Raw genomic sequence first — 71,826 nt, 5'->3', positions numbered from 1 at the left:
GAAGAGCCTGAAAACGTGTGAAAAATATGAAGAGCTTCAAAAGGTGTGAAATACATGAGGATCATGAAACGGTCTGAAAAATAGGAGGAGCATGAAACGGTGTTCAAAAACAGGAAGAGCCTGAAAATTTGTGAAAAATATGAAGAGCTTCAAAAGGTGTCAAAAATATGAGCAGCATGAAACGGTCTGAAAAATAGGAGGAGCATGACGTGGTGTTCAAAAACATGAAAAGCCTGAAAAGGTGTGAAAAATATGAAGAGCCTCAAAACGTGTCAAAAATGAGATGAGCATGAAACTGTTTGAAAAATAGGAGTAGCATGAAGTGGTGTTGAAAAAAAAGGAGAGACTGTAAAGGTGTGAAATATATGAAGAGCTTCTAACAGTGTCAAAAATATGAGGAGAATGAAAGCGTCTGAAAAATAGGAGGAGCATGAAGCTGTGTTGAAAAACATGAAGAGCCTGAAAAGGTTTGAAAAATATGAAGAGCTTCTAAAGGTGTCAAAATGAGATGAGCATGAAAAGTTCTTAAAAATAGGAGGATCATAAAACGCTGTTGAAAAGCATAAAGAGCCTGAAAAGGTGTGAGAAATATGAAGAGCTTCAAAAGGTGTCAAAAATGAGATGAGCAGGAAACGGTCTGAAAAATAATAGGAGCATGAAGCGGTGTTCAAAAACATGAAAAACCTGAAAATGTGTGAAAAATATTCAGAGCTTCAAAATGTGTCAAATATATGAGGAGCATGAAACGGTTTGAAAAATAGGAGGAGCATGAAACGGTGATTAAAAACATGAAGAGCCTGAAAAGGTGTGAAAAATATGAAGAGCTTCAAAAGATGTGAAATACATGAGGAGCATTAAACAGGCCGAAAAATAGGAGAAGCATGAAGTGGTGTGTAAAAACATGAAGAGCCTAAAAAGTTGTGAGAAATATGAAGAGCTTCAAAAGATGTGAAATACATGAGGAGCATGAAACTCTCTGAAAAATAGGAGGAGCATGAAGCGGTGTCAAAATCATGAAGAGCATAAAAAGTTGTGAGAAATATGAAGAGCTTCAAAAGGTTTCAAAAATGAGATGAGCATGAAACGGTCTGAAAAATAGGAGGAGTATGAAGCGGTGTTGAAAAACATGAAGAGCCTAAAAAGTTGTGAAAAATATGAAAAGCTTCAAAAGGGGTCAAAAATGAGATGAGCATGAAACGGTCTGAAAAATAGGAGGATCATGTAACGGTGTTGAAAAATATGAAAAGCCTGAAAAGGTGTGAAAAATATGAAGAGTTTCAAAAGGTGTGAAAAATATGAGGAGGATGAAACGGTCTGAAAATTAGGAGGAGCATGAAACGGTGTTCAAAAAAAAAAAGAGCCTGAAAAGGTGTTAAAAATATGAAGAGCTTCAAAAGGTGTAAAAAATATGAGGAGCATGAAACGGTCTGAAATAGAGAAGCAGCATGAAACGGTGTTGAAAAAAATGAAGGCCCTCAAAAGGTGTGAAAAATATGAAGAGCTTCAAAAGGTGTCAAACATATGAAGAGCATCAAACGGTCTGAAAAATAGGAGGAGCATGAAGCGGTGTTGAAAAACATCAAGAGCCTGAAGAGGTGTGAGAAATATGAAGAGCTTCAAAAGGTATCAAAAATATGAGGAGCATTAAACAGTCTGAAAAATAGGAGGAGCATGAAGCGGTCGTTAAACACATGAAGAGCCTGAAAAGGTTTGAAAAGTATAAAGAGCTTCAAAAGGTGTCAAAAATATGAGGAGCATGAAACGGTCTGAAAAATAGGAGGAGCATGAAGCGGTGTTGAAAAACATCAAGAGCCTGAAGAGGTGTGAGAAATATGAAGAGCTTCAAAAGGTATCAAAAATATGAGGAGCATGAAACAGTCTGAAAAATAGAAGGAGCATGAAACGGTGTTCAAAAACATCAAGAGCCTGAAAAGGTGTCAAAAATTTGAGGGCTTCAAAAGGTGTCAAAAATATGAAAAGCTTGAAGCTTCTGAAAAATACGAGGAGCATGAAGCAGTGCTTAAAAACATGAAGAGCATGAAAAGCTGTGAAATATATGAAGAGCTTCAAAATGTGTAAAATATGAGGAGCATGAAACGGTCTGAAAAATTGGAGGAGCATGAAGCGGTGTTGAAAAACATGAAGAGCCTGAAAATGTGTGAAAAATATGAAGAGTTTCAAAAGGTGTCAAAAATATTAGGAGCATGAAAAGGACCGAAAAATAGGAGGAGCATGAATCGTTGTTGAAAAACATGAAGTGCCTGAAAAGGTGAAAAAAATATGAAGAGCTTCAAAAGGTGTCAAAAATATGAGGAGCATGAACCGGTCTGAGAAATAGGAAAACCATGAAGCGGTGTTGAAAAACATGAAGAGCCTGAAAAGGTGTGAAATATATGAAGAGCTTCCAAACCTGTGAAAAATATGAGGAGCATGAAACGGTCTGAAAAAGTGGAGGAGCAGCAGGCGGTGTTGAAAAACATGAAGAGACTGAAAAGGTGTGAAAAATATGAAGAGATTCAAAGGTGTCAAAAATATGAGGAGCATGAAACGGTGTGAAAAATAGGAGGAGCATGAAACGGTGTTCAAAAACATGAAGAGCTGTAAAAGGTGTGAAAAATATGAAGAGCTTCATTAGGTGTGAAAAATATGAGGGGCATGAAACGGTCTGAAAAATAGGAGGAGCATGAAGCAGTGTTCAAAACATGAAGAGCCTGAAGAGAGGTAAAAAATATGAAGAGCTTCAAAAGGTGTCAAATATATGAGGAGCATGAAACCGTCTGAAAAATAGGAAGAGAAGGAAGCGGTGTTGAGAAACATGGAGAGCCTGAAAATGTGTGAAAAATATGAAGAGCTTCAAAAGGTGTAAAATACATGAGGAGCATGAAACGGTCTGAAAAATAGGAGGAGAATGAAGCGGTGTTGAGAAACATGGAGAGCCTGAAAATGTGTGAAAAATATGAGGAGCTTAAAAAGTTGTCAAAAATATGAGGAGCATGAAATGGTCTGAAAAATAGGAGGAGCATGAAGCGGTGTTGAGAAACATGGAGAGCCTGAAAAGGTGTGAAAAATATGAAGAGCTTCAAAAAGTGTCAAAAATATGAGGAGCATGAAATGGGCTGAAAAATACGAGGAGCATGAAACGGTTTTGAAAAACATGAAGAGCCTGAAAAGGTGTGAAAAATATGAAGAGCTTCAAAAGGTGTGAAATACATGAGGAGCATGAAACGGTCTGAAAAATAGGAGGAGCATGAAGCGGTGTTGAGAAACATGGAGAGCCTGAAAATGTGTGAAAAATATGAAGAGCTTCAAAAGTTGTCAAAAATATGAGGAGCATGAAACGGTCTGAAAAATAGGAGGAGCATGAAGCGGTGTTGAGAAACATGGAGAGCCTGAAAAGGTGTCAAAAATATGAAGGGCTTCAAAAAGTGTTAAGAAGATGAGGAGGATGAAACGGTCTGAAAAATACGAGGAGCATGAAGCGAAGTTGATAAACATGAAGAACCTGAAAAGATGTGAAAAATATGAAGAGATTCAAAAGGTGTCAAAAAAATGAGAAGCATGAAATGGTCTGAAAAATAGGAGGAGCATGAAAAGGTGTTCAAAAACATGAAGAACCTGAAAAGGTGTGAAGTATATGAAGAGCTTCAAAAGCTGTCAAAAATATGAGGAGCATGAAACGGTCTGAAAAATAGGATGAGCAAGAAGGGGTGTTGAAAAACATGAAGAGCCTGAAAACGTTTGAGAAATATAAAGAGCTTCAAAAGGTGTGAAATATATGAAGAGCTTCAAAAGGTGTCAGAAATGAGAGAAGCATGAAACGGTCTGAAAAATAGGATGAGCAAGAAGGGGTGTTGAAAAACATGAAGAGCCTGAAAACGTTTGAGAAATATGAAGAGCTTCAAAAGGTGTGAAATACATGAAGAGCTTCAAAAGGTGTCAAAAATGAGATGAGCCTGAAACAGTCTGAAAAATAGGAGGAGCATGAAACCGTGTTCAAGAATATGAAGAGCCTAAAAAGGTGTCAAAAATATAAAGAGCTTTAAAAGGTGTCAAAAATATGAGGAGCATGGAACGGTCTGAATAATAGGAGGAGCATCAAGCGGTGTTCAAAATCATGAAGAGCATTAAAAGGTGTGAAAAATATGAAGAGCTTCAAAATGTGTCAAAAATATGAGGAGCATGAAACGATCTGAAAAATAGGAGCAGCATGAAGCGGTGTGGAAAAACATGAAGAGCCTGAAAAGGTGTGAAAAATATGAAGAGCTTCAAAAGGTGTCAAAAATATGAGGAGCATGAAAGGGTCTGAAAAATAGGAGGAGCAGGAAGCGGTGTTGAAAAACATGAAGAGCCTGAATAGGTGTGAAAAATATGAAGAACTTCAAAAGGTGTCAAAAATATGAGGAGCATGAAACGGTCTGAAAAATAGGAGGAGCATGAAGTGGTGTAGAAAAACATGAAGAGACTGCAAAGGTGTTAAAAATATGAAGAGCTTCTAAAGGTGTCAAAAATAATGAGGAGAATGAAGCGGTCTGAATAATAGGAGGAGCATAAAGTCGTGTTCAAAATCATGAAGAGCCTTAAAAGGTGTGAAAAATATGAAGAGCTTCAAAAGGTGTGAAAAAAAAGAAGAGCTTCAAAATCTGTCAAAAATATGAGGAGCATGAAACGATCTGAAAATAGGAGCAGCAAGAAACGGTTTTCAAAGACATGAAGAGCCTGAAAAGGTGTGAAAAATATGAAGAGCTTCAAAACGTGTCAAAAATATGAGGAGCATGAAACGATCTGAAAAATAGGAGGAGCAAGAAGCGGTGTTGAATAAAATGAAGAGCCTGAAAACGTTTGAAAAATATGAAGAGCTTCAAAAGGTCTGGAAAATATGAAGAGCTTCAAAATCTGTCAAAAGTGAGATGAGCATGAAGCGGTCTGAAAAATAGGAGGAGCATGAAGTGGTGTTGAAAAACATGAAGAGCCTGAAAAGGTGTGAAAAATATGAAGAGCTTCAAAAGGTGTGAAAAATATGAGGAGCATGAAACAGTCTGAAAAATAGGAGGAGCATGAAACTGTGTTCAAAAACGTGAAGAGCCTGAAAAGTTGTGAAAAATCTGAAGAGCTTCAAAAGGTGTCAAAAATATGAGGAGCATGAAGCTGTCTGAGATACAGGAGGAGCATTAAGCGGTGTTGAAAAACATGAAGACCCTGAAAAGTTGTGAAAAATATGAAGAGCTTCAAAAGGTGTCAAAAATATTAGGAGCATGAAACAGTATGAAACTTAGGATGAGCATGAAACTTTTTTGAAAAAGATGAAGAGCATGAAAAGGTGTGAAAAATATGAAGAGCTTCAAAAGATGTTAAAAATATGAAGAGCATGAAACTTTCTGAAAAAGTGGAGGAGCATGAAGCTGTGTTGAAAAACATGAAGAGCCTGAAAAGGTGTGAAATGTATGAAGAGCTTCAAAAGTTGTCAAAAATATGAGGAGCATGAAACGGTCTGAAAAATAGGAGAAGCATGAAGCGGTGTTGAAAAACATGAAAAGCCTGAAAAGGTGGAAAAATATGAAGAGCTTCAAAAAGTGTCAAAAATATGAGGAGCATGAAACGGTCTGAAAATTAGGAAGAGCATGAAACTGTGTTGATAAACATGAAGAGCCTGAAAAAGTGTGAAAAATATGAAGAGCTTCAAAAGGTGTCAAATATATGAGGAGCATGAAACAGTGTGAAAAATAGGATGAGCATGAAACGGTTTTAAAAAGACGAAGAGCCTAAAAGGTGTGACATATATGAAGAGCTTCTAAAGGTGTGAAATACATGAGGAGGTCGAAACGGTCTGAAAATAGTAGGAGCATGAAGTAGCGTTGAAAAACATGAAGAGCCTGAAAACGTGTGAAAAAATATGAAGAGCTTCAAAAGGTGTGAAATATATGAAGAGCTACAAAAGGTGTCAAAAATATGAGGAGCATGAACCGGTCTGAAATATAGGAGGAGCATGAAGTGGTGTTGACAAACAAGAAGAGCCTGAAAAGGTGTGAAAAATATGAAGAGCTTCAAAAGGTGTCAAAAATATGAGGAGAATGAACCGGTCTGAAAAATAGGAGGAGCATGAAACAGTGTTGAAAGACATGAAGAGCTTCAAAAGTGTCAAAAATATGAGGAGCATGAAACGGTCTGAAAAATAAGAGGATCATGAAACGGTCTGAAAAATAGGAGCAGCATGTAACGGTGTTGAAAAACATGAAGAGCCTGAAAAGGTGTGAAAATTATGAAGACCTTCAAAATGTGTCAAAAAAAAAAAGGAGCATGAAATGGTGTTCAAAAACATGAAGAGCCTGAAAAGGTGTGAAAAATATTAAGAACTTCAAAAGATGTCAAAAATATGAGGAGCATGAAACGGTCTAAAAAATAGGAGGAACATGAAGCACGGTTGAAAAACATGAAGAGCCTGAAAAGGTGTGAAAAATATGAACAGCTTCAAAAGGTGTAAAAAATATGAGGAGCATGAAACAGTCTGAAAAATAGGAGGAGCATGAAGCGGTGTTGAAAAACATGAAGAGCCTGAAAAGGTGTGAAAAATATGAAGAGCATTAAAAGGTGTGAAAAATATGAGGAACATGAAACGGTGTGAAAAAAAGGTGGAGTATGAAGCGGTGTTGAAAACATGAAAAGCCTGAAAATGTGTGAAAAATATGAAGAGCTTCCAAATGTGTGAAAAATATGAATAGCTTCGAAATGTGTCAATAATGAGAGCAGCATGAAACGGTGTGAAAAATAGGAGGAGCATGAAGCGGTGTTCAAAAACATGCAGAGCCTGAAAAGGTGTGAAATATATGAAGAGCTTCAAAAGGTGTCAAAAATATGAGGAGAAAGGAACGGTCTGAAAATTAGGAGGAGCATGAAGTGGTGTTGACAAACATGAAGAGCTGAAAAGCTGTGAAAAATATGAAGAGCTTTAAAAGTTCTCAAATATATGAGGAGCATGAAATTTTCTGAAAAATAGGAGGAGCATGAAACGTTGTTCAAAACATGAAGAGCCTGAAAAGGTGTGGAAAATATAAAGAGCTTCAAAACATGTCAAACATTGAGGAGCATGAAACGATCTGAAAAATAGGAAGAGCATGATGCAGTGTTGAAAAACATGAAGAGGCTGAAAACGTGTGAAAAATATGAAGTGCTCCAAAGATGTCAAAAATATGAGGAGCATGAAGCGGTCCGAAAAATAGGATGAGCATGAAGCGGTGTTGAAAACATTAAGAGCCTGAAAAGGTGTGAAATATATGATGAGCTTGAAACGGTGTCAAAAATATGAGGAGCATGAAAAGGTGTGAAAAATAGAAGAAGCATGAAGTGATGTTGAGAAACATGAAGAGCCTGAAAAGGTGTGCAAAAAATGAAGAGCTACAAAAGGTGTCAAATACATGAGGAGCATGAAATGATCTGAAAAATAGGAGGAGCATGAAGTGATGTTGAAAAATATGAAGAGCCTGAAAAGGTGTGAAAATTATGAAGAGCTTCAAAATGTGTCAAAAAAAAGGAGGATAATGAAACAGTGTTCAAATATATTAAGAGCCTGAATAGGTGTGAAAAATATGAATAGCTACAAAATATGTCAAAAAAAAAAAGGAGGAGCATGAATCGGTGTTTAAAAACAAGAAGTGCCTGAAAAAGTGTGAAAAATATGAAGAGCTTTAAAAGGTCTCAAATATATGAGGAGCATGTAACTTTCTGAAAAATAGGAGGAGCATGAAACGGTGTTCAAAACATGAAGAGCCTGAAAAGTTGTGAAAAATATGAAGAGCTTCAAAACTTGTCAAACATTGAGGTGCATGAAACTATCTGAAAAACAGGAAGAGCATGATGCCGTGTTGAAAAACATGAAGAGCCTGAAAAGGTGTGAAATATATGATGAGCTTCAAAAGGTGTCAAAAATATGAGGAGCATGAAACGGTCTGAAAAATAGGAGGAGCATGAAGCGGTGTTGAAAAACATGAAGAGCCTTAAAAGTTGTGAAAAATATGAAGAGCTTCAAAAGGTGTGAAAAATATGAAGAGCTTCAAAAGGTGTCAAAAATGAGAGGAGCATGAAACGTTGTGAAAAATAGGAGGAGCATGAAGCTGTGTTGAAAAATATGAAGAGCCTGAAAAGGTGTGAAAAACATGAAGAGCGTCACAAGGTGTAAAAAATATGAGAGGCATGAAACGACTGAAAAATAGGAGGAGCATGATGCGGTGGTCAAAAACATGAAGAGCCAGAAAAGGTGTGAAAAATATAAAGAGCTTCAAAAGGTGTCAAAAATATTAGGAGCATGAAACAGTATGAAACATAGGAGGAGCATGAAACTTTTTTGAAAAAGATGAAGAGCATGAAAATGTGTGAAAAATATGAAGAGCTTCAAAAGGTGTTAAATTCATGAGGAGCATGAAACGGTCTGAAAAATACGAGGAGAATAAAGCTGTGTTCAAAACATGAAGAGCCTGAAAAGGTGTGGAAAATATGAAGAGCTTCAAAAGGTGTGAAAAATATGAAGATCTTCAAAAGGTGTCAAAAATTAGATGAGCATGAAACGGCCTGAAAAATAGGAGGAGCATGAAGAGGTGTTTAAAAAATATGAAGAGCCGGAAAAGGTATGAAATATATGAGAGCTTCAAAAGATGTGAAAAATATGAAGAGCTTCAAAAGGTGTCAAAGATATAGGAGAATGAAACGGTCTGAAAAATAGGAGGAGCATGAAACCGTGTGCAAAACATGAAGAGCTGAAAAGGTGTGAAAAATATGAAGAGCTTCAAAAGGTGTCAAAAATATGAGGAGCATGAAACTCTCTGAAAAATAGGAGGAGCATGAAGCTGTGTTCAAAAACATGAAGAGCCTGAAAAGGTGGGAAATATATGAAGAGCTTCAAAATGTGTTAAAAATATGAGGAGCGTGAAACGGTCTGAAAAATTGGAGGAGCATGAAGCTGTGTTCAAAAACATGAAGAGCCTGAAAAGGTGTGAAATATATGAAGAGCTTCAAAATATTTAAAAATATGAGGAGCGTGAAACGGTCTGAAAAATTGGAGGAGGATGAAGCTGTGTTCAAAAACATGAAGAGCCTGAAAAGGTGTGAAATATATGAAGAGCTTCAAAAGGTGTGAAAAATATGAAGAGCTTCAAAAGGTGTCAAAAATTAGATGAGCAAGAAAAGGTCTGAAAAATAGGAGGAGCATAAAGTGGTGTTGAAAAAATGAGGAGCCTGAAAAGGTGTGAAATATATGAGGAGCTTCAAAAGGTGTGAAAAATATGAAGAGCTTCAAAAGGTGTCAAAAATATGAGGAGCATGAAAAGGTCTGAAAAATAGGAGGAGCATGAAAGGTGTTCAAAAACATGAAATGCCTGAAAAGGTGTGAAAAATATGAAGAGCTTCAAAAACGTGAAAATATGAAGAGCTTCAAAAGGTGTCAATAATACGAGGAGCATGAAACGGTCTGAAAAATAGGAGGAGCATGAAGCGGTGTTGAAAAACATGAAGAGCCTGAAAAGGTGTGAAAAATATGAAGAGCTTCAAAAGGTGTCCAAAATATGAGGAGCATGAAACAGTCTGAAAAATAGGAGGAGCATGAAACGGTGTTCAAAAACATGAAGAGCCTGAAAAGTTGTGAAAAATATGAAGAGCTTCAAAAGGTGTCAAAAATAGATGAGCAAGAAAAGGTCTGAAAAATAGGAGGAGCATGAAACGGTGATCAAAAACATGAAGAGCCTGAAAAGGTGTGAAAAATATGAAAAGCTTCAAAAATGTGAAAAATATGAAGAGCTTCAAAAAGTGTGAAAAATATGAGGAGTATGAAACGGTCTGAAAAATAGAAGGAGCATGAAGCGGTGGTGAAAAACATGAAGAGTCTGAAAATGTGTGAAAAATATGAAGAGCTTCAAAAATGTGAAAAATATGAAGAGCTTTAAAAGGTGTGAAAAATATGAGGAGCATGACACGGTCTGAAAAATAGGAGGAGCATGAAGTGGTGTTTAAAAAATGAAGAGCCTGAAAAGGTGTGATATATATTAAGAGTTTCAAAAGGTGTCAAAAATATGAGGTGCATGAAACGGTCTGAAAAATACTAGCAGCATGATGTCGTCTTGAAAAACATGAAGAACCTGAAAAGGTGTGAAAAATATGAAAAGCTTCACAAGGTGTCAAAAAAAAGAGGAGCATGATACGGTCTGAAAAATAGGAGGAGCATGAAGTGGTGTTGAAAAACATGAAGAGCCTGAAAAAGTGTGAAAAATATGAAGAGCTTCAAAAGGTGTGAAATACATGAGGAGCATGAAATGGTCTGAAAAATAGAAGGAGCATGAAGCTGTGTTGAAAAACATGAAGAGCCTGAAAAGGTGTAATAAATATGAAGAGCTTGAAAAGGTGTCAAAAATATGAGGAACATGAAACGGCCTGAAAAATAGGAGGAGCATGACGTGGTGTTGAAAATCATGAAGAGCCTGAAAAGGTGTGTAAAATATGAAGAGCTTCAAAAGGAGTGAAATACATGAGGAGCATGAAACCGTCTGAATTATAGGAGGAGCATGAAGTGGTGTTCATAAACATGAAGAGCCTGAAAAGGTGTGAAAAATATGAAGAGCTTCAAAAGCTGTGAAAAATATGAAGAGCATCAAAAGCTGTCAAAAATGAGATGAGCATGAAACGGTCTAAAAAATAGGAGGAGCATGAAGTGGTGTTGAAAAACATGAAGAGCCTGAAAAAGTGTGAAAAATATGAAGAGCTTCAAAAGGTGTGAAATACATGAGGAGCATGAAATGGTCTGAAAAATAGAAGGAGCATGAAGCTGTGTTGAAAAACATTAAGAGCCTGAGAAGATGTGAAAAATATGAAGAGCTTCAAAAGTTGTCAAAAATTTGAGGAGCATGAAACTGTCTGAAAAATAGGAGGAGCATGAAGCGGTGTTCAAAAATATGAAGAGCCTGAAAATTTGTGAAAACTATGAAGAGCTTCAGAAGGTGTCAAAAATGAGATGAGCATGAAACGTCTGAAAAATAGGAGGAGCATGAAGTGGTGTTGAAAAACATTAAGAGCCTGAAAATATGTGAAATATATGAAGAGCTTGAAACCATTTCAGAAATGAGAGGAGCATGAAACTGTCTGAAAAACAGGAGGAGCATGAAGCAGTGTTGAAAAACATGAAGAGCCTGAAAAGGTGTGAAAAATATGAAGAGCTTCAAAAGGTGTGAAATATATGAAGAGCTTCAAAAGCTGTCAAAAATGAGATGAGCATGAAACGGTCTGAGAAATAGGAGAAGCATGAAGTGGCGTTGAAAAACATGAAGAGCCTGAAAAAGTGTGAAATATATGAAGAGCTTCAAAAGGTGTCAAAAATATGAGGTGCATGAAACGGTCTGAAAAATAGGAGGAGCATAAAGCGGTGTTGAAAAACATGAAGAGCCTGAAAACGTGTGAAAAATATGAAGAGCTTCAAAAGGTTTCAAAAATATGAGGAGCATGAAACGGTCTGAAAAATATTAGGAGCATAAAACGGTGTTCAAAAACATGAGGAGCCTGAAAAGGTGTGAAAAATATGAAGAGCTTCAAAAGGTTTTAAAAATATGAGGAGCATGAAACGGTCTGAAAAATAGGAGGAGCATTGCAGCGTTGTTCAAAAACTTGAAGAGCCTGAAATGGTGTGAAAAATATGAAGAGCTTCAAAATCTGTCAAAAATATGAGGAGGATGAAACGGTCTGCAAAATAGGAGGAGCATGAAGCGGTGTTGAAAATCATGTAGAGCCTGAAAAGGTGTGAAAAATATGAAGAGCTTCAAAAGGTGTCAAACATATGAGAAACAGGGAACAGTCTGAAAAATAGGAGGAGCATGAAGCGGTGTTGAAAATCATGTAGAGCCTGAAAAGGTGTGAAAAATATGAAGAGCTTCAAAAGGTGTCAAATATATATGGAGCATGAAAAGGTCTGAAAATTAGGAGGAGCATGAAGCGGTGTTCAAAAATATGAAGAGCCTGAAAAGGTGTGAAAAATATGAAGAGCTTCAAAAGGTGTCAAAAATATGAGGAGCATGAAATGGTCTGAATAATAGGAGGAGCATGAAGCGGTGTTGAAAATCATGTAGAGCCTGAAAAGGTGTGAAAAATATGAAGAGCTTCAAAAGGTGTCAAATATATATGGAGCATGAAAAGGTCTGAAAATTAGGAGGAGCATGAAGCGGTGTTCAAAAATATGAAGAGCCTGAAAAGGTGTGAAATATATGAAGAGCTTCAAAACGTGTCAAAAATATGAGGAGCATGATACGGTTTGAAAAATAGGAGGAGCATGAAGCGGTGTTCAAAAATATGAAGAGCCTGAAAAGGTGTGAAATATATGAAGAGCTTCAAAAGGTGTCAAAAATATGAGGAGCATGATACGTTCTCAAAAACAGGAGGAGCATGAATCAGTGATCAAAAACATGAAGAGCTTCAAAAGGTGTGAAAAATATGAAGAGTTTCAAAACGTGTCAAAAATTTGAGGAGCATGAAACGGTCTGAAAAATAGGAGGAGCATAAAGCGGTGTTGAAAAACATGAAGAGCTTCAAAAGGTGTGAAAAATATGAAGAGTTTCAAACATGTGAAAAATATGAAGAGCTTCAAAAGGTGTGAAAAATATGAACAGCTTCAAAAGGTATCAAAATGAGACGAGCATGAAACGGTCTGAAAAATAGTTTGAGAATGAAGCGGTGTTGAAAATCATGTAGAGCCTGAAAAGGTGTGAAAAATGTGAAGAGCTTCAAAAGGTGTCAAAAATATGAGGAGAATGAAACGGTTCGAAAAATAGGAGGAGCATGAAGCGGTGTTGAAAAACATGAAGAGCCTGAAAACGTGTTAAAAATATGAAGAGCTTCAAAAGGTGTGAAAAATATGAAGAGCTTCAAAAGGTGTCACATATATATGGAGCATGAAAAGGTCTGAAAATTAGGAGGAGCATGAAGCTGTGTTCAAAAATATGAAGAGCCTGAAAAGGTGTGAAATATATGAAGAGCTTCAAAAGGTGTCAAAAATATGAGGAGCATGATACGGTTTGAAAAATAGGAGGAGCATGAAGCGGTGTTGAAAAACATGAAGAGCCTGAAAACGTGTTAAAAATATGAAGAGCTTCATAAGGTGTGAAAAATATGAAGAGCTTCAAAAGGTGTCAAATATTAGATGAGCATGAAACGATCTGAAAAATAGGAGGAGCATGAATCGGTGTTGAAAAACATGAAGAGCCTGAAAAAGTGTGAAAAATTGAAGAGTTTCTATAGGTGTCAAAAATATGAGGAGCATGAAACGGTCTGAAAAATAGGAGGAGCATGAACTGGTGTTGAGAAACATGAAGAGTCTGAAAAGGTGTGAAAAATATGAAGAGCTTCAAAAGGAGTCAAAAATATGAGGAGCATGAAAAGGTCTGAATAAATAGGAGGAGCATGAATCGGTGTTCAAAAACATGAAGAGCCTGAAAAGGTGTGAAAAATATGAAGAGCTTCAAAAGGTGTCAAAAATATGAGGAGCATGAAACGGTCTGAAAAATAGGAGGAGTATGAAGCGGTGATCAAAAATATGAAGAGCCTGAAAATTTGTGAAAAATATGAAGAGCTTCAAAAGGTGTGAAATACATGGGGAGCATGAAACGGGCTGAAAAAAAGGAGAAGCATGAAGTGGTGTGGAAAAACATGAAGAGCCTGAAAAGGTGTGAAAAATGTGAAGAGCTTCAAAAGGTGTGAAAAATATGAAGAGCTTCAAGAGGTGTGAAATATATGAGGAGCATGAAACGGTCTGAAAAATAGGAGGAGCATTAAGTGTTGTTCAAAAACATGAAGAGCCTGAAAAGGTGTGAATTATATGAAGAGCTTCAAAAGGTGTCAAAATTAAGAGGAGCATGAAACAGTCTGAAAAATAGGAGAAGCATGAAGCGGTGTAGAAAAAGATGAAGAGCCTGAAAAGGTGTGGAAAATATGAACAGCTTCAAAAGGTGTGAAAAATATGAAGACATTCAAAGGTGTCAAAATTATGAGGAGCAAGAAACTGTCTGAAAATAGGAGGAGCATGAAACGGTGTTGAAAAACATGAAGAGCCTGAAAAGGTGTGAAAAATATGAAGAGCTACAAAAGGTGTCAAAAATATGAGGAGCATGAAACGGTCTGAAAAATAGGAGGATCATGAAGCGGTGTTGAAAAACATGAAGAGCTTGAAAATGTGTGAAAAATATGAAGAGCTTCAAAAGGTGTCAAAAATATGAGGAGCATGAAACAGTCTGAAAAATATGAGGAGCATGAAACGGTGTTCAAAAACATGAAGAGCCTGAAAAGGTGTGAAAAATATGAAGAGCTTCAAAAGGTGTGAAATACATGAGAAGCATGAAATGGTCTGAAAAATAGGAGGAGCATGAAGCGGTGTTGAAAATCATGAAGAGCCTGAAAAGGTGTGAAAAATATGAAGAGCTTCAAAAGGTGTGAAAAATATGAGGAGCATGAAACGGTCTGAAAAATAGGAGGAGCATGAAGCCGTGTTGAAAAACATGAAGAGCCTGGAAGGGTGTAAAAAATATGAAGAGCTTCAAAAAGTGTCAAAAATATAAGGAACATGAAACGGTCTGAAAAATAGGAGGAGCATGAAGTGGTGTTGAAAATAATGAAGAACCTGAAAAGGTGTGTAAAATATGAAGAGCCGCAAAATGTGTGAAATACATGAGGAGCATGAAACGGTCTGAAAAATAGGAGGAGCATGAAGCGGTGTTCAAAAATATGAAGAGCCTGAAAATTTGTGAAAACTATGAAGCGCTTCAGAAGGTGTCAAAAATGAGATGAGCATGAAACGGTCTGAAAAATAGGAGGAGCATGAAATGGTGTTGAAAAACATTAAGAGCCTGAAAATGTGTGAAATATATGACAAGCTTCAAAATATTTCAGAAATGAGAGGAGCATGAAACGGTCTGAAAAATAGGAGAAGCATGAAGCGGTGTTGAAAAACATGAAGAGCCTGAAAAGGAGTGAAAAATATGAATAGTTTCAAAAGATGTGAAAAATATGAAGAACTTCAAAAGCTGTCAAAAATGAGATGAGCATGAAACGGTCTGAGAAATAGGAGAAGCATGAAGTGGTGTTGAAAAACATGAAGAGCTTGAAAAGGTGTGAAAAATATGAAGAGCTTCAAAAAGTGGCAACAATATGAGCAGCATGAAACGGTCTGAAAAATAGGAGGAGCATGAAACGGTGTTCATAAACATGAAGAGCCTGAAAAGGTGTGAAAAATATGAAGAGCTTCAAAAGCTGTCAATAATATGAGGAGCATGAAATGGTCTGAAAAACAGGACGATCATGAAGCGGTATTGAAAAATATGAAGAGCTTCAAAAGGTGTGAAAAATATGAAGAGCTTCCTGAGTTGTCAAAAATGAGATGATCATGAAACGGTCTGAAAATAGGAGGATCAAGAAGCGGTGTTGAAAAACATGAAGAGCCTGAAAAGGTGTGAAAAATGTGAAGAGCTTCAAAGGTGTAAAAATATGAGGAGCATGAAACGTTCTGAAAAATAGGAGGAGCATGAAACCGTGTTCAAAAATATGAAGAGTCTGATAAGGTCTGAAAAATATGAAGAGCTTCAAAGGTGTGAAATACATGAGGAGCAAAAAACGGTCTGAAAAATAGGAGGATCATGAAGCGGTGTTGAAAAATATGAAGAGCCTGAAAACGTGTGAAAAATATGAAGAGCTGCAAAAAGTGTCAAGAATGAGATGAGCATGAAATGGTCTGAAAAATAGGAGGAGCATGAAGCGGTGTAGAAAAACATGAAGAGCCTGAAAAGTTGTGAAAAATATGTAGAGCTTCAAAAGGTGTCAAAAATAAGAGTACCATGAAACAGTCTGAAAAATAGGAGGAGCATGATGCGGTGTAGAAAAACATGAAGAGCCTGAAAAGGTGTGAAAAATATGAACAGCTTCAAAAGGTGTGAAAAATATGAAGACATTCAAAGGTGTCAAAATTATGAGGAGCAAGAAACTGTCTGAAAATAGGAGGAGCATGAAACGGTGTTGAAAAACATGAAGAGCCTGAAAAGGTGTGAAAAATATGAAGAGCTACAAAATGTGTCAAAAATATGAGGAGCATGAAATGCTATGAAAAATAGGAGGATCATGAAGCGGTGTTGAAAAACATGAAGAGCCTGAAAAGGTGTGAAACATATGAAGAGCTTCAAAAGGTGTCAAAAATATGAGGAGCATGAAACAGTCTGAAAAATATGAGGAGCATGAAACGGTGTTCAAAAACATGAAGAGCCTGAAAATGTGTGAACTATATGAAGAGCCTCAAAACGTGTCAAAAATAAGAGAGGCATGAAACGGTCTGAAAAATAGGAGGAGCATGAAGCGGTGTTGAAAAACATGAAGAGACTTAAAACGTGTGAAATATATGAAGAGCTTCAAAAAGTGTGAAAAATATGAAGAGCTTCAAAAGGTGTGAAATACATGAGGAGCATGAAACGGTCTGAAAAATAGGAGGAGCCTAAAGCGGTGTTGAAAAACATGAAGAACCTGAAAGGGTGTAACAAATATGAAGAGCTTCAGAAGGTGTCAAAAATGAGATGAGCATGAAACGGTCTGAAAAATAGGAGGAGCATGAAGCCGTGTTGAAAAACATGAAGAGCCTGAAAGGGTGTAACAAATATGAAGAGCTTCAGAAGGTGTCAAATATATTAGGAGCATGAAACAGTATGAAACATAGGAGGAGCATGAAACTTTTTTGAAAAAGATGAAGAGCATGAAAAGGTGTGAAAAATATGAAGAGCTTCAAAAGGTGTTAAATTCATGAGGAACATGAAACGGTCTGAAAAATACGAGGAGAATAAAGCTGTGTTCAAAAACATGAAGAGCCTGAAAAGGTGTGGAAAATATGAAGAGCTTCAAAAGGTGTGAAAAATATGAAGATCTTCAAAAGGTGTCAAAAATTAGATGAGCATGAAACGGCCTGAAAAATAGGAGGAGCATGAAGAGGTGTTTAAAAAATATGAAGAGCCGGAAAAGGTATGAAATATATGAGAGCTTCAAAAGATGTGAAAAATATGAAGAGCTTCAAAAGGTGTCAAAAATATAGGAGAAAGAAACGGTCTGAAAAATAGGAGGAGCATGAAACGGTGTGCAAAACATGAAGAGCTGAAAAGGTGTGAAAAATATGAAGAGCTTCAAAAGGTGTCAAAAATATGAGGAGCATGAAACTCTCTGAAAAATAGGAGGAGCATGAAGCTGTGTTCAAAAACATGAAGAGCCTGAAAAGGTGTGAAATATATGAAGAGCTTCAAAATGTGTTAAAAATATGAGGAGCGTGAAACGGTCTGAAAAATTGGAGGAGCATGAAGCTGTGTTCAAAAACATGAAGAGCCTGAAAAGGTGTGAAATATATGAAGAGCTTCAAAATATTTAAAAATATGAGGAGCGTGAAACGGTCTGAAAAATTGGAGGAGGATGAAGCTGTGTTCAAAAACATGAAGAGCCTGAAAAGGTGTGAAATATATGAAGAGCTTCAAAAGGTGTGAAAAATATGAAGAGCTTCAAAAGGTGTCAAAAATTAGATGAGCAAGAAAAGGTCTGAAAAATAGGAGGAGCATAAAGTGGTGTTGAAAAAATGAGGAGCCTGAAAAGGTGTGAAATATATGAGGAGCTTCAAAAGGTGTGAAAAATATGAAGAGCTTCAAAAGGTGTCAAAAATATGAGGAGCATGAAAAGGTCTGAAAAATAGGAGGAGCATGAAAGGTGTTCAAAAACATGAAATGCATGAAAAGGTGTGAAAAATATGAAGAGCTTCAAAAACGTGAAAATATGAAGAGCTTCAAAAGGTGTCAATAATACGAGGAGCATGAAACGGTCTGAAAAATAGGAGGAGCATGAAGCGGTGTTGAAAAACATGAAGAGCCTGAAAAGGTGTGAAAAATATGAAGAGCTTCAAAAGGTGTCCAAAATATGAGGAGCATGAAACAGTCTGAAAAATAGGAGGAGCATGAAACGGTGTTCAAAAACATGAAGAGCCTGAAAAGTTGTGAAAAATATGAAGAGCTTCAAAAGGTGTCAAAAATAGATGAGCAAGAAAAGGTCTGAAAAATAGGAGGAGCATGAAACGGTGATCAAAAACATGAAGAGCCTGAAAAGGTGTGAAAAATATGAAAAGCTTCAAAAATGTGAAAAATATGAAGAGCTTCAAAAAGTGTGAAAAATATGAGGAGTATGAATCGGTCTGAAAAATAGAAGAAGCATGAAGCGGTGGTGAAAAACATGAAGAGTCTGAAAATGTGTGAAAAATATGAAGAGCTTCAAAAATGTGAAAAATATGAAGAGCTTTAAAAGGTGTGAAAAATATGAGGAGCATGACACGGTCTGAAAAATAGGAGGAGCATGAAGTGGTGTTTAAAAAATGAAGAGCCTGAAAAGGTGTGATATATATTAAGAGTTTCAAAAGGTGTCAAAAATATGAGGAGCATGAAACGGTCTGAAAAATACTAGCAGCATGATGTCGTCTTGAAAAACATGAAGAACCTGAAAAGGTGTGAAAAATATGAAAAGCTTCACAAGGTGTCAAAAAAAAGAGGAGCATGATACGGTCTGAAAAATAGGAGGAGCATGAAGTGGTGTTGAAAAACATGAAGAACCTGAAAAAGTGTGAAAAATATGAAGAGCTTCAAAAGGTGTGAAATACATGAGGAGCATGAAATGGTCTGAAAAATAGAAGGAGCATGAAGCTGTGTTGAAAAACATGAAGAGCCTGAAAAGGTGTAATAAATATGAAGAGCTTGAAAAGGTGTCAAAAATATGAGGAACATGAAACGGCCTGAAAAATAGGAGGAGCATGACGTGGTGTTGAAAATCATGAAGAGCCTGAAAAGGTGTGTAAAATATGAAGAGCTTCAAAAGGAGTGAAATACATGAGGAGCATGAAACCGTCTGAATTATAGGAGGAGCATGAAGCGGTGTTCATAAACATGAAGAGCCTGAAAAGGTGTGAAAAATATGAAGAGCTTCAAAAGCTGTGAAAAATATGAAGAGCATCAAAAGCTGTCAAAAATGAGATGAGCATGAAACGGTCTAAAAAATAGGAGGAGCATGAAGTGGTGTTGAAAAACATGAAGAGCCTGAAAAAGTGTGAAAAATATGAAGAGCTTCAAAAGGTGTGAAATACATGAGGAGCATGAAATGGTCTGAAAAATAGAAGGAGCATGAAGCTGTGTTGAAAAACATTAAGAGCCTGAGAAGATGTGAAAAATATGAAGAGCTTCAAAAGTTGTCAAAAATTTGAGGAGTATGAAACGGTCTGAAAAATAGGAGCAGAATGAAACGCTGTTCAAAAACATGAAGAGTCTGAAAACGTGTGAAAAATATGAAGAGCTTCAAACGGTGTGAAATACATGAGGAGCATGAAACTGTCTGAAAAATAGGAGGAGCATGAAGCGGTGTTCAAAAATATGAAGAGCCTGAAAATTTGTGAAAACTATGAACAGCTTCAGAAGGTGTCAAAAATGAGATGAGCATGAAACGTCTGAAAAATAGGAGGAGCATGAAGTGGTGTTGAAAAACATTAAGAGCCTGAAAATATGTGAAATATATGAAGAGCTTGAAACCATTTCAGAAATGAGAGGAGCATGAAACTGTCTGAAAAACAGGAGGAGCATGAAGCAGTGTTGAAAAACATGAAGAGCCTGAAAAGGTGTGAAAAATATGAAGAGCTTCAAAAGGTGTGAAATATATGAAGAGCTTCAAAAGCTGTCAAAAATGAGATGAGCATGAAACGGTCTGAGAAATAGGAGAAGCATGAAGTGGCGTTGAAAAACATGAAGAGCCTGAAAAAGTGTGAAATATATGAAGAGCTTCAAAAGGTGTCAAAAATATGAGGTGCATGAAACGGTCTGAAAAATAGGAGGAGCATAAAGCGGTGTTGAAAAACATGAAGAGCCTGAAAAGGTGTGAAAAATATGAAGAGCTTCAAAAGGTTTCAAAAATATGAGGAGCATGAAACGGTCTGAAAAATATTAGGAGCATAAAACGGTGTTCAAAAACATGAGGAGCCTGAAAAGGTGTGAAAAATATGAAGAGCTTCAAAAGGTTTTAAAAATATGAGGAGCATGAAACGGTCTGAAAAATAGGAGGAGCATTGCAGCGTTGTTCAAAAACTTGAAGAGCCTGAAATGGTGTGAAAAATATGAAGAGCTTCAAAATCTGTCAAAAATATGAGGAGGATGAAACGGTCTGCAAAATAGGAGGAGCATGAAGCGGTGTAGAAAAACATGAAGAGCCTGAACAGGTGTGAAAAATATGAAGACTTTCAAAAGGTGTGAAAAATATGAGGAGCATGAAACGGTCTGAAAAATAGGAGGAGCATGAAGCGATATTCAAAAACATGAAGAGCCTGAAAGGTTGTGAAAAATATGAAGAGCTTCAAAATGTGTGAAAAATATGAGGTGCATGAAACTGTTTGAAAAATAGGAGGAGCATGAAGCGGTGTTGAAAAACATGAATAGCCTGAAAAGGTGTGAAAAATATGAAGAGCTTCAAAAGGTGTCAAAAATATAGGAGAATGAAACGGTCTGAAAAATAGGAGGAGCATGAAACGGTGTGCAAAACATGAAGAGCTGAAAAGGTGTGAAAAATATGAAGAGCTTCAAAAGGTGTCAAAAATATGAGGAGCATGAAACTCTCTGAAAAATAGGAGGAGCATGAAGCTGTGTTCAAAAACATGAAGAGCCTGAAAAGGTGTGAAATATATGAAGAGCTTCAAAATGTGTTAAAAATATGAGGAGCGTGAAACGGTCTGAAAAATTGGAGGAGCATGAAGCTGTGTTCAAAAACATGAAGAGCCTGAAAAGGTGTGAAATATATGAAGAGCTTCAAAATATTTAAAAATATGAGGAGCGTGAAACGGTCTGAAAAATTGGAGGAGGATGAAGCTGTGTTCAAAAACATGAAGAGCCTGAAAAGGTGTGAAATATATGAAGAGCTTCAAAAGGTGTGAAAAATATGAAGAGCTTCAAAAGGTGTCAAAAATTAGATGAGCAAGAAAAGGTCTGAAAAATAGGAGGAGCATAAAGTGGTGTTGAAAAAATGAGGAGCCTGAAAAGGTGTGAAATATATGAGGAGCTTCAAAAGGTGTGAAAAATATGAAGAGCTTCAAAAGGTGTCAAAAATATGAGGAGCATGAAAAGGTCTGAAAAATAGGAGGAGCATGAAAGGTGTTCAAAAACATGAAATGCATGAAAAGGTGTGAAAAATATGAAGAGCTTCAAAAACGTGAAAATATGAAGAGCTTCAAAAGGTGTCAATAATACGAGGAGCATGAAACGGTCTGAAAAATAGGAGGAGCATGAAGCGGTGTTGAAAAACATGAAGAGCCTGAAAAGGTGTGAAAAATATGAAGAGATTCAAAAGGTGTCCAAAATATGAGGAGCATGAAACAGTCTGAAAAATAGGAGGAGCATGAAACGGTGTTCAAAAACATGAAGAGCCTGAAAAGTTGTGAAAAATATGAAGAGCTTCAAAAGGTGTCAAAAATAGATGAGCAAGAAAAGGTCTGAAAAATAGGAGGAGCATGAAACGGTGATCAAAAACATGAAGAGCCTGAAAAGGTGTGAAAAATATGAAAAGCTTCAAAAATGTGAAAAATATGAAGAGCTTCAAAAAGTGTGAAAAATATGAGGAGTATGAAACGGTCTGAAAAATAGAAGGAGCATGAAGCGGTGGTGAAAAACATGAAGAGTCTGAAAATGTGTGAAAAATATGAAGAGCTTCAAAAATGTGAAAAATATGAAGAGCTTTAAAAGGTGTGAAAAATATGAGGAGCATGACACGGTCTGAAAAATAGGAGGAGCATGAAGTGGTGTTTAAAAAATGAAGAGCCTGAAAAGGTGTGATATATATTAAGAGTTTCAAAAGGTGTCAAAAATATGAGGAGCATGAAACGGTCTGAAAAATACTAGCAGCATGATGTCGTCTTGAAAAACATGAAGAACCTGAAAAGGTGTGAAAAATATGAAAAGCTTCACAAGGTGTCAAAAAAAAGAGGAGCATGATACGGTCTGAAAAATAGGAGGAGCATGAAGTGGTGTTGAAAAACATGAAGAGCCTGAAAAAGTGTGAAAAATATGAAGAGCTTCAAAAGGTGTGAAATACATGAGGAGCATGAAATGGTCTGAAAAATAGAAGGAGCATGAAGCTGTGTTGAAAAACATGAAGAGCCTGAAAAGGTGTAATAAATATGAAGAGCTTGAAAAGGTGTCAAAAATATGAGGAACATGAAACGGCCTGAAAAATAGGAGGAGCATGACGTGGTGTTGAAAATCATGAAGAGCCTGAAAAGGTGTGTAAAATATGAAGAGCTTCAAAAGGAGTGAAATACATGAGGAGCATGAAACCGTCTGAATTATAGGAGGAGCATGAAGCGGTGTTCATAAACATGAAGAGCCTGAAAAGGTGTGAAAAATATGAAGAGCTTCAAAAGCTGTGAAAAATATGAAGAGCATCAAAAGCTGTCAAAAATGAGATGAGCATGAAACGGTCTAAAAAATAGGAGGAGCATGAAGTGGTGTTGAAAAACATGAAGAGCCTGAAAAAGTGTGAAAAATATGAAGAGCTTCAAAAGGTGTGAAATACATGAGGAGCATGAAATGGTCTGAAAAATAGAAGGAGCATGAAGCTGTGTTGAAAAACATTAAGAGCCTGAGAAGATGTGAAAAATATGAAGAGCTTCAAAAGTTGTCAAAAATTTGAGGAGTATGAAACGGTCTGAAAAATAGGAGCAGAATGAAACGCTGTTCAAAAACATGAAGAGTCTGAAAACGTGTGAAAAATATGAAGAGCTTCAAACGGTGTGAAATACATGAGGAGCATGAAACTGTCTGAAAAATAGGAGGAGCATGAAGCGGTGTTCAAAAATATGAAGAGCCTGAAAATTTGTGAAAACTATGAACAGCTTCAGAAGGTGTCAAAAATGAGATGAGCATGAAACGTCTGAAAAATAGGAGGAGCATGAAGTGGTGTTGAAAAACCTTAAGAGCCTGAAAATATGTGAAATATATGAAGAGCTTGAAACCATTTCAGAAATGAGAGGAGCATGAAACTGTCTGAAAAACAGGAGGAGCATGAAGCAGTGTTGAAAAACATGAAGAGCCTGAAAAGGTGTGAAAAATATGAAGAGCTTCAAAAGGTGTGAAATATATGAAGAGCTTCAAAAGCTGTCAAAAATGAGATGAGCATGAAACGGTCTGAGAAATAGGAGAAGCATGAAGTGGCGTTGAAAAACATGAAGAGCCTGAAAAAGTGTGAAATATATGAAGAGCTTCAAAAGGTGTCAAAAATATGAGGTGCATGAAACGGTCTGAAAAATAGGAGGAGCATAAAGCGGTGTTGAAAAACATGAAGAGCCTGAAAAGGTGTGAAAAATATGAAGAGCTTCAAAAGGTTTCAAAAATATGAGGAGCATGAAACGGTCTGAAAAATATTAGGAGCATAAAACGGTGTTCAAAAACATGAGGAGCCTGAAAAGGTGTGAAAAATATGAAGAGCTTCAAAAGGTTTTAAAAATATGAGGAGCATGAAACGGTCTGAAAAATAGGAGGAGCATTGCAGCGTTGTTCAAAAACTTGAAGAGCCTGAAATGGTGTGAAAAATATGAAGAGCTTCAAAATCTGTCAAAAATATGAGGAGGATGAAACGGTCTGCAAAATAGGAGGAGCATGAAGCGGTGTAGAAAAACATGAAGAGCCTGAACAGGTGTGAAAAATATGAAGACTTTCAAAAGGTGTGAAAAATATGAGGAGCATGAAACGGTCTGAAAAATAGGAGGAGCATGAAGCGATATTCAAAAACATGAAGAGCCTGAAAGGTTGTGAAAAATATGAAGAGCTTCAAAATGTGTGAAAAATATGAGGTGCATGAAACTGTTTGAAAAATAGGAGGAGCATGAAGCGGTGTTGAAAAACATGAATAGCCTGAAAAGGTGTGAAAAATATGAAGAGCTTCAAAAGGTGTCAAACATATGAGAAACAGGGAACAGTCTGAAAAATAGGAGGAGCATGAAGCGGTGTTGAAAATCATGTAGAGCCTGAAAAGGTGTGAAAAATATGAAGAGCTTCAAAAGGTGTCAAATATATATGGAGCATGAAAAGGTCTGAAAATTAGGAGGAGCATGAAGCGGTGTTCAAAAATATGAAGAGCCTGAAAAGGTGTGAAAAATATGAAGAGCTTCAAAAGGTGTCAAAAATATGAGGAGCATGAAATGGTCTGAATAATAGGAGGAGCATGAAGCGGTGTTGAAAATCATGTAGAGCCTGAAAAGGTGTGAAAAATATGAAGAGCTTCAAAAGGTGTCAAATATATATGGAGCATGAAAAGGTCTGAAAATTAGGAGGAGCATGAAGCGGTGTTCAAAAATATGAAGAGCCTGAAAAGGTGTGAAATATATGAAGAGCTTCAAAACGTGTCAAAAATATGAGGAGCATGATACGGTTTGAAAAATAGGAGGAGCATGAAGCGGTGTTCAAAAATATGAAGAGCCTGAAAAGGTGTGAAATATATGAAGAGCTTCAAAAGGTGTCAAAAATATGAGGAGCATGATACGTTCTCAAAAATAGGAGGAGCATGAATCAGTGATCAAAAACATGAAGAGCTTCAAAAGGTGTGAAAAATATGAAGAGTTTCAAAACGTGTCAAAAATTTGAGGAGCATGAAACGGTCTGAAAAATAGGAGGAGCATGAAGCGGTGTTGAAAAACATGAAGAGCTTCAAAAGGTGTGAAAAATATGAAGAGTTTCAAACATGTGAAAAATATGAAGAGCTTCAAAAGGTGTGAAAAATATGAACAGCTTCAAAAGGTATCAAAATGAGACGAGCATGAAACGGTCTGAAAAATAGTTTGAGAATGAAGCGGTGTTGAAAATCATGTAGAGCCTGAAAAGGTGTGAAAAATGTGAAGAGCTTCAAAAGGTGTCAAAAATATGAGGAGAATGAAACGGTTCGAAAAATAGGAGGAGCATGAAGCGGTGTTGAAAAACATGAAGAGCCTGAAAACGTGTTAAAAATATGAAGAGCTTCAAAAGGTGTGAAAAATATGAAGAGCTTCAAAAGGTGTCACATATATATGGAGCATGAAAAGGTCTGAAAATTAGGAGGAGCATGAAGCTGTGTTCAAAAATATGAAGAGCCTGAAAAGGTGTGAAATATATGAAGAGCTTCAAAAGGTGTCAAAAATATGAGGAGCATGATACGGTTTGAAAAATAGGAGGAGCATGAAGCGGTGTTGAAAAACATGAAGAGCCTGAAAACGTGTTAAAAATATGAAGAGCTTCATAAGGTGTGAAAAATATGAAGAGCTTCAAAAGGTGTCAAATATTAGATGAGCATGAAACGATCTGAAAAATAGGAGGAGCATGAATCGGTGTTGAAAAACATGAAGAGCCTGAAAAAGTGTGAAAAATTGAAGAGTTTCTATAGGTGTCAAAAATATGAGGAGCATGAAACGGTCTGAAAAATAGGAGGAGCATGAACTGGTGTTGAGAAACATGAAGAGTCTGAAAAGGTGTGAAAAATATGAAGAGCTTCAAAAGGAGTCAAAAATATGAGGAGCATGAAAAGGTCTGAATAAATAGGAGGAGCATGAATCGGTGTTCAAAAACATGAAGAGCCTGAAAAGGTGTGAAAAATATGAAGAGCTTCAAAAGGTGTCAAAAATATGAGGAGCATGAAACGGTCTGAAAAATAGGAGGAGTATGAAGCGGTGATCAAAAATATGAAGAGCCTGAAAATTTGTGAAAAATATGAAGAGCTTCAAAAGGTGTGAAATACATGGGGAGCATGAAACGGGCTGAAAAAAAGGAGAAGCATGAAGTGGTGTGGAAAAACATGAAGAGCCTGAAAAGGTGTGAAAAATGTGAAGAGCTTCAAAAGGTGTGAAAAATATGAAGAGCTTCAAGAGGTGTGAAATATATGAGGAGCATGAAACGGTCTGAAAAATAGGAGGAGCATTAAGTGTTGTTCAAAAACATGAAGAGCCTGAAAAGGTGTGAATTATATGAAGAGCTTCAAAAGGTGTCAAAATTAAGAGGAGCATGAAACAGTCTGAAAAATAGGAGAAGCATGAAGCGGTGTAGAAAAAGATGAAGAGCCTGAAAAGGTGTGGAAAATATGAACAGCTTCAAAAGGTGTGAAAAATATGAAGACATTCAAAGGTGTCAAAATTATGAGGAGCAAGAAACTGTCTGAAAATAGGAGGAGCATGAAACGGTGTTGAAAAACATGAAGAGCCTGAAAAGGTGTGAAAAATATGAAGAGCTACAAAAGGTGTCAAAAATATGAGGAGCATGAAACGGTCTGAAAAATAGGAGGATCATGAAGCGGTGTTGAAAAACATGAAGAGCTTGAAAATGTGTGAAAAATATGAAGAGCTTCAAAAGGTGTCAAAAATATGAGGAGCATGAAACAGTCTGAAAAATATGAGGAGCATGAAACGGTGTTCAAAAACATGAAGAGCCTGAAAAGGTGTGAAAAATATGAAGAGCTTCAAAAGGTGTGAAATACATGAGAAGCATGAAATGGTCTGAAAAATAGGAGGAGCATGAAGCGGTGTTGAAAATCATGAAGAGCCTGAAAAGGTGTGAAAAATATGAAGAGCTTCAAAAGGTGTGAAAAATATGAGGAGCATGAAACGGTCTGAAAAATAGGAGGAGCATGAAGCCGTGTTGAAAAACATGAAGAGCCTGGAAGGGTGTAAAAAATATGAAGAGCTTCAAAAAGTGTCAAAAATATAAGGAACATGAAACGGTCTGAAAAATAGGAGGAGCATGAAGTGGTGTTGAAAATAATGAAGAACCTGAAAAGGTGTGTAAAATATGAAGAGCCGCAAAATGTGTGAAATACATGAGGAGCATGAAACGGTCTGAAAAATAGGAGGAGCATGAAGCGGTGTTCAAAAATATGAAGAGCCTGAAAATTTGTGAAAACTATGAAGCGCTTCAGAAGGTGTCAAAAATGAGATGAGCATGAAACGGTCTGAAAAATAGGAGGAGCATGAAATGGTGTTGAAAAACATTAAGAGCCTGAAAATGTGTGAAATATATGACAAGCTTCAAAATATTTCAGAAATGAGAGGAGCATGAAACGGTCTGAAAAATAGGAGAAGCATGAAGCGGTGTTGAAAAACATGAAGAGCCTGAAAAGGAGTGAAAAATATGAATAGTTTCAAAAGATGTGAAAAATATGAAGAACTTCAAAAGCTGTCAAAAATGAGATGAGCATGAAACGGTCTGAGAAATAGGAGAAGCATGAAGTGGTGTTGAAAAACATGAAGAGCTTGAAAAAGTGTGAAATATATGAAGAGCTTCAAAAGGTGAGAAAAATATGAAGAGCTTCAAAAGGTGTCAAAAATATGAGGAGCATGAAAAGGTCTGAAAAATAGGAGGAGCATGAAGCGGTGTTGAAAAACATGAAGAGCCTGAAAAGGTGTGAAAAATATGAAGAGCTTCAAAAAGTGGCAACAATATGAGCAGCATGAAACGGTCTGAAAAATAGGAGAAGCATGAAACGGTGTTCATAAACATGAAGAGCCTGAAAAGGTGTGAAAAATATGAAGAGCTTCAAAAGCTGTCAATAATATGAGGAGCATGAAATGGTCTGAAAAACAGGACGATCATGAAGCGGTATTGAAAAATATGAAGAGCTTCAAAAGGTGTGAAAAATATGAAGAGCTTCCTGAGTTGTCAAAAATGAGATGATCATGAAACGGTCTGAAAATAGGAGGATCAAGAAGCGGTGTTGAAAAACATGAAGAGCCTGAAAAGGTGTGAAAAATGTGAAGAGCTTCAAAGGTGTAAAAATATGAGGAGCATGAAACGTTCTGAAAAATAGGAGGAGCATGAAACCGTGTTCAAAAATATGAAGAGTCTGATAAGGTCTGAAAAATATGAAGAGCTTCAAAGGTGTGAAATACATGAGGAGCAAAAAACGGTCTGAAAAATAGGAGGATCATGAAGCGGTGTTGAAAAATATGAAGAGCCTGAAAACGTGTGAAAAATATGAAGAGCTGCAAAAAGTGTCAAGAATGAGATGAGCATGAAATGGTCTGAAAAATAGGAGGAGCATGAAGCGGTGTAGAAAAACATGAAGAGCCTGAAAAGTTGTGAAAAATATGTAGAGCTTCAAAAGGTGTCAAAAATAAGAGTACCATGAAACAGTCTGAAAAATAGGAGGAGCATGATGCGGTGTAGAAAAACATGAAGAGCCTGAAAAGGTGTGAAAAATATGAACAGCTTCAAAAGGTGTGAAAAATATGAAGACATTCAAAGGTGTCAAAATTATGAGGAGCAAGAAACTGTCTGAAAATAGGAGGAGCATGAAACGGTGTTGAAAAACATGAAGAGCCTGAAAAGGTGTGAAAAATATGAAGAGCTACAAAATGTGTCAAAAATATGAGGAGCATGAAATGCTATGAAAAATAGGAGGATCATGAAGCGGTGTTGAAAAACATGAAGAGCCTGAAAAGGTGTGAAACATATGAAGAGCTTCAAAAGGTGTCAAAAATATGAGGAGCATGAAACAGTCTGAAAAATATGAGGAGCATGAAACGGTGTTCAAAAACATGAAGAGCCTGAAAATGTGTGAACTATATGAAGAGCCTCAAAACGTGTCAAAAATAAGAGAGGCATGAAACGGTCTGAAAAATAGGAGGAGCATGAAGCGGTGTTGAAAAACATGAAGAGACTTAAAACGTGTGAAATATATGAAGAGCTTCAAAAAGTGTGAAAAATATGAAGAGCTTCAAAAGGTGTGAAATACATGAGGAGCATGAAACGGTCTGAAAAATAGGAGGAGCCTAAAGCGGTGTTGAAAAACATGAAGAACCTGAAAGGGTGTAACAAATATGAAGAGCTTCAGAAGGTGTCAAAAATGAGATGAGCATGAAACGGTCTGAAAAATAGGAGGAGCATGAAGCCGTGTTGAAAAACATGAAGAGCCTGAAAGGGTGTAACAAATATGAAGAGCTTCAGAAGGTGTCAAATATATTAGGAGCATGAAACAGTATGAAACATAGGAGGAGCATGAAACTTTTTTGAAAAAGATGAAGAGCATGAAAAGGTGTGAAAAATATGAAGAGCTTCAAAAGGTGTTAAATTCATGAGGAACATGAAACGGTCTGAAAAATACGAGGAGAATAAAGCTGTGTTCAAAAACATGAAGAGCCTGAAAAGGTGTGGAAAATATGAAGAGCTTCAAAAGGTGTGAAAAATATGAAGATCTTCAAAAGGTGTCAAAAATTAGATGAGCATGAAACGGCCTGAAAAATAGGAGGAGCATGAAGAGGTGTTTAAAAAATATGAAGAGCCGGAAAAGGTATGAAATATATGAGAGCTTCAAAAGATGTGAAAAATATGAAGAGCTTCAAAAGGTGTCAAAAATATAGGAGAAAGAAACGGTCTGAAAAATAGGAGGAGCATGAAACGGTGTGCAAAACATGAAGAGCTGAAAAGGTGTGAAAAATATGAAGAGCTTCAAAAGGTGTCAAAAATATGAGGAGCATGAAACTCTCTGAAAAATAGGAGGAGCATGAAGCTGTGTTCAAAAACATGAAGAGCCTGAAAAGGTGTGAAATATATGAAGAGCTTCAAAATGTGTTAAAAATATGAGGAGCGTGAAACGGTCTGAAAAATTGGAGGAGCATGAAGCTGTGTTCAAAAACATGAAGAGCCTGAAAAGGTGTGAAATATATGAAGAGCTTCAAAATATTTAAAAATATGAGGAGCGTGAAACGGTCTGAAAAATTGGAGGAGGATGAAGCTGTGTTCAAAAACATGAAGAGCCTGAAAAGGTGTGAAATATATGAAGAGCTTCAAAAGGTGTGAAAAATATGAAGAGCTTCAAAAGGTGTCAAAAATTAGATGAGCAAGAAAAGGTCTGAAAAATAGGAGGAGCATAAAGTGGTGTTGAAAAAATGAGGAGCCTGAAAAGGTGTGAAATATATGAGGAGCTTCAAAAGGTGTGAAAAATATGAAGAGCTTCAAAAGGTGTCAAAAATATGAGGAGCATGAAAAGGTCTGAAAAATAGGAGGAGCATGAAAGGTGTTCAAAAACATGAAATGCATGAAAAGGTGTGAAAAATATGAAGAGCTTCAAAAACGTGAAAATATGAAGAGCTTCAAAAGGTGTCAATAATACGAGGAGCATGAAACGGTCTGAAAAATAGGAGGAGCATGAAGCGGTGTTGAAAAACATGAAGAGCCTGAAAAGGTGTGAAAAATATGAAGAGCTTCAAAAGGTGTCCAAAATATGAGGAGCATGAAACAGTCTGAAAAATAGGAGGAGCATGAAACGGTGTTCAAAAACATGAAGAGCCTGAAAAGTTGTGAAAAATATGAAGAGCTTCAAAAGGTGTCAAAAATAGATGAGCAAGAAAAGGTCTGAAAAATAGGAGGAGCATGAAACGGTGATCAAAAACATGAAGAGCCTGAAAAGGTGTGAAAAATATGAAAAGCTTCAAAAATGTGAAAAATATGAAGAGCTTCAAAAAGTGTGAAAAATATGAGGAGTATGAAACGGTCTGAAAAATAGAAGAAGCATGAAGTGGTGGTGAAAAACATGAAGAGTCTGAAAATGTGTGAAAAATATGAAGAGCTTCAAAAATGTGAAAAATATGAAGAGCTTTAAAAGGTGTGAAAAATATGAGGAGCATGACACGGTCTGAAAAATAGGAGGAGCATGAAGTGGTGTTTAAAAAATGAAGAGCCTGAAAAGGTGTGATATATATTAAGAGTTTCAAAAGGTGTCAAAAATATGAGGAGCATGAAACGGTCTGAAAAATACTAGCAGCATGATGTCGTCTTGAAAAACATGAAGAACCTGAAAAGGTGTGAAAAATATGAAAAGCTTCACAAGGTGTCAAAAAAAAGAGGAGCATGATACGGTCTGAAAAATAGGAGGAGCATGAAGTGGTGTTGAAAAACATGAAGAACCTGAAAAAGTGTGAAAAATATGAAGAGCTTCAAAAGGTGTGAAATACATGAGGAGCATGAAATGGTCTGAAAAATAGAAGGAGCATGAAGCTGTGTTGAAAAACATGAAGAGCCTGAAAAGGTGTAATAAATATGAAGAGCTTGAAAAGGTGTCAAAAATATGAGGAACATGAAACGGCCTGAAAAATAGGAGGAGCATGACGTGGTGTTGAAAATCATGAAGAGCCTGAAAAGGTGTGTAAAATATGAAGAGCTTCAAAAGGAGTGAAATACATGAGGAGCATGAAACCGTCTGAATTATAGGAGGAGCATGAAGCGGTGTTCATAAACATGAAGAGCCTGAAAAGGTGTGAAAAATATGAAGAGCTTCAAAAGCTGTGAAAAATATGAAGAGCATCAAAAGCTGTCAAAAATGAGATGAGCATGAAACGGTCTAAAAAATAGGAGGAGCATGAAGTGGTGTTGAAAAACATGAAGAGCCTGAAAAAGTGTGAAAAATATGAAGAGCTTCAAAAGGTGTGAAATACATGAGGAGCATGAAATGGTCTGAAAAATAGAAGGAGCATGAAGCTGTGTTGAAAAACATTAAGAGCCTGAGAAGATGTGAAAAATATGAAGAGCTTCAAAAGTTGTCAAAAATTTGAGGAGTATGAAACGGTCTGAAAAATAGGAGCAGAATGAAACGCTGTTCAAAAACATGAAGAGTCTGAAAACGTGTGAAAAATATGAAGAGCTTCAAACGGTGTGAAATACATGAGGAGCATGAAACTGTCTGAAAAATAGGAGGAGCATGAAGCGGTGTTCAAAAATATGAAGAGCCTGAAAATTTGTGAAAACTATGAACAGCTTCAGAAGGTGTCAAAAATGAGATGAGCATGAAACGTCTGAAAAATAGGAGGAGCATGAAGTGGTGTTGAAAAACATTAAGAGCCTGAAAATATGTGAAATATATGAAGAGCTTGAAACCATTTCAGAAATGAGAGGAGCATGAAACTGTCTGAAAAACAGGAGGAGCATGAAGCAGTGTTGAAAAACATGAAGAGCCTGAAAAGGTGTGAAAAATATGAAGAGCTTCAAAAGGTGTGAAATATATGAAGAGCTTCAAAAGCTGTCAAAAATGAGATGAGCATGAAACGGTCTGAGAAATAGGAGAAGCATGAAGTGGCGTTGAAAAACATGAAGAGCCTGAAAAAGTGTGAAATATATGAAGAGCTTCAAAAGGTGTCAAAAATATGAGGTGCATGAAACGGTCTGAAAAATAGGAGGAGCATAAAGCGGTGTTGAAAAACATGAAGAGCCTGAAAAGGTGTGAAAAATATGAAGAGCTTCAAAAGGTTTCAAAAATATGAGGAGCATGAAACGGTCTGAAAAATATTAGGAGCATAAAACGGTGTTCAAAAACATGAGGAGCCTGAAAAGGTGTGAAAAATATGAAGAGCTTCAAAAGGTTTTAAAAATATGAGGAGCATGAAACGGTCTGAAAAATAGGAGGAGCATTGCAGCGTTGTTCAAAAACTTGAAGAGCCTGAAATGGTGTGAAAAATATGAAGAGCTTCAAAATCTGTCAAAAAATATGAGGAGGATGAAACGGTCTGCAAAATAGGAGGAGCATGAAGCGGTGTAGAAAAACATGAAGAGCCTGAACAGGTGTGAAAAATATGAAGACTTTCAAAAGGTGTGAAAAATATGAGGAGCATGAAACGGTCTGAAAAATAGGAGGAGCATGAAGCGATATTCAAAAACATGAAGAGCCTGAAAGGTTGTGAAAAATATGAAGAGCTTCAAAATGTGTGAAAAATATGAGGTGCATGAAACTGTTTGAAAAATAGGAGGAGCATGAAGCGGTGTTGAAAAACATGAATAGCCTGAAAAGGTGTGAAAAATATGAAGAGCTTCAAAAGGTGTCAAAAATATAGGAGAATGAAACGGTCTGAAAAATAGGAGGAGCATGAAACGGTGTGCAAAACATGAAGAGCTGAAAAGGTGTGAAAAATATGAAGAGTTTCAAAAGGTGTGAAAAATATAAGGAGCATGAAACGTTCTGAAAAATAGGAGGAGCATGAAGCGTTGTTGAAAAACATGAAGAGCCTGAAAAGGTGTGAAAGATATAAAGAGTTTCAAAAGGTGTCAATAATATGAGTAGCATGAAACAGTCTGAAACTTAGGAAGAGCATGAAGTGGTGTTCAAAAACATGAAGAGCCTGAAAAGGAGTGAAAAATATGAAGAGCTCCAAAGGTGTCAAAAATATGACGAGCATGAAACAGTCTGAAAATTAGGAAGAGCATGAAGTGGTGTTCAAAAACAGGAAGAGCCTGAAAAGGGGTGAAAAATATGAAGACCTTGAAAAGTTGTCAAAAATATGAGGAGCATGTAACGGTCTGAAAAACAGGGGGAGCATGAAGCGGTGTTGAAAAACATGAAGAGCCTGAAAAGGTGTGACAAATATGAAGAGTTTCAAAAGGTTTGAAAAATATGAGGAGCATGAAGCGGTTTTCAAAAACATGCAGAGCATGAAAAGGTGTTAAAAATATGAAGAGCTTCAAAAGGTGTCAAAAATATGAGGTGCATGAAACGGTCTGAAAAATAGGAGGAGCATGAAGCGGTGTTGAAAATCATGAAGAGCCTGAAAAGGTGTGAAAAATATGAAGAGCTTCAAAAGGTGTCAAAAATATGAGGAGAATTAAACGGTCTGAAAAATATGAGGAGCATGAAGTGGTGTTGAAAAACATGAAGAGCCTGAAAAGGTGTGAAAAATATGAAGAGCTTCAAAAGGTGTCAAAAATATGAGGAGCATGAAACGGTCCGAAAAATAGGAGGATCATGAATGGTGTTGAAAAACATGAAGAGCCTGAAATGGTGTGAAAAATATGAAGAGGTTCAAAAGTTGTCAAAAATATGAGGAGCATGAAACGGTCTGCAAATAGGACGAGCATGAAGTGGTGTTCAAAAACATGAAGAGCCTGAAAAATTGTGAAAAATATGAAGAGCTTCAAAATGTGTCAAAAATATGACGAGCATGAAACCCTCTTAAAAATAGGAGGAGGAAGAAGCGGTGTTCAAAAACATGAAGAGCCTGAAAAGGTGTGAAAAATATGAAGAGCTTCAAAAGGTGTAAAAAATATGAAGAGCTTCAAAAGGTGTCAAAAATGAGATGAGCATGAAACGGTCTGAAAAATAGGAGGAGCATGAAGCGGTGTTGAAAATCATGAAGAGCCTGAAAAGGTGTGAAACATATGAAGAGCTTCAAAAGGTGTGAAAAATATGAGGAGCATGAAAAGGTCTGAAAAATAGGAAGAGCATGAAGCGGTGTAGAAAAACATGAAGAGCCTTAAAAGGTGTGAAAAATATGAAGAGCTTCAAAAGGTGTCAAAAATATGAGGAGCATGAAAAGGTCTGAAAAATAGTAGGAACATGAAGCGGTGTTGAAACACATGAAGAGCCTGAAGAGGTGTGAAATATATGAAGAGTCCAAAAGGTTTCAAAAATATGAGGAGCATGAAACGGTCTGAAAAATAGGAGCAGCATGAAGCGGTGTTGAAAAACATGAAGAACCTGAAAAGGTGTGAAAAATATGAAGAGCTTCAAAAGGTGTCAAAAATATGAGGAGAATGAAACGGTCTGAAATATCGGAGGAGCAAGAAAATGAGTTCAAAAACATGAAGAGCCTGAAAAGGTGTGAAAAATATGAAGAGCTTCAAAATGTGTCATATATATGAGGAGCATGAAACGGTCTGAAAAATAGGAGGAGCATGAAGTGGTATTCAAAAACATGAAGAGCCTGAAAAGCTGTGAAATTATGTCAAGCTTCAAAAGGTGTGAAAAATATGAGGAGCAGGAAACGGTCTGAAAAATAGTAGGAGCATGAAGCGGTGTTAAAGAACATGAAGAGCCTGAAAAGGTGTAAAATATATGAAGAGCTTCAAAAGGTGTTAAAAATATGAGGGGCATGAAACGGTCTGAAAAATAGGAGGAGCATGAAACGGTGTTAAAAAACATGAAGAGCTTCAGAAGGTGTGAAACATATAAAGAGCTTCAAAAGGTGTCAAAAATATGAGGAGCAAGAAACGGTCTGAAAAATAGGAGGAGCATGAAGTGGTGTAGAAAAACATGAAGTCCGTGAAAAGGTGTGAAAAATATGAAGAGCTTCAAAAGGTGTCAAAAATATAAGGAGCATGAAACGGTCTGAAAAATAGGAGGAGCATGAAGCGGTATTCAAAAACATGAAGAGCCTGAAAAGCTGTGAAATTATGTCAAGCTTCAAAAGATGTGAAAAATATGAGGAGCAGGAAACGATCTGAAAAATAGTAGGAGCATGAAGCGGTGTTAAAGAACATGAAGAGCCTGAAAAGGTGTGAAATATATGAAGAGCTTCAAAAGGTGTCAAAAATATGAGGGGCATGAAACTTTCTGTAAAATAGGAGGAGAATGAAACAGTGCTGAAAAACATGAAGAGCCTGAAAAGGTATGAAAAATATGAAGAGCTTCAAAAGGTTTCAAAAATATGAGGAGCATGAAACTTTCTGAAAAATATGAGGACCATGAAACAGTGTTGAAAAACATGAAGAGCCTGAAAAGCTGTGAAAAATATGAAGAGGTTCAAAAGGTGTCAAATATATGAGGAGCTTGAAACGGTCTGAAAAATAAGAGTAACATGAAACGGTCTGAAAAATAGGAGGAGCATGAAGCGGTGTTCAAAAACATGAAGAGCCTGAAAAGGTGTGAAAAATATGAAGAGCTTCAAAAGGTGTGAATAATGAGAGGAGCATGAAACGGTCTGTAAAATAGGAGGAGCATGAAGAGTTGTTGAAAAACATGAAGAGCCTGAAAAGGTGTGAAAAATATGAAGAGCTTCAAAACCTGTCAAAAATATGAGGATCCTGAAACCGTCTCAAAAATAGGAAGAGCATGAAACGGTCTGAAAAATAGGAGGATCATGAAGCGGTGTTGAAAATCATGAAGAGCCTGAAAAGGTGTGAAAAATATGAAGAGCTTCAAAAGGTGTCAAAATTATGAGGAGCAGGAAACGGTCTGAAAAATAGGAGGAGCATGAAACAGTGTTGAAAAACAGGAAGAGCCTGAAAAGCTGTGAAAAATATGAAGAGCTTCAAAAGGTGTCAAATATATGAGGAGCATGAAACGGTCTGAAAAATAGGAGTAGCATGAAACGGTGTTGAAATACATGAAGAGCCTGAAGAGGTGTGAAATATATGAAGAGCTCCAAAAGGTTTCAAAAATATGAGGAGCATGAAACGGTCTGAAAAATAGGAGGAGCATGAAGCGGTGTTGAAAAACATGAAGAACCTGAAAAGGTGTGAAAAATATGAAGAGCTTCAAAAGATGTCAAAAATATGAGGAGCATGAAACGGTCTGAAAAATGGGAGGAGCATGAAGCGGTGTAGAAAAACATGAAGAGCCTGAACATTTGTGAAAAATATGAAGAGCTTCAAAAGGTGTCAAAAATATGAGGAGAATGAAACGGTCTGAAATATCGGAGGAGCAAGAAAAGGAGTTCAAAAACATGAAGAGCCTGAAAAGGTGTGAAAAATATGAAGAGCTTCAAAATGTGTCATATATATGAGGAGCATGAAACGGTCTGAAAAATAGGAGGAGCATGAAGTGGTATTCAAAAACATGAAGAGCCTGAAAAGGTGTGAAATTATGTCAAGCTTCAAAAGGTGTGAAAAATATGAGGAGCAGGAAACGGTCTGAAAAATAGTAGGAGCATGAAGCGGTGTTAAAGAACATGAAGAGCCTGAAAAGGTGTGAAATATATGAAGAGCTTCAAAAGGTGTTAAAAATATGAGGGGCATGAAACGGTCTGAAAAATAGGAGGAGCATGAAACGGTGTTAAAAAACATGAAGAGCTTCAGAAGGTGTGAAACATATAAAGAGCTTCAAAAGGTGTTAAAAATATGAGGAGCAAGAAACGGTCTGAAAAATAGGAGGAGCATGAAGTGGTGTAGAAAAACATGAAGACCGTGAAAAGGTGTGAAAAATATGAAGAGCTTCAAAAGGTGTCAAAAATATAAGGAGCATGAAACGGTCTGAAAAATAGGAGGAGCATGAAGCGGTATTCAAAAACATGAAGAGCCTGAAAAGCTGTGAAATTATGTCAAGCTTCAAAAGATGTGAAAAATATGAGGAGCAGGAAACGGTCTGAAAAATAGTAGGAGCATGAAGCGGTGTTAAAGAACATGAAGAGCCTGAAAAGGTGTGAAATATATGAAGAGCTTCAAAAGGTGTCAAAAATATGAGGGGCATGAAACGGTCTGAAAAATAGGAGGAGCATGAAATGGTGTTAAAAAACATGAAGAGCTTCAAAAGGTGTGAAACATATAAAGAGCTTCAAATGGTGTCAAAAATATGAGGAGCAGGAAACGGTCTGAAAAATAGGAGGAGCATGAAGTGATGTGGAAAAACATGAAGAGCCTGATAAGGTGTGAAAAATATGAAGAGCTTCAAAAGGTGTGAAATACATGAGGAGCATGAAACGGACTGAAAAATAGGAGGAGTATGAAGTGGTGTTCAAAAATATGAAGAGCCTGAAAAAATGTGAAAAATATGAAGAGCTTCAAAAGGGGTGAAAAATATGAATAGCATGATATTGTCTCAGAAATAGGAGGAGCATGAAGCGGTGTTCAAAAACATGAAGAGCCTGAATAGGTGTGAAAAATATGAAGAGCCGCAAGAGTTGTCAAAATGAGATGAGCATGAACCGGTCTGAAAAATAGGAGGAGCATGAAGTGATGTTGAAAAAAATGAAAAGCCTGAAAAGGTGTGAAAAATATGAAGAGCTTCAAAAGGTGTAAAAATATGAGGAGAATGAAACGGTCTGCATAATAGGAAGAGTATGAAATGGTGTTCAAAAACATAAAGAGCATGAAAAGGTGTGAAAAATATGAAGAGTTTCAAAAGGTGTGAAATACATGAGGAGGATTAAACGGTCTGAAAAATAGGAGGAGCTTGAAGCGGTGTTCAAAAATATGAAGAGTCTGAAAAGGTGTGAAAAATATGAAGAGTTTCTAAAGGTGTCAAAAATATGAGGAGCATGAAACGGTCTGAAAAATGGGAGGAGCATGAAATGGTGTTCAAACACACGAAGAGCCTGAAAGGTGTGAAAAATATGAAGAGCTTCAAAAGGTGTGAAAAAGATTAGGTGCAAGAAACGGTCTGAAAAATACGAGGAGTATGAAGTGTTGTTGAGAAACATGAAAAGCCTGAAAAAGTTGTGAAACATATGAGGAGAATGAATCGGTCTGAAAAATAGGAGGAGCATGAAGTGGTGTAGAAAAACATGAAGACCCTGAAAAAATGTGAAAAATATGAAGAGCTTCAAAAGGTGTCAAAAATATGAGGAGCTTGAAATGGTCTGAAATATATGAGGAGCGTGAAAGGTTTTAAAAATCATGAAGAGCTTAAAAAGGTGTGAAACATATGAGGAGCATGAAAAGGTCTGAAAAATTGTAGGAGCATGAAGCGGTGTTGAAAAACATGAAAAGCCTGAAAAGGTGTGAAAAATATGAAGAGCTTCAAAAGGTGACAAAAATATGAGGAGCATGAAACTGTCTGAAAAAAAGGAGGAGCATGAATCGGTGTTGAAAATCATGAAGAGCCTGAAAAAGTGTGAAGAATAAGAAGAGCTTCAAAAGGTGTCAAAAATATGAGGAGCATGAAACGATCTGAAAATTAGGAAGAGCATGAAACCATGTTGAAAAATATGAAGACCATGAAAGTGTGTGAAAAACATGAAGAGCTTCAAAAGGTGTCAAAAATATGAGGAGCATGAAACGGTCTGAAAAAGAGGAGGAACATGAAACTGTTTGACAAATAGGAGGAGCATGAAACTCTGTTGAAAAACATGAAGAACCTGAAAGGTGTCGAAAATATGAAGAGCTTCAAAATGTGTCAAAAATATGAGGAGCATGAAACCGTTTGAAAAATAGGAGGAGCATGAAACAGTGTTGAAAAACATGAAGAACCTGAAAGGTGTCGAAAATATGAAGAGTTTCAAAATGTGTCAAAAATATGAGGAGCATGAAACGATCTGAATAATCAGAGGAGCATGAAAGCGTGTTGAAAAACATGAAGAGCCTGAAAATGTGTGAAATATACGATGAGCTTCAAAAGGTGTGAAAAATATGAAAAGCTTCTAAAGGTGTCAAAAATGAGATGGGCATGAAACGGTCTGAAAATTAGGAGGAGCATGAAGTGGTGTTGAAAAACATGAAGAGACTGAAAATGTGTGAAATATACGATGAGCTTCAAAAGGTGTGAAAATATGAAGAGCTTCAAAAGGTGTCAAAAATATGAGGAGCATGAAACGGTCTAAAATAGGAGGAGCATGAAGTGGTGTTGAAAAACATGAAGAGTTTGAAAAAGGTGTGAAACATATGAGTAGAATAAAACGGTCTGAAAAATAGGAGGAGCATTAAGTGGTGTAGAAAAACATGAAGAGCCTGAAAAGGTGTGAAAAATATGAAGAGCTTCAAAAGGTGTCAAAAATATGAGGAGCTTGAAACGGTCTGAAATATAGGAGGAGCGTGAAAAGGTGTTAAAAAACATGAAGAGCTTCAAAAGGTGTGAAACATATGAGGAGCATGAAACGGTCTGAAATATAGGTGGAGCATGAAGTGATGTTGAGAAACATGAAGAGCCTTATAAGGTGTGAAATATATGAAAAGCTTCAAAATGTGTCAAAAATATGAGGAGAATGAAACTGTCTGAAAAATAGGAGGAGCATGAAGCGGTTTTGAAAAACATGAAAAGACTGAAAGTGTGTAAAAAATATGAAGAGCTTCAAAAGGTGTCAAAAATATAAGGAGCATGAAACGGTCTGAAAAATAGGAAGAGCATGAAGTGGTGTTGAAAAACGTGAAGAGCCTATAAAGGACTGAAAAATATGAAGAGCTTCCAAAGGTGTGAAAAATATGAGGAGCATTTACGGTCTAAAAAATAGGAGGAGCGTGAAACGGTGTTCAAAAACATCAAGAGCCTGAAAAGGTGTGTAAAATATGAAGAGCTTCAAAAGATGTGAAATACATGAGGAGCATTAAACGGTCTGAAAAATAGGAGGAGCATGAAGCGGTGTTCAAAAACATGAAGAACCAGGAAAGGTGTGAAAATTATGAAGAGCTTCAAAATGTGTCAAACATATGAGGAGCATGAAACGGTCTGAAACATAGGAGGAGCATGAGTGGTGTTCAAAAACATGAAGACATGGAAAGGTGTGAAAAATATGAAGAGCTTCAAAAGGTGTCAAAAATATGAGGAGAATGAAACGGTCTGAAAAATAGGAGGAGCAAGAAACAGTGGTGAAAAACATGAAGAGCCTGAAAAGGTGTGAAAAATATGAAGAGCTTCAAAAGTTGTCCAAAATATGAGGAGCATGAAACGATCTGAAAAATAGGAGGAGCATGAAGTAGTCTTGAAAAACATGAAGAGCCTGAAAAGGTGTGAAAAATATGAAGAGCTTCAAAAGGTGTCAAAAATATGAGGAGCATGAAACGGTCTGAAAAATAGGAGGAGCATTAATCTGTGTTCAAAAATATGAAGAGCCTGGAAAGCTGTGAAAAATATGAAGAGCTTCAAAAGGTGTCAAAAATATGAGGAGCATGAAACTGTCTGAAAAAAAGGAGGAGCATGAATCGGTGTTGAAAATCATGAAGAGCCTGAAAAAGTGTGAAGAATAAGAAGAGCTTCAAAAGGTGTCAAAAATATGAGGAGCATGAAACGATCTGAAAATTAGGAGGAGCATGAAACCGTGTTGAAAAATATGAAGACCATGAAATGGTGTGAAAAACATGAAGAGCTTCAAAAAGTGTCAAAAATATGAGGAGCATGAAACGGTCTGAAAAAGAGGAGGAACATGAAACTGTTTGACAAATAGGAGGAGCATGAAACTGTGTTGAAAAACATGAAGAACCTGAAAGGTGTCGAAAATATGAAGAGCTTCAAAATGTGTCAAAAATATGAGGAGCATGAAACGATCTGAATAATCAGAGGAGCATGAAAGCGTGTTGAAAAACATCAAGAGCCTGAAAAAGTGAGAAAAATATGAAGAGCTTCAAAAGGTGTGAAAAATATGAAAGGCTTCTAAAGGTGTCAAAAATGAGATGAGTGTGAAAAGGTCTTAAAAAGTAGGAGGAGCATGAAGTGGTGTTGAAAAACATGAAGCGCCTGAAAAGGTGTGAAAAATATGAAGAGCTTCAAAAGGTGTGAAAAATATGAAGAAATTCAAAATGTGTCAAAAATATGTGGAGCATGAAACGGTTTGAAAAATAGGAGGAGCATGAAACGAAGTTGAAAAAACTGAAGAGCTTGAAAAAGTGAGAAAAATATGAAGAGCTTCAAAAAGTGTGAAAAATATGAAGAGCGTCAAAAGGTGTCAAAAATGAGATGAGCATGAAATGGTCTGAAAAGTAGGAGGAGCATGAAGTGGTGTTGACAAACATGGAGAGCCTGAAAAAGTGTGAAAAATATGAAGGGCTTCAAAAGGTGTGAAAAATATGAAGAGCTTTCAAAGTTGTCAAGAATATGAGGAGCATGAATCGGTCTCAAAAAATAGGAGAGAGCATGAAGCGGTGTTGAAAAACATTAAGAGCCTGAAAAGGTTTGAAAAATATGAAGAACTTCAGAAGTTGTCAAAAATATGAGGAGCATGAAACGGTCTGAACAATAGGAGGACCTTGAAACGGTGTTCATAAACATGAAGAGCCTGAAAAGGTGTGAAAAATATGAAGAGCTTCAAAACGTATCAAAAATATGAGAAGCATGAAAGCGTCTGAAAAATAAGAGGAGCATGAAGCGGTGTTGAAAAATATGAAGAGCCTGAAAATGTGTGAAATATACGATGAGCTTCAAAAGGTGTGAAAATATGAAGAGCTTCAAAAGGTGTCAAAAATATGAGGAGCATGAAACGGTCTAAAATAGGAGGAGCATGAAGTGGTGTTGAAAAACATGAAGAGTTTGAAAAATGTGTGAAACATATGAGTAGAATAAAACGGTCTGAAAAATAGGAGGAGCATTAAGTGGTGTAGAAAAACATGAAGAGCCTGAAAAGGTGTGAAAAATATGAAGAGCTTCAAAAGGTGTCAAAAATATGAGGAGCTTGAAACGGTCTGAAATATAGGAGGAGCATGAAAAGGTGTTAAAAAAACATGAAGAGCTTCAAAAGGTGTCAAAATTATAAGGAGCATGAAACGGTCTGAAAAATAGGAAGAGCATGAAGTGGTGTTGAAAAACGTGAAGAGCCTATAAAGGACTGAAAAATATGAAGAGCTTCCAAAGGTGTGAAAAATATGAGGAGCATTTATCGGGCTAAAAAATAGGAGGAGCATGAAACGGTGTTCAAAAACATCAAGAGCCTGAAAAGGAGTGTAAAATATGAAGAGCTTCAAAAGATGTGAAATACATGAGGAGCATTAAACGGTCTGAAAAATAGGAGGAGCATGAAGCGGTGTTCAAAAACATGAAGAGCGTGAAAAGGTGTGAAAAATATGAAGAGCATGAAAATGTGTGAAAAATATGAGGAGCATAAACTGTGTTCAAAAACATGAATATCCGGAAAAGGTGTGAAAAATATGAAGAGCGTCAAAATGTCTCAAAAACATGAGGAGCATGAAACGGTCTGAAAATAGAAGGAGCATGAAGCGGTGTTCAATATCATGAAGAGCCTGAAAAGGTGTGAAAAATATGAAGAGCTTCGAAACGTGTCAAAAATATGAGGAGCATAAACTGTGTTCAAAAACATGAATATCCAGAAAAGGTGTGAAAAATATGAACAGCGTCAAAATGTCTCAAAAACATGAGGAGCATGAAACGGTCTGAAAATAGAAGGAGCATGAAGCGGTGTTCAAAAACATGAAGAGCCTGAAAAGGTGTGAAAAATATGAAGAGCTTCTAAACGTGTCAAAAATATGAGGAGCATGAAACCTTCTTAAAATTGGAGGAGCATGAAGCGGTGTTCAAAAATCTAAAGAGCCTGAAAAGGTGTGAAAAATATGAAGAGCTTCAAAAGGTGTCAAAAATATGAGGAGCATGAAACCGTCTGAAAAATAGGAAGAGCTAGAAATGGTGTTGAAAAACATGAAGAGCCTGAAAATGTGTGAAATATATGAAGAGCTTCAAAAGCTGTCAAAAATATGAAGAGCATGAAACGTCTGAAAAATAGGAGGAGCATGAAATGGTGTTGAGAAACATGAAGAGCCTGAAAAGGTGTGAAAAATATGAAGAGCTTCAAAACGTCGCAAAAATGAGATGAACATGAAACGGTCTGAAAAATAGGAGGAGCATGAAGTGTTGTTTAAAAGCATGAAGAGCCTGAAAAGGTGTGAAATATATGAAAAGCTTCAAAAGGTGTGAAAAAAAAAAGAAGAGCTTCAAAATGTGTCAAAAATATGAGGAGCATGAAACGGTCTGAAAAATAGCAGGAGCATGAAGCGGTGTTCAAAAACATGAAGAGCCTTAAAAGGTGTGAAAAATATGAAGAGCGTCAGAAGGTGTCACATATATGGGGAGCATGAAACGGTCTGAAAAATAGGAGGAGCATGGAACGGTGTTCTAAAACATGAAGAGCCTGAAAAGTTCTGAAAAATATGAAGAGTTTCAAAAGGTGTGAAAAATATAAGGAGCATGAAACGTTCTGAAAAATAGGAGGAGCATGAAGCGTTGTTGAAAAACATGAAGAGCCTGAAAAGGTGTGAAAGATATAAAGAGTTTCAAAAGGTGTCAATAATATGAGTAGCATGAAACAGTCTGAAACTTAGGAAGAGCATGAAGTGGTGTTCAAAAACATGAAGAGCCTGAAAAGGAGTGAAAAATATGAAGAGCTCCAAAGGTGTCAAAAATATGACGAGCATGAAACAGTCTGAAAATTAGGAAGAGCATGAAGTGGTGTTCAAAAACAGGAAGAGCCTGAAAAGGGGTGAAAAATATGAAGACCTTGAAAAGTTGTCAAAAATATGAGGAGCATGTAACGGTCTGAAAAACAGGGGGAGCATGAAGCGGTGTTGAAAAACATGAAGAGCCTGAAAAGGTGTGACAAATATGAAGAGTTTCAAAAGGTTTGAAAAATATGAGGAGCATGAAGCGGTTTTCAAAAACATGCAGAGCATGAAAAGGTGTTAAAAATATGAAGAGCTTCAAAAGGTGTCAAAAATATGAGGTGCATGAAACGGTCTGAAAAATAGGAGGAGCATGAAGCGGTGTTGAAAATCATGAAGAGCCTGAAAAGGTGTGAAAAATATGAAGAGCTTCAAAAGGTGTCAAAAATATGAGGAGAATTAAACGGTCTGAAAAATATGAGGAGCATGAAGTGGTGTTGAAAAACATGAAGAGCCTGAAAAGGTGTGAAAAATATGAAGAGCTTCAAAAGGTGTCAAAAATATGAGGAGCATGAAACGGTCCGAAAAATAGGAGGATCATGAATGGTGTTGAAAAACATGAAGAGCCTGAAATGGTGTGAAAAATATGAAGAGGTTCAAAAGTTGTCAAAAATATGAGGAGCATGAAACGGTCTGCAAATAGGACGAGCATGAAGTGGTGTTCAAAAACATGAAGAGCCTGAAAAATTGTGAAAAATATGAAGAGCTTCAAAATGTGTCAAAAATATGACGAGCATGAAACCCTCTTAAAAATAGGAGGAGGAAGAAGCGGTGTTCAAAAACATGAAGAGCCTGAAAAGGTGTGAAAAATATGAAGAGCTTCAAAAGGTGTAAAAAATATGAAGAGCTTCAAAAGGTGTCAAAAATGAGATGAGCATGAAACGGTCTGAAAAATAGGAGGAGCATGAAGCGGTGTTGAAAATCATGAAGAGCCTGAAAAGGTGTGAAACATATGAAGAGCTTCAAAAGGTGTGAAAAATATGAGGAGCATGAAAAGGTCTGAAAAATAGGAAGAGCATGAAGCGGTGTAGAAAAACATGAAGAGCCTTAAAAGGTGTGAAAAATATGAAGAGCTTCAAAAGGTGTCAAAAATATGAGGAGCATGAAAAGGTCTGAAAAATAGTAGGAACATGAAGCGGTGTTGAAACACATGAAGAGCCTGAAGAGGTGTGAAATATATGAAGAGTCCAAAAGGTTTCAAAAATATGAGGAGCATGAAACGGTCTGAAAAATAGGAGCAGCATGAAGCGGTGTTGAAAAACATGAAGAACCTGAAAAGGTGTGAAAAATATGAAGAGCTTCAAAAGGTGTCAAAAATATGAGGAGAATGAAACGGTCTGAAATATCGGAGGAGCAAGAAAATGAGTTCAAAAACATGAAGAGCCTGAAAAGGTGTGAAAAATATGAAGAGCTTCAAAATGTGTCATATATATGAGGAGCATGAAACGGTCTGAAAAATAGGAGGAGCATGAAGTGGTATTCAAAAACATGAAGAGCCTGAAAAGCTGTGAAATTATGTCAAGCTTCAAAAGGTGTGAAAAATATGAGGAGCAGGAAACGGTCTGAAAAATAGTAGGAGCATGAAGCGGTGTTAAAGAACATGAAGAGCCTGAAAAGGTGTAAAATATATGAAGAGCTTCAAAAGGTGTTAAAAATATGAGGGGCATGAAACGGTCTGAAAAATAGGAGGAGCATGAAACGGTGTTAAAAAACATGAAGAGCTTCAGAAGGTGTGAAACATATAAAGAGCTTCAAAAGGTGTCAAAAATATGAGGAGCAAGAAACGGTCTGAAAAATAGGAGGAGCATGAAGTGGTGTAGAAAAACATGAAGTCCGTGAAAAGGTGTGAAAAATATGAAGAGCTTCAAAAGGTGTCAAAAATATAAGGAGCATGAAACGGTCTGAAAAATAGGAGGAGCATGAAGCGGTATTCAAAAACATGAAGAGCCTGAAAAGCTGTGAAATTATGTCAAGCTTCAAAAGATGTGAAAAATATGAGGAGCAGGAAACGATCTGAAAAATAGTAGGAGCATGAAGCGGTGTTAAAGAACATGAAGAGCCTGAAAAGGTGTGAAATATATGAAGAGCTTCAAAAGGTGTCAAAAATATGAGGGGCATGAAACTTTCTGTAAAATAGGAGGAGAATGAAACAGTGCTGAAAAACATGAAGAGCCTGAAAAGGTATGAAAAATATGAAGAGCTTCAAAAGGTTTCAAAAATATGAGGAGCATGAAACTTTCTGAAAAATATGAGGACCATGAAACAGTGTTGAAAAACATGAAGAGCCTGAAAAGCTGTGAAAAATATGAAGAGGTTCAAAAGGTGTCAAATATATGAGGAGCTTGAAACGGTCTGAAAAATAAGAGTAACATGAAACGGTCTGAAAAATAGGAGGAGCATGAAGCGGTGTTCAAAAACATGAAGAGCCTGAAAAGGTGTGAAAAATATGAAGAGCTTCAAAAGGTGTGAATAATGAGAGGAGCATGAAACGGTCTGTAAAATAGGAGGAGCATGAAGAGTTGTTGAAAAACATGAAGAGCCTGAAAAGGTGTGAAAAATATGAAGAGCTTCAAAACCTGTCAAAAATATGAGGATCCTGAAACCGTCTCAAAAATAGGAAGAGCATGAAACGGTCTGAAAAATAGGAGGATCATGAAGCGGTGTTGAAAATCATGAAGAGCCTGAAAAGGTGTGAAAAATATGAAGAGCTTCAAAAGGTGTCAAAATTATGAGGAGCAGGAAACGGTCTGAAAAATAGGAGGAGCATGAAACAGTGTTGAAAAACAGGAAGAGCCTGAAAAGCTGTGAAAAATATGAAGAGCTTCAAAAGGTGTCAAATATATGAGGAGCATGAAACGGTCTGAAAAATAGGAGTAGCATGAAACGGTGTTGAAATACATGAAGAGCCTGAAGAGGTGTGAAATATATGAAGAGCTCCAAAAGGTTTCAAAAATATGAGGAGCATGAAACGGTCTGAAAAATAGGAGGAGCATGAAGCGGTGTTGAAAAACATGAAGAACCTGAAAAGGTGTGAAAAATATGAAGAGCTTCAAAAGATGTCAAAAATATGAGGAGCATGAAACGGTCTGAAAAATGGGAGGAGCATGAAGCGGTGTAGAAAAACATGAAGAGCCTGAACATTTGTGAAAAATATGAAGAGCTTCAAAAGGTGTCAAAAATATGAGGAGAATGAAACGGTCTGAAATATCGGAGGAGCAAGAAAAGGAGTTCAAAAACATGAAGAGCCTGAAAAGGTGTGAAAAATATGAAGAGCTTCAAAATGTGTCATATATATGAGGAGCATGAAACGGTCTGAAAAATAGGAGGAGCATGAAGTGGTATTCAAAAACATGAAGAGCCTGAAAAGGTGTGAAATTATGTCAAGCTTCAAAAGGTGTGAAAAATATGAGGAGCAGGAAACGGTCTGAAAAATAGTAGGAGCATGAAGCGGTGTTAAAGAACATGAAGAGCCTGAAAAGGTGTGAAATATATGAAGAGCTTCAAAAGGTGTTAAAAATATGAGGGGCATGAAACGGTCTGAAAAATAGGAGGAGCATGAAACGGTGTTAAAAAACATGAAGAGCTTCAGAAGGTGTGAAACATATAAAGAGCTTCAAAAGGTGTTAAAAATATGAGGAGCAAGAAACGGTCTGAAAAATAGGAGGAGCATGAAGTGGTGTAGAAAAACATGAAGACCGTGAAAAGGTGTGAAAAATATGAAGAGCTTCAAAAGGTGTCAAAAATATAAGGAGCATGAAACGGTCTGAAAAATAGGAGGAGCATGAAGCGGTATTCAAAAACATGAAGAGCCTGAAAAGCTGTGAAATTATGTCAAGCTTCAAAAGATGTGAAAAATATGAGGAGCAGGAAACGGTCTGAAAAATAGTAGGAGCATGAAGCGGTGTTAAAGAACATGAAGAGCCTGAAAAGGTGTGAAATATATGAAGAGCTTCAAAAGGTGTCAAAAATATGAGGGGCATGAAACGGTCTGAAAAATAGGAGGAGCATGAAATGGTGTTAAAAAACATGAAGAGCTTCAAAAGGTGTGAAACATATAAAGAGCTTCAAATGGTGTCAAAAATATGAGGAGCAGGAAACGGTCTGAAAAATAGGAGGAGCATGAAGTGATGTGGAAAAACATGAAGAGCCTGATAAGGTGTGAAAAATATGAAGAGCTTCAAAAGGTGTGAAATACATGAGGAGCATGAAACGGACTGAAAAATAGGAGGAGTATGAAGTGGTGTTCAAAAATATGAAGAGCCTGAAAAAATGTGAAAAATATGAAGAGCTTCAAAAGGGGTGAAAAATATGAATAGCATGATATTGTCTCAGAAATAGGAGGAGCATGAAGCGGTGTTCAAAAACATGAAGAGCCTGAATAGGTGTGAAAAATATGAAGAGCCGCAAGAGTTGTCAAAATGAGATGAGCATGAACCGGTCTGAAAAATAGGAGGAGCATGAAGTGATGTTGAAAAAAATGAAAAGCCTGAAAAGGTGTGAAAAATATGAAGAGCTTCAAAAGGTGTAAAAATATGAGGAGAATGAAACGGTCTGCATAATAGGAAGAGTATGAAATGGTGTTCAAAAACATAAAGAGCATGAAAAGGTGTGAAAAATATGAAGAGTTTCAAAAGGTGTGAAATACATGAGGAGGATTAAACGGTCTGAAAAATAGGAGGAGCTTGAAGCGGTGTTCAAAAATATGAAGAGTCTGAAAAGGTGTGAAAAATATGAAGAGTTTCTAAAGGTGTCAAAAATATGAGGAGCATGAAACGGTCTGAAAAATGGGAGGAGCATGAAATGGTGTTCAAACACACGAAGAGCCTGAAAGGTGTGAAAAATATGAAGAGCTTCAAAAGGTGTGAAAAAGATTAGGTGCAAGAAACGGTCTGAAAAATACGAGGAGTATGAAGTGTTGTTGAGAAACATGAAAAGCCTGAAAAAGTTGTGAAACATATGAGGAGAATGAATCGGTCTGAAAAATAGGAGGAGCATGAAGTGGTGTAGAAAAACATGAAGACCCTGAAAAAATGTGAAAAATATGAAGAGCTTCAAAAGGTGTCAAAAATATGAGGAGCTTGAAATGGTCTGAAATATATGAGGAGCGTGAAAGGTTTTAAAAATCATGAAGAGCTTAAAAAGGTGTGAAACATATGAGGAGCATGAAAAGGTCTGAAAAATTGTAGGAGCATGAAGCGGTGTTGAAAAACATGAAAAGCCTGAAAAGGTGTGAAAAATATGAAGAGCTTCAAAAGGTGACAAAAATATGAGGAGCATGAAACTGTCTGAAAAAAAGGAGGAGCATGAATCGGTGTTGAAAATCATGAAGAGCCTGAAAAAGTGTGAAGAATAAGAAGAGCTTCAAAAGGTGTCAAAAATATGAGGAGCATGAAACGATCTGAAAATTAGGAAGAGCATGAAACCATGTTGAAAAATATGAAGACCATGAAAGTGTGTGAAAAACATGAAGAGCTTCAAAAGGTGTCAAAAATATGAGGAGCATGAAACGGTCTGAAAAAGAGGAGGAACATGAAACTGTTTGACAAATAGGAGGAGCATGAAACTCTGTTGAAAAACATGAAGAACCTGAAAGGTGTCGAAAATATGAAGAGCTTCAAAATGTGTCAAAAATATGAGGAGCATGAAACCGTTTGAAAAATAGGAGGAGCATGAAACAGTGTTGAAAAACATGAAGAACCTGAAAGGTGTCGAAAATATGAAGAGTTTCAAAATGTGTCAAAAATATGAGGAGCATGAAACGATCTGAATAATCAGAGGAGCATGAAAGCGTGTTGAAAAACATGAAGAGCCTGAAAATGTGTGAAATATACGATGAGCTTCAAAAGGTGTGAAAAATATGAAAAGCTTCTAAAGGTGTCAAAAATGAGATGGGCATGAAACGGTCTGAAAATTAGGAGGAGCATGAAGTGGTGTTGAAAAACATGAAGAGACTGAAAATGTGTGAAATATACGATGAGCTTCAAAAGGTGTGAAAATATGAAGAGCTTCAAAAGGTGTCAAAAATATGAGGAGCATGAAACGGTCTAAAATAGGAGGAGCATGAAGTGGTGTTGAAAAACATGAAGAGTTTGAAAAAGGTGTGAAACATATGAGTAGAATAAAACGGTCTGAAAAATAGGAGGAGCATTAAGTGGTGTAGAAAAACATGAAGAGCCTGAAAAGGTGTGAAAAATATGAAGAGCTTCAAAAGGTGTCAAAAATATGAGGAGCTTGAAACGGTCTGAAATATAGGAGGAGCGTGAAAAGGTGTTAAAAAACATGAAGAGCTTCAAAAGGTGTGAAACATATGAGGAGCATGAAACGGTCTGAAATATAGGTGGAGCATGAAGTGATGTTGAGAAACATGAAGAGCCTTATAAGGTGTGAAATATATGAAAAGCTTCAAAATGTGTCAAAAATATGAGGAGAATGAAACTGTCTGAAAAATAGGAGGAGCATGAAGCGGTTTTGAAAAACATGAAAAGACTGAAAGTGTGTAAAAAATATGAAGAGCTTCAAAAGGTGTCAAAAATATAAGGAGCATGAAACGGTCTGAAAAATAGGAAGAGCATGAAGTGGTGTTGAAAAACGTGAAGAGCCTATAAAGGACTGAAAAATATGAAGAGCTTCCAAAGGTGTGAAAAATATGAGGAGCATTTACGGTCTAAAAAATAGGAGGAGCGTGAAACGGTGTTCAAAAACATCAAGAGCCTGAAAAGGTGTGTAAAATATGAAGAGCTTCAAAAGATGTGAAATACATGAGGAGCATTAAACGGTCTGAAAAATAGGAGGAGCATGAAGCGGTGTTCAAAAACATGAAGAACCAGGAAAGGTGTGAAAATTATGAAGAGCTTCAAAATGTGTCAAACATATGAGGAGCATGAAACGGTCTGAAACATAGGAGGAGCATGAGTGGTGTTCAAAAACATGAAGACATGGAAAGGTGTGAAAAATATGAAGAGCTTCAAAAGGTGTCAAAAATATGAGGAGAATGAAACGGTCTGAAAAATAGGAGGAGCAAGAAACAGTGGTGAAAAACATGAAGAGCCTGAAAAGGTGTGAAAAATATGAAGAGCTTCAAAAGTTGTCCAAAATATGAGGAGCATGAAACGATCTGAAAAATAGGAGGAGCATGAAGTAGTCTTGAAAAACATGAAGAGCCTGAAAAGGTGTGAAAAATATGAAGAGCTTCAAAAGGTGTCAAAAATATGAGGAGCATGAAACGGTCTGAAAAATAGGAGGAGCATTAATCTGTGTTCAAAAATATGAAGAGCCTGGAAAGCTGTGAAAAATATGAAGAGCTTCAAAAGGTGTCAAAAATATGAGGAGCATGAAACTGTCTGAAAAAAAGGAGGAGCATGAATCGGTGTTGAAAATCATGAAGAGCCTGAAAAAGTGTGAAGAATAAGAAGAGCTTCAAAAGGTGTCAAAAATATGAGGAGCATGAAACGATTTGAAAATTAGGAGGAGCATGAAACCGTGTTGAAAAATATGAAGACCATGAAATGGTGTGAAAAACATGAAGAGCTTCAAAAAGTGTCAAAAATATGAGGAGCATGAAACGGTCTGAAAAAGAGGAGGAACATGAAACTGTTTGACAAATAGGAGGAGCATGAAACTGTGTTGAAAAACATGAAGAACCTGAAAGGTGTCGAAAATATGAAGAGCTTCAAAATGTGTCAAAAATATGAGGAGCATGAAACGATCTGAATAATCAGAGGAGCATGAAAGCGTGTTGAAAAACATCAAGAGCCTGAAAAAGTGAGAAAAATATGAAGAGCTTCAAAAGGTGTGAAAAATATGAAAGGCTTCTAAAGGTGTCAAAAATGAGATGAGTGTGAAAAGGTCTTAAAAAGTAGGAGGAGCATGAAGTGGTGTTGAAAAACATGAAGCGCCTGAAAAGGTGTGAAAAATATGAAGAGCTTCAAAAGGTGTGAAAAATATGAAGAAATTCAAAATGTGTCAAAAATATGTGGAGCATGAAACGGTTTGAAAAATAGGAGGAGCATGAAACGAAGTTGAAAAAACTGAAGAGCTTGAAAAAGTGAGAAAAATATGAAGAGCTTCAAAAAGTGTGAAAAATATGAAGAGCGTCAAAAGGTGTCAAAAATGAGATGAGCATGAAATGGTCTGAAAAGTAGGAGGAGCATGAAGTGGTGTTGACAAACATGGAGAGCCTGAAAAAGTGTGAAAAATATGAAGGGCTTCAAAAGGTGTGAAAAATATGAAGAGCTTTCAAAGTTGTCAAGAATATGAGGAGCATGAATCGGTCTCAAAAAATAGGAGAGAGCATGAAGCGGTGTTGAAAAACATTAAGAGCCTGAAAAGGTTTGAAAAATATGAAGAACTTCAGAAGTTGTCAAAAATATGAGGAGCATGAAACGGTCTGAACAATAGGAGGACCTTGAAACGGTGTTCATAAACATGAAGAGCCTGAAAAGGTGTGAAAAATATGAAGAGCTTCAAAACGTATCAAAAATATGAGAAGCATGAAAGCGTCTGAAAAATAAGAGGAGCATGAAGCGGTGTTGAAAAATATGAAGAGCCTGAAAATGTGTGAAATATACGATGAGCTTCAAAAGGTGTGAAAATATGAAGAGCTTCAAAAGGTGTCAAAAATATGAGGAGCATGAAACGGTCTAAAATAGGAGGAGCATGAAGTGGTGTTGAAAAACATGAAGAGTTTGAAAAATGTGTGAAACATATGAGTAGAATAAAACGGTCTGAAAAATAGGAGGAGCATTAAGTGGTGTAGAAAAACATGAAGAGCCTGAAAAGGTGTGAAAAATATGAAGAGCTTCAAAAGGTGTCAAAAATATGAGGAGCTTGAAACGGTCTGAAATATAGGAGGAGCATGAAAAGGTGTTAAAAAAACATGAAGAGCTTCAAAAGGTGTCAAAATTATAAGGAGCATGAAACGGTCTGAAAAATAGGAAGAGCATGAAGTGGTGTTGAAAAACGTGAAGAGCCTATAAAGGACTGAAAAATATGAAGAGCTTCCAAAGGTGTGAAAAATATGAGGAGCATTTATCGGGCTAAAAAATAGGAGGAGCATGAAACGGTGTTCAAAAACATCAAGAGCCTGAAAAGGAGTGTAAAATATGAAGAGCTTCAAAAGATGTGAAATACATGAGGAGCATTAAACGGTCTGAAAAATAGGAGGAGCATGAAGCGGTGTTCAAAAACATGAAGAGCGTGAAAAGGTGTGAAAAATATGAAGAGCATGAAAATGTGTGAAAAATATGAGGAGCATAAACTGTGTTCAAAAACATGAATATCCGGAAAAGGTGTGAAAAATATGAAGAGCGTCAAAATGTCTCAAAAACATGAGGAGCATGAAACGGTCTGAAAATAGAAGGAGCATGAAGCGGTGTTCAATATCATGAAGAGCCTGAAAAGGTGTGAAAAATATGAAGAGCTTCGAAACGTGTCAAAAATATGAGGAGCATAAACTGTGTTCAAAAACATGAATATCCAGAAAAGGTGTGAAAAATATGAACAGCGTCAAAATGTTTCAAAAACATGAGGAGCATGAAACGGTCTGAAAATAGAAGGAGCATGAAGCGGTGTTCAAAAACATGAAGAGCCTGAAAAGGTGTGAAAAATATGAAGAGCTTCTAAACGTGTCAAAAATATGAGGAGCATGAAACCTTCTTAAAATTGGAGGAGCATGAAGCGGTGTTCAAAAATCTAAAGAGCCTGAAAAGGTGTGAAAAATATGAAGAGCTTCAAAAGGTGTCAAAAATATGAGGAGCATGAAACCGTCTGAAAAATAGGAAGAGCTAGAAATGGTGTTGAAAAACATGAAGAGCCTGAAAATGTGTGAAATATATGAAGAGCTTCAAAAGCTGTCAAAAATATGAAGAGCATGAAACGTCTGAAAAATAGGAGGAGCATGAAATGGTGTTGAGAAACATGAAGAGCCTGAAAAGGTGTGAAAAATATGAAGAGCTTCAAAAGGTGTCAAAAATATGAGGAGCATGAAACGGTCTTAAAAATAGGAGGAGCATGAAGCGGTGTTGAAAAACAGGTGTGCCTGAAAAGGTGTGAAAAACATGAACAGCTTGAAAAGGTGTCAAAAATATGAGGAGCATGAAATGGTCTGAACAAGAGGAGGAGCCTGAAAAGGAGTTCAAAAACATGAGGAGCCTGAAAATGTGTGAAAAATATGAGGAGCTTCAAAAGGTGTCAAAAATATGAGGAGCATGAAACGGTCTGAACAAGAGGAGGAGCCTGAAAAGGAGTTCAAAAACATGAAGAGCCTGAAAAGGTGTGAAAAATATGAAGAGCTTCAAAAGGTGTCAAATATATGAGGAGCATGAAACGGTCTGAAAAATAGGAGGTGCATGAAGCGGTATTCAAAAATATGAAGAACCTGAAAAGGTGTGAAAAATATGAAGAGCTTCAAAAGGTGTCAAAAATATGAGAAGCATGAAACGGTCTGAAAAATAGGAGGAGCATGAAGCGGTGTTGAAAAATATGAAGAGCCTGAAAAGTTGTGACAATTATTAAGCGCTTCAAAAGGTGTCAAAATTATGGGGAGCATTAAACGATCTGAAAAATAGGAGGAGCATGAAATGGTGTTGAAAAATATGAAGAGCTTTAAAAGGTGTGAAAAATATGAAGAGCTTCAAAAGGTGTCAAAAATATGTGGAGCATGAAACGGTGTTCAAAAACATGAAAAGCCTGAAAAGTTGTGAAAAATATGAAGAGCTTAAAAACGTGTCAAAAATATGAGGAGCATGAAACGGTTTAAAAAATAGGAGGAGCATGAAACGGTGTTCAAAAACATGAAGAGCCTGAAAAGGTGTGAAAAATATGAAGAGCTTCAAAAGGTGTCAAAAATATGAGGACCATGAAACGGTCTGAAAAATAGGAGGAGCATGAAGCGGTGTTGAAAAACATGAAGAGCCTGAAAAGTTGTGAAATATATGAAGAGCTTCAAAAGGTGTAAAAAATATGAGGAGTTTGAAACGGTCTGAAAAATAAGAGGATCTGGTTTCCTCAGTGTGTATGCCCAGAAGTGGAATTGCTGGGTCATATGGCAGTTCTATTTCCAGTTTTTTAAAAAATCTCTACACCGTTTTCCATAGCGGCTGTACTAGTGTGCATTCCCACCAACAGTATAAGAGGGTTCCCTTTTCTCCACTCCCTCTCCAGCATTTATTGCTTGTAGACTTTTGGATAGCAACCATCCTGACTGGCATGTAATGGTACCTCATTGTGGTTTTCATTTGCATTTCTCTAATAGTGAGTGATGTTGAGCATCTTTTCATGTGTTTGTTATCCATCTGTATGTCTTCTTAGGAGAAATGTCTGTTTAGTTATTTGGCTCATTTTTTATTGGGTCATTTATTTTTCTGGAATTGAGCTGCAGGATTTGCTTGTATATTTTTGAGATTAATCCTTTGTCTGTTTCTTCATTTGCTATTATTTTCTCCCAATCTGAGGGCTGTCTTTTCACCTTACTTATAGTTTCCTTTGTAGTGCAAAAGCTTTTAAGTTTCATTAGGTCCCATTTGTTTAGTTTTGCTTTTATTTCCAATATTCTGGGAGGTGGGTCATAGAGGATCTTGCTTTGATTTATGTCAGAGAGTGTTTTGCCTATCTTCTCCTCTAGGAGTTTTATAGTTTCTGGTCTTACATTTAGATCTTTAATCCATTTTGAGTTTATTTTTGTGTATGGTGTTAGAAAGCGTTCTATTTTCATTCTTTTACAAGTGGTTGACCAGTTTTCCCAGCACCACTTGTTAAAGAGGTTGTCTTTTTTCCATTGTATATCCTTGCCTCCTTTGTCAAAGATAAGGTGTCCATAGGTTCATCTGAAAGAGCCACGTGCACCCCAATGTTCATCGCAGCACTGTTTATAATAGCCAGGACATGGAAGCAACCTAGATGCCCATCAGCAGATGAATGGATAAGGAAGCTGTGGTACATATACACCATGGAATATTACTCAGTCATTAAAAAGAATTCATTTGAAACAGTCCTAATGAGATGGATGAAGCTGAAGCCCATTATACAGAGTGAAGTAAGCCAGAAAGATAAAGAACATTACAGCATACTGACACATGTATATGGAATTTAGAAAGGTGATAACGATAACCCTATATGCAGAACAGAAAAAGAGACACAGAAATACAGAACAGACTTTTGAACTTTGTGGGAGAATGTGAGGGTGGGATATTTCAAAAGAACAGCATGTATCCTATCTATGGTGAAACAGATCACCAGCCCAGGTGGGATGAACGAGACAAGTGCTCCGGCCTGGTGCACTGGGAAGACCCAGAGGAATCGGGGGGAGAGGGAGGTGGGAGGGGGGATCGGGATTGGGAATACATGTAAATCCATGGCTGATTCATATCAATGTATGACAAAACCCACTGGAAAAAAAAATATGAGGAGCATGAAACAGTCTGAAAAATAGGAGGAGCATGAAACGGTGATCAAAAACATGAAGAGCCTGAAAAGGTGTGAAAAATATGAAGAGCTTCAAAAGATGTGAAAAATATGAAGAGCTTCAAAAGGTGTCGAAATGAGATGAGCATGAAACGGTCTGAAAAATAGAAGGAGCATGAAGTGGTGTTGAAAAAAATGAAAAGCCTTAAAATGTGTGCAATATATGAAGAGCTTCAAAAGGTGTCAAAAATATGAGGAGAATTAAACGGTCTGCAAAATAGGAGGAGTATGAAATGGTGTTCAAAAACATGAAGAGCCTGAAAAGGTGTGAAAAATATGAACAGTTTCAAAAAGTGTGAAATACATGAGGAGAATTAAACGGTCTGAAAAATAGGAGGAGCATGAAATGGTGTTCAAAAACATGAAGAGCCTGAAAAGGTATGAAAAATTTGAACAGTTTCAAAAAGTGTGAAATACATGAGGAGAATTAAACTGTCTGAAAAATAGGAGGAGCATGAAGCGGTGTTGAAAAAAATGAAGAAACTGAAAAGGTGTGAAAAATATGAAAAGCTTCAAAAGGTGTCAAAAATATGAGGAGCATGAAACTGTCTCAAAAATAGGAGGAGCATGAAATGGTGTTGAAACATTGAAGAGCCTGAAAAGGTGTGAAATATATGAAGAGCTTCAAAACGTGTCAATAATATGAGGAGCATGAAACGGTCTGAAAAGCAGGAGTTCCATGAAACGGTGTTCAAAAACATGAAGACGCTGAAAAGGTGTGAAATATATGAAGAGCTTCAAAAGGTGTCATAATATGAGGAGCATGAAACAGTCTGAAAAATAGGAGGAGCATGAAATGGTGTTGAAACATTGAAGAGCCTGAAAAGGTGTGAAAAATATGAAGAGCTTCAAAAGTTGTGGAAAATATGAAGATCTTCCAAACGTGTCAAAAATGAGAGGAGCATGAAACGGTCTGAAAAACAGGAGGAGCATGATGCGGTTTTGAAAAACTTGAAGAGCATTAAAAGGTGTGAAAAATATGAAGAGCTTCAAAAGGTGTGAAAAACATGAGGAGCATGAAACGGTCTGAAAAACAGGAGGAGCATGATGCGGTGTTGAAAAACCTGAAGAGCATGAAACGGTGTGAAATATATGAAGAGCTTCAAAAGGTGTCAAAAATATGAGGAGCATGAAACGATCTGAAAAATAGGAGGAGCATGAAGCGGTGTTCAAAAACAAGAATTGCCTGAAAAGGTGTGAAAAATATGAAGAGATTCAAAAGGTGTCTAATATTTGAGGAGCATGAAACGGTCTGAAAAGTAGGAGGAGCATGAAGCAGTGTTGAAAAACATGAAGAGCCTGAAAAGGTATGAAATATATGAAGAGCTTAAAAAGGCGTGAAATGTATATGGAACCTGAAACGCTCTGAAAAACAGGTGGAGAATGAAGCGGTGTTGAAAAATATGAAGAGCCTGAAAAGTTGTGAAATATATGAAGAGCTTCAAAAGGTGTCAAAAATTTTAGGAGCATGAAACGGTCTGAAAAATTGGAGGAGCATGAAGCAGTGTTGAAAAATATGAAGAGCCTGAAAAGGTGTGAAATATATGAAGATCTTAAAAAGGCGGGAAATATATGAGGAACCTAAAACGCTCTGAGAAACAGGAGGAGAATGAATAGGTGTTGAAAAATATGAAGAGCCTGAAAAGGTGTGAAATATATGACGAGCTTAAAAAGGCGTGAAATATATGAGGAACCTGAAACTCTCTGAGAAACAGGAGGAGAATGAAGCGGTGTTGAAGAATATGAAGAGCCTGAAAAGGTGTTAACAATATTAGGAGCCTGAAACGGTCTGAAAAATAGGAGGCGCATGAAGCGGTGTTGAAAAACTTGAAAAGCCTGAAAAGGTGTGAAAAACATGAAGAGCTTCAAAAAGTGTCAAAAATATGAGGAGCATGAAAGGGTCTGAAAAATAGGAGGAGCATGAAACGGTGTTGAAAAACATGAAGAGCCTGAAAAGAGTGAAATATATGAAGAGCTTCAAAAGGTGTCAAAAATATGAGCAACATGAAACGGTCTGAAAAATAGGAGGAGCATGAAGTGGGGTTGAAAAACATGAAGAGCCTGAAAAGTTGTGTAATATATGAAGAGCTTGAAAAGATGTGAAAAATATGAGGAGAATGATACGGGCTGAAAAAAAGGAGGAGCATGAAGTGGTGTTGAAAAACATGAACAGCCTGAAAAGGTGTGAAAAACATGAAGAGCTTCAAAAGGTGTCAAAAATATGAGGAGCATGAAACGGCCTGAAAAATAGGAGGAGCATGAAGCGTTGTTCAAAAATATGAAGAGCCTGAAAAGGTGGGGAAAATATGAGGAGCATGATACGGTCTGAAAAATAGGTGGAGCATGAAGCGGTGTTCAAAAACATGAAGAGCCTGACAGGTGTGAAAAATATGAAGAGCTTCAAAGAGTGTGAAAAATATGAGGAGCATGAAACGGTCTGAAAAAAAGGAGAAACATGAAGCGGTGCTCAAAAACATGAAGAGCCCTAAAATGTGTGAAAAACATGAAGAGCTTCAAAAGGTGTCAAAAATATGAGGTGTATGAAACGTTCTTAAAAATAGAAGGAGCATGAAACGGTGTTCAAAAATTTGAAGAGCCCGAAAAGGTGTGAAAAATATGAAGAACTTCAAAAGGTGTCAAAAATATGAGGAGCATGAAACGGTCTGAAAAATAGGAGGTGCATGAAGCGGTGTTCAAAAACATGAAGAGCCTGAAAAGGTGTGAAAAATATAAAGAGTTTCAAAATGTTTCAAAAATATGAGGAGCATGAAACAGTCTGAAAAATAGGAGGTGCATGAAGCGGTGTTCAAAAACATGAAGAGCCTGAAAAGGTGTTAAATATATTAAGAGCTTCAAAATGTATCAAATATATGAGGAGCAGAAACGGTCTCAAAAATAGGAGGAGCATGAAGCGGTGCTGAAAAACATGAAGAGTCTGAAAAGGTATGAAAAATATGAAGAGCTTGAAAAAGTGTCAAAAATATGAGAGCATGAAACGGTCTGAAAAATAGGAGGAGCATGAAGCGGTGTTGAAAAACATGAAGAGCCTGAAAAGGTGTGAAATATATGAAGAGCTTAAAAAGGCGTGAAATATATGAGGAACCTGAAACGCTCTGAAAAACAGGAGGAGAATGAAGCAGTGCTGAAAAATATGAAGAGCCTGAAAAGTTGTGAAATATATGAAGAGCTTCAAAAGGTGTCAAAAATTTTAGGGGCATGAAACGGTCTGAAAAATTGGAGGAGCATGAAGCAGTGTTGAAAAATATGAAGAGCCTGAAAAGGTGTGAAATATATGAAGAGCTTAAAAAGGCGTGAAATATATGAGGAACCTGAAACGCTATGAGAAACAGGAGGAGAATGAAGCGGTGTTGAAAAATATGAAGAGCCTGAAAAGGTGTGAAATATATGACGAGCTTAAAAAGGCGTGAAATATATGAGGAACCTGAAAAGCTCTGAGAAACAGGAGGAGAATGAAGCGGTGTTGAAAAATATGAAGAGCCTGAAAAGGTGTTAACAATATTAGGAGCCTGAAACAGTCTGAAAAATAGGAGGCGCATGAAGCGGTGTTGAAAAACTTGAAAAACCTGAAAAGGTGTGAAAAACATGAAGAGCTTCAAGAAGTGTCAAAAATATGAGGAGCATGAAACGGCCTGAAAAATAGGAGGAGAATGAAGCGGTGTTCAAAAATATGAAGAGTCTGAAAAGGTGGGGAAATTATGAGGAGCATGATACGGTCTGAAAAATAGGTGGAGCATGAAGCGGTGTTCAAAAACATGAAGAGCCTGACAGGTGTGAAAAATATGAAGAGCTTCAAAGAGTATGAAAAATATGAGGAGCATGAAACGGTCTGAAAAAAAGGAGAAGCATGAAGCGGTGCTCAAAAACATGAAGAGCCCTAAAAGGTGTGAAAAACATGAAGAGCTTCAAAAGGTGTCAAAAATATGAGGTGTATGAAACGGTCTTAAAAATAGAAGGAGCATGAAACGGTGTTCAAAAATATGAAGAGCCCGAAAAAGTGTGAAAAATATGAAGAGCTTCAAAATGTTTCAAAAATATGAGGAGCATGAAACAGTCTGAAAAATAGGAGGTGCATGAAGCGGTGTTCAAAAACATGAAGAGCCTGAAAAGGTGTTAAATATATTAAGAGCTTCAAAATGTATCAAATATATGAGGAGCAGAAACGGTCTCAAAAATAGGAGGAAATGAAGCGGTGTTGAAAAGATGAAGAGCTTGAAAAGGTGTGAAATATATGAAGAGCTTCAAAACGTGTCAATAATATGAGGAGCATGAAACGGTCTGAAAAGCAGGAGTTCCATGAAACGGTGTTCAAAAACATGAAGACGCTGAAAAGGTGTGAAATATATGAAGAGCTTCAAAAGGTGTCATAATATGAGGAGCATGAAACAGTCTGAAAAATAGGAGGAGCATGAAATGGTGTTGAAACATTGAAGAGCCTGAAAAGGTGTGAAAAATATGAAGAGCTTCAAAAGTTGTGGAAAATATGAAGATCTTCCAAACGTGTCAAAAATGAGAGGAGCATGAAACGGTCTGAAAAACAGGAGGAGCATGAAACGGTGTTCAAAAATATGAAGAGCCCGAAAAGGTGTGAAAAATATGAAGAGCTTCAAAATGTTTCAAAAATATGAGGAGCATGAAACAGTCTGAAAAATAGGAGGTGCATGAAGCAGTGTTCAAAAACATGAAGAGCCTGAAAAGGTGTTAAATATATTAAGAGCTTCAAAATGTATCAAATATATGAGGAGCAGAAACGGTCTCAAAAATAGGAGGAAATGAAGCGGTGTTGAAAAGATGAAGAGCTTGAAAAGGTGTGAAATATATGAAGAGCTTCAAAACGTGTCAATAATATGAGGAGCATGAAACGGTCTGAAAAGCAGGAGTTCCATGAAACGGTGTTCAAAAACATGAAGACGCTGAAAAGGTGTGAAATATATGAAGAGCTTCAAAAGGTGTCATAATATGAGGAGCATGAAACAGTCTGAAAAATAGGAGGAGCATGAAATGGTGTTGAAACATTGAAGAGCCTGAAAAGGTGTGAAAAATATGAAGAGCTTCAAAAGTTGTGGAAAATATGAAGATCTTCCAAACGTGTCAAAAATGAGAGGAGCATGAAACGGTCTGAAAAACAGGAGGAGCATAATGCGGTTTTGAAAAACTTGAAGAGCATTAAAAGGTGTGAAAAATATGAAGAGCTTCAAAAGGTGTGAAAAACATGAGGAGCATGAAACGGTCTGAAAAACAGGAGGAGCATGATGCGGTGTTGAAAAACCTGAAGAGCATGAAACGGTGTGAAATATATGAAGAGCTTCAAAAGGTGTCAAAAATATGAGGAGCATGAAACGGTCTGAAAAGTAGGAGGAGCATGAAGCGGTGTTCAAAAACAAGAATTGCCTGAAAAGGTGTGAAAAATATGAAGAGATTCAAAAGGTGTCTAATATTTGAGGAGCATGAAACGGTCTGAAAAGTAGGAGGAGCATGAAGCAGTGTTGAAAAACATGAAGAGCCTGAAAAGGTATGAAATATATGAAGAGCTTAAAAAGGCGTGAAATGTATATGGAACCTGAAACGCTCTGAAAAACAGGTGGAGAATGAAGCGGTGTTGAAAAATATGAAGAGCCTGAAAAGTTGTGAAATATATGAAGAGCTTCAAAAAGTGTCAAAAATTTTAGGAGCATGAAACGGTCTGAAAAATTGGAGGAGCATGAAGCAGTGTTGAAAAATATGAAGAGCCTGAAAAGGTGTGAAATATATGAAGATCTTAAAAAGGCGGGAAATATATGAGGAACCTAAAACGCTCTGAGAAACAGGAGGAGAATGAATAGGTGTTGAAAAATATGAAGAGCCTGAAAAGGTGTGAAATATATGACGAGCTTAAAAAGGCGTGAAATATATGAGGAACCTGAAACTCTCTGAGAAACAGGAGGAGAATGAAGCGGTGTTGAAGAATATGAAGAGCCTGAAAAGGTGTTAACAATATTAGGAGCATGAAACGGTCTGAAAAATAGGAGGCGCATGAAGCGGTTTTGAAAAACTTGAAGAGCATTAAAAGGTGTGAAAAATATGAAGAGCTTCAAAAGGTGTGAAAAACATGAGGAGCATGAAACGGTCTGAAAAACAGGAGGAGCATGAAGCGGTGTTGAAAAACCTGAAGAGCATGAAAAGGTGTGAAATATATGAAGAGCTTAAAAAGGCGTGAAATATATGAGGAACCTGAAACGCTCTGAAAAACAGGAGGAGAATGAAGCGGTGTTGAAATATATGAAGAGCCTGAAAAGTTGTGAAATATATGAAGAGCTTCAAAAGGTGTCAAAAATTTTAGGAGCATGAAACGGTCTGAAAAATTGGAGGAGCATGATGCGGTGTTGAAAAACCTGAAGAGCATGAAACGGTGTGAAATATATGAAGAGCTTCAAAAGTTGTCAAAAATATGAGGAGCATGAAACAATCTGAAAAATAGGAGGAGCATGAAGCGGTGTTCAAAAACAAGAATTGCCTGAAAAGGTGTGAAAAATATGAAGAGATTCAAAAGGTGTCTAATATTTGAGGAGCATGAAACGGTCTGAAAAATAGGAGGAGCATGAAGCAGTGTTGAAAAACATGAAGAGCCTGAAAAGGTATGAAATATATGAAGCGCTTAAAAAGGCGTAAAATGTATATGGAACCTGAAACGCTCTGAAAAACAGGTGGAGAATGAAGCGGTGTTGAAAAATATGAAGAGCCTGAAAAGTGTGAAATATATGAAGAGCTTCAAAAGGTGTCAAAAATTTTAGGAGCATGAAACGGTCTGAAAAATTGGAGGAGCATGAAGCAGTGTTGAAAAATATGAAGAGCCTGAAAACGTGTGAAATATATGACGAGCTTAAAAAGGCGTGAAATATATGAGGAACCTGAAACTCTCTGAAAAACAGGAGGAGAATGAAGCGGTGTTGAAGAATATGAAGAGCCTGAAAAGGTGTTAACAATATTAGGAGCCTGAAACGGTCTGAAAAATAGGAGGCGCATGAAGCGGTGTTGAAAAACTTGAAAAGCCTGAAAAGGTGTGAAAAACATGAAGAGCTTCAAAAAGTGTCAAAAATATGAGGAGCATGAAAGGGTCTGAAAAATAGGAGGAACATGAAACGGTGTTGAAAAACATGAAGAGCGTGAAAAGAGTGAAATATATGAAGAGCTTCAAAAGGTGTCAAAAATATGAGCAACATGAAACGGTCTGAAAAATAGGAGGAGCATGAAGTGGGGTTGAAAAACATGAAGAGCCTGAAAAGTTGTGTAATATATGAAGAGCTTGAAAAGATGTGAAAAATATGAGGAGAATGATACGGGCTGAAAAAAAGGAGGGGCATGAAGCGGTGTTGAAAAACATGAACAGCCTGAAAAGGTGTGAAAAACATGAAGAGCTTCAAAAGGTGTCAAAAATATGAGGAGCATGAAACGTCCTGAGAAATAGGAGGAGCATGAAGCGGTGTTCAAAAATATGAAGAGCCTGAAAAGGTGGGGAAAATATGAGGAGCATGATACGGTCTGAAATATAGGTGGAGCATGAAGCGGTGTTCAAAAACATGAAGAGCCCTAAAATGTGTGAAAAACATGAAGAGCTTCAAAAGGTGTCAAAAATATGAGGAGCATGAAACGGTGTTGAAAAACATGAAGAGCTTGAAAAGAGTGAAATAAATGAAGAGCTTCAAAAGGTTTCAAAAATATGAGGAGCATGAAACGGTCTGAAAAATAGGTGGAGCATGAAGGGTGATGAAAAACATGAAGAGCCTGAAAAAGTGTGAAATACATGAAGAGCTTCAAAGGTGTTAAAATTTGAGGAGCATGATACGGTCTGAAAAATAGGAGGAGCATGAAGCGGTGTTGAAAAACATGAAGAGTCTGAAAAGGTGTGAAAAATATGAAGAGCTTCAAAAAGTGTCAAAAATATGAGGAGCAGGAAACGGTCTGAAAAATAGGAGGAGCATGAAGAGGTGTTCAAAAACATGAAGAGCCTGAAAAGTTGTGAAACATATGAAGAGTTTCAAAATTTGTCAAAAATATGAGGAGCATGAAACGGTATGAAAAATAGAGGGAACATGAAGCGGTGTTGAAATACTTGAAGAGCCTGAAAAGGTGTGAAAAATATGAAGAGCCTGAGAAGAGTGAAATATATGAAGAGCTTCAAAAGGTGTCAAAAATATGAGGAGCATGAAACGGTCTGAAAAATAGGTGGAGCATGAAGCGGTGCTGAAAAACATGACGAGACTGAAAAAGTGTGAAATATATGAAGAGCTTCAAAAGGTGTTAAAATTTGAGGAGCAAGATATGGTCTGAAAGACAGGAGGAGCATGAAGCGGTGCTGAAAAACATGAAGAGCCTGAAAAGGTGTTAAAAATATTAGGAGCATGAAACGGTCTGAAAAATAGGTGGAGCATGAAGTGGTGTTGAAAAACTTGAAGAGCCTGAAAAGGTGTTAACAATATTAGGAGGCTGAAACAGTCTGAAAAATAGGAGGCGCATGAAGCGGTGTTGAAAAACTTGAAAAGCCTGAAAAGGTGTGAAAAACATGAAGAGCTTCAAAAAGTATCAAAAATATGAGGAGCATGAAAAGGTCTGAAAAATAGGAGGAGCATGAAGCGGTGTTCAAAAACATGAAGTGTCTGAAAAGTTGTGAAAAATATGAAAAGCTTCAAAAGGTGTCAAAAATGAGATGAGCATAAAACGGTCTGATAAATAGGAGGAGCATGAAGCGGTGTTGCAAAACATGAAGAGCCTGAAAAGGTGTGAAAAATATGAAGAAATGCAAAATGTGTCAAAAATATGACGAGCATGAAACAGTCTGCCAAAAAGGAGGAGCATGAAACGGTGTTGAAAAACATGAAGAGCCTGAAAAGGTGTGAAAAATATGAAGAGCTTCAAAAGGTGTCAAAAATGAAATGAGCATGAAACGGTCTGAAAAATAAGAGGATCATGAAGTGATGTTCAAAAACATGAAGAACCTGAAAAGATATGACAAATATGATGAGCTTCAAAAGGTGTCAAACATATGAGGAGCATGAAACGGTCTGAAAAATAGGAGGAGCATGAAGCGGTGGTGAAAAACCTGAAGAGCCTGAAAAGGTGTGAAAAATATGAAGAGCTTCAAAAGGTGTGAAATTCATGAGTAGCATGAAACTCTCTGAAAAATAGGAGGAGAATGAAGCGGTGTTCAATAACATGAAGAGCCTGAAATGTTGTGAAAAATATGAAAAGCTTCTAAAGGTGTTAAAGATGAGATGAGCATGAAACGGTCTGAAAAATAGGAGGATCAAGAAACGGTGTTGAAAAACATGAAGAGCCAGAAAACGTGTGAAAAATATGAAGAGCTACAAAAGGTGTCAAAAATGAGATGAGCATGAAACGGTTTGAAAAATAGGAGGAGCGAGAAACGGTGTTCAAAAACATGAAGAGTCTGAAAAGGTGTGTAAAATATGAAGAGCTTCAAAAGGTGTCAAAAATATGAGGAGCATGAAACGGTCTGAAAAATAGGAGGAGCATGAAGAGGTGTTCAAAAACCTGAAGAGCCTGAAAAGGCGTGAAAAATATGAAGAGCTTCAAAAGGTGTTAAAAAATATGAGGAGCATGATACGGTCTGAAAAATAGGAGGAGCATGAAGCGGTGTTCAAAAACATGAAGAGCCTAAAAAGTTGTCAAAAATATGAAAAGCTTCAAAAGGTGTCAAAAATGAGATGAGCATGAAACGATCTGAAAAATACGAGAAGCATGAAGCGGTGTTGAAAAACATGAAGAGCCGGAAAAGGTGCGAAAAATATGAAGAGCTTCAAAAGGTGTCAAAAATATCAGGAGCATGAAACGGTCTGAAAAATAGGAGGAGCATTAAGCGGTGTTCAATTACATGAAGAGCTTGAAAAGTTGTGAAAATATGAAGAGCTTCAAAAGGTGAGAAAACTTAGAGGAGAATGAAACGGTCTGAAATATAGGAGGAGCCTGAAGCGGTGTTCAAAAACATGAAGAGCCTGAAAAGGTGTGAAAAATATGAAGAGCTTCATAAAGTGTCAAGAATATGAGGAGCACGAAACGGTCTGAAAAATATGAGGAGCATGAATCGGTGTTCAAAAACATGAAGAGCCTGAAAACGTGTGGAAAATATGAAGAGTTTCAAAAGGTGTGAAAAATATGAAGAGCTTCAAAAGGTGTCAAAAATGAAATGAGCATGAAACGTTCTGACAAATAGGACGAGCATGAAGAGGCGTTGAAAAAAAAGAAGAGCCTGAAAAGGTGTGAAAAATATGAAGAGCTTCAAAAGGTGTCAAAAATATGAGGAGCACGAAACGGTCTGAAAAACAGGAGGAGCATGAAGCGGTGTTGAAAAACATGAAGAGCGTGAAAAGGTGTGAAAAATATGAAGAGCTTCTAAAGGTGTCAAAAATATAAGGAGCATGAAACGATCTGAAAAATAGGAGGAGCATGAAGGTGTGTTCAAAAACAGGAAGAGCCTGAAAAGGTGTGAAATATATGAAGAGCTTGAAAATGCGTGAAAAATATGAGGAACATGAAACGGTCTGAAAAATATAAGCAGCATGAAACGGTGTTGAAAAACATGAAGAGCCTGAAAACGTGTGAAAAATATGAAGAGCTTCAAAAGGTGTGAAAACTATGAAGAGCTTCAAAGGTGTCAAAAATGAGATGAGGATGAAACGGTCTGAAAAATAAGAGAAGCAGGAAGTGGTGTTGAAAAACATGAAGAGCCTGAAAAGGTGTAAAAAATATGAAGAGCTTCAAAAGGTGTCAAAAATATGAAGAGCATGAAACGGTCTGAAAAATAGGAGGATCATGAAGCGGTGTTCAAAAATATGAAGAGCTTGAAATGGTGTGAAAAATATGAAGAGCTTCAAAAGGTGTCAAAAATATGAGAAGCATGAAACGGTCTGAAAAATAGGAGGAGCCTGAAACTGAGATCAAAAACTTGAAGAGCCTGAAAAGGTGTGAAAAATATGAAGAGCTTCAAAAGATGTGAAAAATATGAAGAGCTTCAAAAGGTGTCAAAAATATGAGGAGCTTGAAACGGTCTGAAAAATAGGAGGAGCATGAAGCGGTGTTGAAAATCATAAAGACCCTGAAAAGGTGTGAAAAATATGAAGAGCTTCAAAAGGTGTCAAAAATATGAGGAGCTTGAAACGATCTGAAAAATAGGAGGAGCATGAAGCGGTGTTGAAAAACATGAAGAGCCTGAAAACGTGTGAAAAATATGAAGAGTTTCAAAAGGTGTGAAAAATATGAAAAGCTTCAAAAGGTGTCGCAAATGAGATGAGCATGAAACGTTCTGAAAAATAGGAGAAACATGAAGCTGTGTTGAAAACCATGAAGAGCCTGAAAATGTTTGAAAAATATGAAGAGCTGAAAATGTGTGAAATATATGAAGAGCTTCAAAAGGTGTCAAAAATGAGATGAGCATGAAACGGTCTGAAAAATAAGAGGAGCATGAAATGGTGATCAAAACGTGAAGAGCCTGAAAAGGAGTGAAAATTATGAAGAGCTTCAAAAGGTGTCAAAAATATTAGGAGCATGAAACGGACTGAAAAATAGGAGGAGCATGAAGTGGTGTTGAAAAACATGAAGAGCCTGAAAGGGTGTGAAAATTATGAAGAGCTTCAAAAGGTGTCAAAATATGAGGAGCATGAAATGGTCTGAAAAATAGGAGGAGCATGAAGTGGTGTTGAAAAACATGAAGAGCCTGAAAAGGTGTGAAAAATATGAAGAGCTTTAAAAGGTGTCAAAAATATGAGGAGCATGAAACGGTCTGATAAATAGGAGGAGCATGAAGCGGTGTTGAAAATCATAAAGAGCCTGAAAAGTTGTGAAAAATATGAAGAGCTTCAAAATGTGTGAAATACATGAGGAGCATGAAACAGGCCGAAAAATAGGAGAAGCATGAAGTGGTGTGGAAAAACATGAAGAGCCTAAAAAGTTGTGAGAAATATGAAGAGCTTCAAAAGATGTGAAATACATGAGGAGCATGAAACTCTCTGAAAAATAGGAGGAGCATGAAGCGGTGTTCAAAAATATGAAGAGCCTAAAAAGTTGTGAGAAATATGAAGAGCTTCAAAAGGTGTCAAAAATGAGATGAGCATGAAACGGTCTGAAAATAGGAGGAGCATGAAGCGGTTATGAAAAACATGAAGAGCCTAAAAAGTTGTGAAAAATATGAAAAGCTTCAAAAGGGGTCAAAAATGAGATGAGCATGAAACCGTCTGAAAAATAGGAAGATCATGTAACGGTGTTGAAAAACATGAAGAGCCTGAAAAGGTGTGAAATATATGAAGAGCTTCTAACAGTGTCAACAATATGAGGAGACTGAAAGCGTCTGAAAAATAGGAGGAGCATGAAGCTGTGTTGAAAAACATTAAGAGCTGAAAAGGTGTGAAAAATATGAAGAGCTTCTAAAGGTGTGAAAAATATGAGGAGCATGAATCGGTCTGAAAAATAAGAGGAGCATGTAGTGTTGTTGAAAAACATGAAGAGCCTGAAGGTGTGAAAAATATGAAGAGCTTCAAAAGGTGTCAAAAATATGAGGAGCATGAAACGGTCTGATATATAGGAGGAGTATGAAGCGGTGTTGAAAAACATGAAGAGCCTGAAAAGGTGTGAAATATATGAAGTGCTTCAAAAGGTGTCAAAAATATGAGGAGCATGAAACGGTCTGAAAAATAGGAGGAGCATGAAGAGGTGTTCAAAAACCTGAAGAGCCTGAAAAGGCGTGAAAAATATGAAGAGCTTCAAAAGGTGTTAAAAAATATGAGGAGCATGATACGGTCTGAAAAATAGGAGGAGCATGAAGCGGTGTTCAAAAACATGAAGAGCCTAAAAAGTTGTCAAAAATATGAAAAGCTTCAAAAGGTGTCAAAAATGAGATGAGCATGAAACGATCTGAAAAATACGAGAAGCATGAAGCGGTGTTGAAAAACATGAAGAGCCGGAAAAGGTGCGAAAAATATGAAGAGCTTCAAAAGGTGTCAAAAATATCAGGAGCATGAAACGGTCTGAAAAATAGGAGGAGCATTAAGCGGTGTTCAATTACATGAAGAGCTTGAAAAGTTGTGAAAATATGAAGAGCTTCAAAAGGTGAGAAAACTATGAGGAGAATGAAACGGTCTGAAATATAGGAGGAGCCTGAAGCGGTGTTCAAAAACATGAAGAGCCTGAAAAGGTGTGAAAAATATGAAGAGCTTCATAAAGTGTCAAGAATATGAGGAGCACGAAACGGTCTGAAAAATATGAGGAGCATGAATCGGTGTTCAAAAACATGAAGAGCCTGAAAACGTGTGGAAAATATGAAGAGTTTCAAAAGGTGTGAAAAATATGAAGAGCTTCAAAAGGTGTCAAAAATGAAATGAGCATGAAACGTTCTGACAAATAGGACGAGCATGAAGAGGCGTTGAAAAAAAAGAAGAGCCTGAAAAGGTGTGAAAAATATGAAGAGCTTCAAAAGGTGTCAAAAATATGAGGAGCACGAAACGGTCTGAAAAACAGGAGGAGCATGAAGCGGTGTTGAAAAACATGAAGAGCGTGAAAAGGTGTGAAAAATATGAAGAGCTTCTAAAGGTGTCAAAAATATAAGGAGCATGAAACGATCTGAAAAATAGGAGGAGCATGAAGGTGTGTTCAAAAACAGGAAGAGCCTGAAAAGGTGTGAAATATATGAAGAGCTTGAAAATGCGTGAAAAATATGAGGAACATGAAACGGTCTGAAAAATATAAGCAGCATGAAACGGTGTTGAAAAACATGAAGAGCCTGAAAACGTGTGAAAAATATGAAGAGCTTCAAAAGGTGTGAAAACTATGAAGAGCTTCAAAGGTGTCAAAAATGAGATGAGGATGAAACGGTCTGAAAAATAAGAGAAGCAGGAAGTGGTGTTGAAAAACATGAAGAGCCTGAAAAGGTGTAAAAAATATGAAGAGCTTCAAAAGGTGTCAAAAATATGAAGAGCATGAAACGGTCTGAAAAATAGGAGGATCATGAAGCGGTGTTCAAAAATATGAAGAGCTTGAAATGGTGTGAAAAATATGAAGAGCTTCAAAAGGTGTCAAAAATATGAGAAGCATGAAACGGTCTGAAAAATAGGAGGAGCCTGAAACTGAGATCAAAAACTTGAAGAGCCTGAAAAGGTGTGAAAAATATGAAGAGCTTCAAAAGATGTGAAAAATATGAAGAGCTTCAAAAGGTGTCAAAAATATGAGGAGCTTGAAACGGTCTGAAAAATAGGAGGAGCATGAAGCGGTGTTGAAAATCATAAAGACCCTGAAAAGGTGTGAAAAATATGAAGAGCTTCAAAAGGTGTCAAAAATATGAGGAGCTTGAAATGATCTGAAAAATAGGAGGAGCATGAAGCGGTGTTGAAAAACATGAAGAGCCTGAAAACGTGTGAAAAATATGAAGAGTTTCAAAAGGTGTGAAAAATATGAAAAGCTTCAAAAGGTGTCGCAAATGAGATGAGCATGAAACGTTCTGAAAAATAGGAGAAACATGAAGCTGTGTTGAAAACCATGAAGAGCCTGAAAATGTTTGAAAAATATGAAGAGCTGAAAATGTGTGAAATATATGAAGAGCTTCAAAAGGTGTCAAAAATGAGATGAGCATGAAACGGTCTGAAAAATAAGAGGAGCATGAAATGGTGATCAAAACGTGAAGAGCCTGAAAAGGAGTGAAAATTATGAAGAGCTTCAAAAGGTGTCAAAAATATTAGGAGCATGAAACGGACTGAAAAATAGGAGGAGCATGAAGTGGTGTTGAAAAACATGAAGAGCCTGAAAGGGTGTGAAAATTATGAAGAGCTTCAAAAGGTGTCAAAATATGAGGAGCATGAAATGGTCTGAAAAATAGGAGGAGCATGAAGTGGTGTTGAAAAACATGAAGAGCCTGAAAAGGTGTGAAAAATATGAAGAGCTTTAAAAGGTGTCAAAAATATGAGGAGCATGAAACGGTCTGATAAATAGGAGGAGCATGAAGCGGTGTTGAAAATCATAAAGAGCCTGAAAAGTTGTGAAAAATATGAAGAGCTTCAAAATGTGTGAAATACATGAGGAGCATGAAACAGGCCGAAAAATAGGAGAAGCATGAAGTGGTGTGGAAAAACATGAAGAGCCTAAAAAGTTGTGAGAAATATGAAGAGCTTCAAAAGATGTGAAATACATGAGGAGCATGAAACTCTCTGAAAAATAGGAGGAGCATGAAGCGGTGTTCAAAAATATGAAGAGCCTAAAAAGTTGTGAGAAATATGAAGAGCTTCAAAAGGTGTCAAAAATGAGATGAGCATGAAACGGTCTGAAAATAGGAGGAGCATGAAGCGGTTATGAAAAACATGAAGAGCCTAAAAAGTTGTGAAAAATATGAAAAGCTTCAAAAGGGGTCAAAAATGAGATGAGCATGAAACCGTCTGAAAAATAGGAAGATCATGTAACGGTGTTGAAAAACATGAAGAGCCTGAAAAGGTGTGAAATATATGAAGAGCTTCTAACAGTGTCAATAATATGAGGAGAC

The sequence above is a fragment of the Dama dama genome, unplaced genomic scaffold (assembly GCF_033118175.1).
Source record: "Dama dama isolate Ldn47 unplaced genomic scaffold, ASM3311817v1 ptg000109l, whole genome shotgun sequence".
NCBI classification, from domain to species: Eukaryota; Metazoa; Chordata; class Mammalia; order Artiodactyla; family Cervidae; genus Dama; species Dama dama.
The sequence above is the reverse complement of the archived record's forward strand: the minus strand, read 5'-3'. Positions refer to the sequence as shown.